Source organism: Gossypium arboreum, chromosome 5 (assembly GCF_025698485.1).
Source record: "Gossypium arboreum isolate Shixiya-1 chromosome 5, ASM2569848v2, whole genome shotgun sequence".
NCBI lineage: Eukaryota > Viridiplantae > Streptophyta > Magnoliopsida > Malvales > Malvaceae > Gossypium > Gossypium arboreum.
The window spans coordinates 258,830-330,471 of record NC_069074.1 but is presented as its reverse complement, the minus strand read 5'-3'; the positions used below and the strand labels follow the sequence as shown (position 1 = coordinate 330,471).

General features: G+C 32.5%; 6 protein-coding genes across 12 annotated transcripts; 5 read left to right on the top strand and 1 right to left on the bottom strand.

The window, feature by feature from the left end:
* Positions 1–27,422: 27,422 nt before the first annotated feature.
* Positions 27,423–36,049, top strand: LOC108466976 (serine/threonine-protein phosphatase PP2A-2 catalytic subunit). Of its 7 annotated transcripts, XM_053027886.1 has the most exons (12): positions 27,957–28,031; positions 30,537–30,593; positions 30,765–30,843; positions 31,344–31,427; positions 31,638–31,706; positions 31,871–31,942; positions 32,877–32,948; positions 33,040–33,080; positions 33,787–33,853; positions 34,780–34,971; positions 35,095–35,184; positions 35,273–36,049. In XM_053027886.1, the coding sequence occupies exons 6-12, from the start codon at positions 31,895–31,897 to the stop codon at positions 35,537–35,539; spliced, it is 777 nt and encodes a 258-aa protein (XP_052883846.1). In that variant the 5' UTR covers positions 27,957–28,031; positions 30,537–30,593; positions 30,765–30,843; positions 31,344–31,427; positions 31,638–31,706; positions 31,871–31,894; the 3' UTR covers positions 35,540–36,049. The 7 variants fall into 7 exon arrangements, 6 of the variants coding, with proteins under 6 accessions (XP_017622889.1, XP_017622888.1, XP_052883846.1 ...); XM_017767400.2 differs by lacking the exons at positions 30,765–30,843; positions 31,638–31,706 and having other exon boundaries at positions 27,423–28,031; positions 35,273–35,380; positions 35,474–36,049; XM_053027885.1 differs by lacking the exon at positions 31,638–31,706 and having other exon boundaries at positions 30,765–30,809.
* Positions 36,050–36,482: 433 nt separating this feature from the next.
* On the top strand, positions 36,483–38,511 carry LOC108464924 (probable polyamine transporter At3g13620). The gene has a single exon (XM_017765213.2). It carries the CDS (start codon positions 36,802–36,804, stop codon positions 38,194–38,196), a length of 1,395 nt encoding a protein of 464 aa, XP_017620702.2. The 5' UTR covers positions 36,483–36,801; the 3' UTR covers positions 38,197–38,511.
* A 6,117-nt stretch (positions 38,512–44,628) lies between these two features.
* Positions 44,629–53,256, top strand: LOC108466885 (transcription factor Pur-alpha 1-like). The gene is made up of 4 exons (XM_017767240.2): positions 44,629–45,351; positions 52,166–52,306; positions 52,444–52,683; positions 52,768–53,256. Exons 1-4 carry the CDS (start codon positions 45,028–45,030, stop codon positions 52,918–52,920), a joined length of 858 nt encoding a protein of 285 aa, XP_017622729.1. The 5' UTR covers positions 44,629–45,027; the 3' UTR covers positions 52,921–53,256.
* Positions 53,257–53,633: 377 nt separating this feature from the next.
* Positions 53,634–58,794, top strand: LOC108466887 (chromatin structure-remodeling complex protein BSH-like). The gene is made up of 11 exons (XM_017767241.2): positions 53,634–53,834; positions 54,895–54,974; positions 55,073–55,161; positions 55,450–55,544; positions 55,688–55,759; positions 55,862–55,909; positions 56,057–56,140; positions 56,297–56,335; positions 56,425–56,507; positions 56,606–56,668; positions 58,394–58,794. The coding sequence occupies exons 2-11, from the start codon at positions 54,925–54,927 to the stop codon at positions 58,491–58,493; spliced, it is 723 nt and encodes a 240-aa protein (XP_017622730.1). The 5' UTR covers positions 53,634–53,834; positions 54,895–54,924; the 3' UTR covers positions 58,494–58,794.
* Positions 58,795–60,306: 1,512 nt separating this feature from the next.
* LOC108466888 (non-specific lipid transfer protein GPI-anchored 6-like) lies at positions 60,307–61,540 on the top strand. The gene is made up of 3 exons (XM_017767242.2): positions 60,307–60,750; positions 60,834–60,905; positions 60,983–61,540. Exons 1-3 carry the CDS (start codon positions 60,417–60,419, stop codon positions 61,123–61,125), a joined length of 549 nt encoding a protein of 182 aa, XP_017622731.1. The 5' UTR covers positions 60,307–60,416; the 3' UTR covers positions 61,126–61,540.
* Positions 61,541–61,944: 404 nt separating this feature from the next.
* LOC108466884 (2-oxoisovalerate dehydrogenase subunit beta 1, mitochondrial) lies at positions 61,945–66,144 on the bottom strand. The gene is made up of 13 exons (XM_017767239.2): positions 65,805–66,144; positions 65,534–65,645; positions 65,292–65,327; positions 65,105–65,164; positions 64,960–65,017; positions 64,759–64,856; positions 64,067–64,156; positions 63,900–63,968; positions 63,745–63,831; positions 63,489–63,584; positions 63,330–63,407; positions 62,333–62,419; positions 61,945–62,247 (listed from the first exon to the last, which is right to left on the bottom strand). Exons 1-13 carry the CDS (start codon positions 65,972–65,974, stop codon positions 62,212–62,214), a joined length of 1,077 nt encoding a protein of 358 aa, XP_017622728.1. The 5' UTR covers positions 65,975–66,144; the 3' UTR covers positions 61,945–62,211.
* Positions 66,145–71,642: the final 5,498 nt, after the last annotated feature.

Below are 71,642 nucleotides of genomic sequence, written 5' to 3'. Positions count from 1 at the left end.
AAGAAATTGAAAGTTGCTATGAATATGTGCTGGAACTATATGATGATTTGGCATGGAATTAGAGTTTTAAATTGTTTATATGCTGATTTTATTGAAAGAATTGAATAGAAAGTGAATGTTAGGACCTAATTGTAAAAGAGTTTGAAGTTAAAGTTTCATGTGGAAATTCTGAATTTTAATAGTTATAAAATAACCTTTAATGTCTAGGAAAAGTATTAATTGAGAAAATTATCTTAATTGAGGGGTTAATTGAGTAAGGACTGAATTGTATGAATTGTGAAATTTGGGAAAAAATAGAAATCAACACTTTGCACTAAAACTGTTTTAGACAGCAGCAGTAGTGTAATTTTAAAAAATCACCAAAAATTGTAGAAATGGAATTAGAGGGTGAATAAAATATGAAATTAAAGCTTATTGAGTCTAGTATCTTATAGAAGAAATTATGTAAGCAATGGAATTGTAAATCATGAGATGTGATAAATTTTGTGAGATAAGGTCAGAATGATTTCAGGTTCCCTGTTCTGAATTTGAAAAATCACCAAAATTGGATTAAAACAATTAGGGGCTTAAATTTATATGTTTAGAATCCTGAATGAGTCTATTTTAAGAGAAACAAACGGAACATTATTCAATCCTGTACGATGAGATAATTAATTTTAGTGAACAAGGGTCAGAACTGTCAGACAGCAGAACAGGGAGACTTCAATGAATAAACTGTATTAATTGGCCCAACCAAAAATTATGAAATTTTATGGCAAGAAAACATATGAGTCTAGTTTCTGGGAAAATTTATGGATCTTAATTTCGAGTTCTGTAGCTCAAGATAAAAATGATTTAGTGACTATGACACGGATGGACAGCTTGAATATTCACATAAGTAAATAGTGAAAATTATGGATGATGTTACTTACAAGTGTGTTATTTATACTAAGGATGTGGATGGAGAGGAGGAGGAGGAAAAGTAAATATATATATATGAATGACTTGATCAAATGCTCGATTATAATCGATAAATGTTGAATTAGAAATGATATAATGTTTTATTTGGAATATTTATTATGAAATTATGAATATCGTTATAATACAAAAATCGTACTTGTGAGTTTGTATAACTAAATTTTAGTGACCATTTGTTAATTTTATGAATTTCATGATGTGTTATTTTATATGTATTGATGATAAAATCGCAAATAATGTAAAAACATGAAAATTGAATAAATGATCAAATTGAGCATTACAATTCAAAGACAAGATGAATTGAAGGAAAAGACCATGGTGGACCAGGGCAACAAGTGATAAGTGATAGCTTGGCTACACTTATCGATCAATGACAAGTGAAAGTGATAAGTGATAGCTTCGCTACACTTATCGATCAAGGACAAATGAAAGTGATAAGTGATAGCTTCACTACACTTATCTGATCAAGGACAAATGACAAGTAAAAAGTGGTAGCTTCGGCTACCTGATCAATGAAAAGTGGTAGCTTCGGCTACCTGATCATCGGCTACTTGATTAGTGAAAAATGGTAGCTCTAGCTACCTGATCAGTGAATAGTGATAGCTTCGGCTACAAGTGACAAGTGATTTCTGTGTACGACCATATCTGGGATAAGACATCGGTGTGATATGTGTATAAAATGTAAGACCATAGCTGAGCTATGGCATTCTAGTGAAAAGACCATAGCTATGCTATGGCATCAGTGATTATCAGTGAAATTTAGTGCATACCGGTGCAGACCAATTCCGTAAGATGTTCACTAATTTGAAAAAGTTTGGTAAGTATTACATGGAACTATGTGACATAAGGAAATACGAGTTGATGAGACATGAGCATAAAACTCGATTGATGAATGAGTTCATTTGTGATTATATATTTCTACGCCTTGAGTGTATTATCCGTATGAATTAGTATTCCAAATGAGTTAATGAGAAAACTTCTAGTATGAAATAATTTGAGTTCGAAATGAAATATCATGAAAACGTACCTGAAATACATTGGTATGTCTTGTATATGCTATTTGAATTCATGAATGTGGAAAGTAAATGTATGTGGAAATAAGAGATGATGATATCTGTACATGGAATTTATTGATGAATACGTACATCCAAATTTATATGATAGATTTTAGTGTACATTGAAATTGGGCTCAATAAATGATTTGGCAATTTAAATCGTGATTGGCAGGAAGAGTTAGTGAATCACATATTTATGAATTGTTACACGTATTTGTCTGAAATACGAGGAAGTGATGGTAATTGATACATGTAAATTTGAGACTATGATATATATATAAAAACATGGAATATGTTTGATAAATGTGTTCATTTATAACTACGGAATTATGTACCTCATGTGTGTTATTTGCATAAAGATGATATTTCAAAGACTTTAGTGAATAAAGCTTAAATACGAAATAGTATGAAATCGAGACAAGTTATGAAAATGTATTTAAATTATCTATAAGTGTTTCGTGCTTCTCGGTAATGCCTCGTACTCTATTCCAGCGACAGATACGGGTAGGGGTTGTTACATCAAGGCCAAGGAAGCCTCATTCAATGTCCCATGTCGTAACACCGGTCATGTGGTGTTGCGTCACTAATTCTACAAGGCCCAATTTACGATTGATGGTGTTTTCATCTACACAACTCATATTAATTTGTTTAATCACTTGTATTTGACCTAATATGGTCATAAAACACCAAAACTATAAATAACAATGCTTAATGCTTGATTAAGGAGCTTATTTTTTAGCTAATTTTTAGTTTTTAGTTTTAAGGTTTGTTTTATTGGGAATCGGCTACCAACTTTTATTTTGGATTCAATTTCAATTTCAGTTTTGTGTTCTTCAACAATCTTTAGTATTTTTAGTGTTTCGATTTTCAATCGATTTTCAATCAATTTTCAATCAATTTTCATTCGACGACTGTGAAACGAGTTTTCAGTTTTTGTGCTCAACCGACATCCAACGGATAAAAATTCTCTTTCCCCTTTTCTTTTAATTTGATATTTGTTTGAATGTCTAAATTTAATTTGGGGAAAATTGCATCTAGATTCATGAGGAACTAAATCCTTATGAAGATTACGATCCAATGTGGAATTAATTAACTGAAGAATTAGGGTTTGCCTTAGAATTAGTCGGGTTAAATTAAATGCGATTAAACATTATGATTGATGACCTTAAGAAGTTATTTTGGTAGAGGAGGTCGAAAGAATAGTCTACCGACCTTAGGAAGTTGTTTTGATAGATGAGGTCGAAAGAATAGTCTATGAGTATCTTTTGATTTAGCTCGGAATAAACCATGAAGTCAAAAGATAAGGAGTTTCTACCGAGTAGTTAATTTAATTAAAGGCCGAAAGGTGATAATTAGGTTAATTATTAGCTAATTCACAAAACCATAAGTCTGTAGTTAATTATAAACACTAGAGTGAGTTAATTTTTTGCTCGTTTAATTGAGTAAATTTCAATTATTTATTTTGATTTATTATTTTTTATGCCTGCTTAAAAATACCTTTAATTTATCATACTACAATTTTAGGTAATTAATGTTTAGATGTGAGTGCAAAAATTAGCCTTTAGTTTAATTCAGCCTTCCATGGGTATGATTCTCAAAATACTTTCGTATTCCGTTGTAACTTCTGTATTACAACCTAACCTATATATTTGCAAACATTGCTGTTATTTTATATATTTTGTTGCAGTTTTTTCAGGCTAGACATTTGCATGTCTAGGTGGCGGTTAGTACTTGTAGTACAAATCATTTAACCGATTCAAAATTTATATCCCACATTAACATGAATCGGACTCAGACTCGGACTAGAATAGAGACACGAATCCCATCCAAAATACCAATGGGGCACCCAACGCTTCACCAGAACATCTAAAGTAAATAGATTCCGCCCAATGCTCATCGGTGTAATCGAAGTAAAGGTTGCGCCCAACACTTATTGGAATGTCCAAAGGAAAATGTGCCCAATGCTTATCAACATATATATGAAGTAACCCATACCTAATTTAACTTATGACAAACCAATTATATCCGACTCTGCTCGAATAGTTAATAGGGTAATCAATTTTTCAATTTTATCATATAGTTCAATTCACATTACATTATTCTTAATTCATCATGTAACATAGAATATTTTAACTCAACTCCACACCAAATACCATATATCAATTAATTCATGCAATTATCTATTTTATTCAATTTAGTCAATTATCTCAACATTCAATCTTAAAAATAGCAATTCCATTGAAATAACCATTGTCAACTCACCTCAATGTCATATTATGCAAACTATCACAAACATGCAACAATTATATTGATCTTGAATCACAGAAATATAAACTGAAAGCTCATGTCACTTGTTGTCGGCTCTCACCTTTCTTTTCCTTCTCGACGGGCTAATGTCATGTAACACCCCTTAACCCTATCTCGTAGTTAGAACAGGATTACGGAGTATTATCTGTCACTACAGTTCGATTACAATTAATAAAGAAAGAAAATACAATTCAGTTCATAAAATATATCTTAATATTCCTTTAATGAGCCATCGAGACTTAAAATGCAAGTTAGAACCAAACCGGGACTCAATCGGAAGCTTATAAATTTTTTCATAAAATTCTTAAAATTTCCCTTTAAAGAACAGTACTACACGCCCTGTGGCCACATCGTGTGGCTCACATGGCCTGGACACTCCCGTGTCCTCCACCTGTGGAGCTCTCTAACTTTTGCCTATGAACAAATTAATTTCACACGCCTGTGTACTCAGCCCGTGTAGCAATTTGTTTTGTAGCATTTTAGGTGTAGAGGTCACACGGCCTAACAACATGCCCGTGTGCAAGTCATGTGTCTCACACGGTCCGGTCACATGTCCATGTGCCAGGCCGTGTGGACTCAAAATGAGCCTTAAACATTAAGTTTACCCAACCCTGCAATTCAACAACACCAAACAATTCCAAAACCAATCATTCAATCATTTTGAATCATATTTGAATCTAACCAAATCATGACCAACTAGACATCTTATGAACCTATATAATGGATCTTTTTAAATAATTCACATACATTATCAATTAGTTCAAATTTATTTCAATTAAGCCTATTCATACAATATATCATTACCAAACTTATTTCATCATTATAATGACGGTACTAAATGATACAGATAAACATCCTAGGTACATGTCATTACCAACAATTAACATATTTCACCTTATTGAGTTCGAGATCAGCCTGGGATACTGATTCGACGGTTTTTCTTTAACCTAACCTGCGTACGGAAAAAAACCGTATGCTGAGTGTGAACTCAGTGATATCTCTATAATCCGAACTGTAACACTCCTTACCCGAGACTGATTCCAGAATCGAGCACGAGGCATTACTAAACTTATTCTATCCCTTAAATAGGTTTAAATTGTTTATTTAAGCATTTCGGAATGTGCTGCCATTCTGTGTCGTAGTCGCCTAAAAATTCATATCTTGAGTTCCGAAACTCGAAATTAAGATCCGTAAATTTTTCCTGAAACTAGACTCATATATCTATCTACTAATTTTTTCATAGATTTTGACTTGGCCAATTAGTACAGTTTATTAGTTAAAGTTTCCCTGTTTCAAAACTCGACTGCACTAACCTCTTGTTACTACGAACCATGTTTCTTCCTGTACAAAATTCATATCACTAAGCCGTTTGTTTCTCTTAAAACTAGACTCAACAAGGATTATAACCATATAAAGTATACCTTCTAATTAGTTTTGTACAATTTATGGTGAATTTCAAAGTTGAAACAGGGGTTCCAAAATTGCTCTGACCCTGTTTCACTAAAACTCAGATATATCATGAAATATAATACCTTTACCTATTTTTCTTATTCCATAAGAAAATAGACATAATAAGCTTTAATTTCATATATTATTCATCTTCAAACTATGTTTATAAAATTTTTTAGTGATTTTTAAATGTTACGTCATTGATGTTACTTTCACATTTTTCATAATTTTCATGTGATAATCACCATTCAATCATACATATTAATAAACATGCATATCATCGGCCATTTTATTAGCTAATCACTAGCAAGTATTTACACATCATTCATTGTTCATATTATACCAAAAGTGGCTAAGTTTCTATACATGCCATACACAAAACAAAACGTCTAATTATACCGAGTTATTTCTTTGATAGTGTGATCGGCCTCCGACGCTTTCCTTCGATCCCCGAGTGGCTAGATAAGTACTATAAGAAGAAGAAAATAAATAGATTAAGCACTAGGCTTAGTAAGCTTACAAGCAAATAAATCACAACATTCAACATAATGGATAATTATGCATAATATCATCTAACATCATAAATTTCTTTACTTCTCAATTTCTATCTTCTTCTTTATTCCCTTACCTTCTTTCTTACCTGACCTTTCCTTTTTCATAAGTATAATCTACTTTTCCTTTGCTGTTAATTCACTGTAATTTAACTCGTATCCTGACCCGTTGAACCACTCGGAATACTAAGGATACTAGGGTCGCTTCTCGCTCATCAATATCTCGCCAATGCCATGTCTTTGACATGGACTTACATGAATTATTCCTATCTCCAATGCCATATATAATATGGACTTACATGGCTCAATCCTGTCTCCAAAGCCATATTTCTAATATGGACTTACATGGCTCATTTCGTTCTGTCCTGTCAACCCTAATATCCTAACATTCCTAGGGTTCAACCGGGCTTTCTAACACTTTTCCTCTGTCACTTCACCTTAAATTCGACTTTAAATATTTTCATAACATAAATATATAAATGCTGAAATTGACAATAATAATGTAAAATAAAAGAATATTGCATTTATTTACTGTAAACTTACCTCGATACAAAATGTGACTAAACTTTACAATTTAGTCCTTTACTTTTCTTTTCCCGATCTACTCTCAATTTCGCTCTTCTTGATCTATAATAGAAAATTTAGCTTATTTAATATCAACATTTATCAAAACAACCCTTTACTCAAACTTTGGAAAAATTACATTTTGCCCTAAACTTCCACATATTTGCACTTTTGCCCCAAGGCTCGTAAATTAAACTTCATCCTATTTTCTTATGTTTTATGACATGCTGATCATTTTCCCTTCTATGGCAATATCAAATTCACACACTAACATGTACTTATGACTATTAGGTATTTTTACCGATTAAGCCTTTTACTCGTTTTCACTTAAAACCAAGTAGCACAAGTTGTCTAACATAATTTAAAACCTCATATTCCATCATAAAACATCAAAATACACAAATTTCACCTATGGGCATTTTTCCAAATTTGATTCCTAACTTAAATTATTGCTAGCATAAGCTTTATCGAGCTAAGGGACTTCAAAACGTAAAGATCATTAAAACCGGGCTTGGAATCACTTACTATGAAGCTTGAAAGTTGAATAAACCCCAGCTATGGAGAGAGGTAAGGTTCTGCTGGTAACTTGAAGAAGATGATACAATTTTATCATCTTTTTCACCTTTTATTAATGTTAATAACCAAATGACCAAAATGCCCTCCTTACTAAACTTTCAAAAATTCCTTCCATGTCCTAATTTTGTCCATGAACTTAAAATTGGTCAAATTACCATTTAAGATCTCCTAATTAATATTCCAAAATAATTTCATACTAAAACTTCTAGAATGCAAGTTTTGCAAATTATTCGATTTAGTCCCTAACCTCAATTTAAGCACTTTATGCATAGAATTTTATCACGAAATTTTCACACAATCATGTAATCATACCATGAACCTCAAAATAATAATAAAAAATATATATATATATATTTTTTTTACCCTAAATTTGTGGTTTCGCAACCACTGTTCCGTTTAGGCCCTATTTCGGAATGTTACACGAACACTTAATAATATGAAAATACAACATTTACATAAAAATCATATATCTTTCACATTTATATAATTATTCAATACATAGATAAATTCCTTGTAACTAATTCAGTTCTTATTATCTGTTAATTCGAAATAGCTTTTCACAATAAATTCACAAACCATTGAACAATAATACTCTTCATTCATATTCAATTCAGAGATACTTAACTCATATGTCTTTTTCATACTTCAGTTCACTGTTCAATATCAATAAATATTATTCAACGATTCAATTATCAATCAATTTTCTGTGTTTATCCATTCTAGTAACAGTCAATATTCTCAATATTAATCACTTTATCAATATTATTCAGTAACGATCAATTGTTCAATGACAATCAGTTATTCAGTATCAGTCAATTATTCAGTAACTGTGAGTATCATTTAATTGTTCAGTACAGTAATTGTCGAAACCATTTTTTTGAAAATTGGGGTCGACTTGGTTTGAAAGCGAAAATTAAAACGGGAGTCACCACCGATCTTTGCTAGGTGTGATCGGATCATCTTTGTTTTAATAAATCAATTTTAGTTTACTAAAATAGTGTCTTCGGTCTATGAAACTTGAGAGAATGAGTTCGGGATTCGGTTACGTGCGAGGAAGGATTAGCACCCTCGACACGCCCAAAAATTGGTACCGAATTGATTAGTTAGTGTCTTAATGTCGAAAATTAAAAAATCAGGAAGGGATTTGAAATACAATCTTTTCTATTAATATTGATTTTAAAATTCTTGAATTAGCTTGAATCGATTGTTTAAAGATTTCCTTATCTCGAGATATCAGAGTATCACATCCCGTAAGTTAGGACACAATACCATGAATTCCCGAGCACAAGGTCATCTTTTAATTTAAATGAGAATTTCATGTGTTTTAAAACTCGAAAAGGATATTTAGCTATTTAGAAACAATGAGAAAATCGAAACCCCATAAGTTAGGGTACAATTCCTCGATATTTCAAAATGCACAACATTGCCTTATTTGGAAAATTTCGTTTTTGAATAGTAGCGAATACAATATTTAAGCGACATGTGTTATTTATTTAGGTTAAAATCAAACGATTTGTTGGATAAATGTATTGGGGTCTAATTTGAGGCAATGATATGAAATGAAGTATAGTGCGACATAGAACAATGATTCACGCATAAAATATTCCACAAGCGCATGGCAATAATATGAACATGAGTAAGCAGATTAACGTACATGCAATAGCAATAATTTCACAACATACATTATTTAACATTAAGCTTAATAAACATAAAAATGAAGCATAGTATAAAACAACTTAGATCAAATAATAAGATAATCTTAAATATAAATCTCATATGTAAAGGGTATAAAATAAATACTTATGAAAGCAATTTGAAGTGAATGATAAAGAATAATTTAAAATCATTAATAAAAGTCTAAAATAAATAATACGTAAAAAGAAATTTACAACAAATAATATACATAGTATAAAAAAAACTTCACATAAATATATATATATATATATATATATATATAAAACGATATAAAGAGTTTAAAATAAAACATATGAAAATTTGAAAATAAATGATCCATACAAAAGAAAGTTCAAGAATAAACATTCTATAAATTTAAAATAATAAGCAATTCAAAAATAATATATAAAAAGGGTTTAAAATAAATAAAAAAGCAATGTGAAATAATTAATATATATAAAATAATTCAAAATGACATGTATTGGAAACATTTTAAAATGAACATTATATAAAAATTTAAAGTGAATAATATGTAAAATAGTAAAAAATATTTAAAATAAACAATGTAGAACAGTTTAAAATAACTAATAAAGAGGGTTTAAAATAAATAATATATATAATAGTTTAACTACATAATGTATATAAATTTAAAATAAATAATATGTAAAAGTTTAGAATAAATAATGTATATAAAAAATCATAAAATAAATAATACACAAGATAATTTAAAGTAATATATAATAGAACCGTTTAAAGTAGCTAATTAAGAAAATATACTAAGTAACCTAAAATAATATACAATAACAATTTGAAAAGAATACCATAAATCAATTTTAAATAAATGGTTCCTAAAATAATTTTAAGAGAACTAATATATATATATAGAAAAAAGATCTAAAATAATATATATATATATATATATATAATTGTTTGACAGAATACATGTTTTTCTAAAGAATAAATAATATGCCAAATAGTTTGACATTAGAAGGTTTATGATCAAACTAAAAATAAAATAAAATTAAAGGGACAAATTTAAAAGAGAGAGGACCCAAATGGAACACATGCAAAGAAAGAGGGACTTATTAGGAGAATATCCCCGCCCTTATGCGCTTTATATCATGCAGGACCAAAATGCGACTAGCGTAAAATCCATGGGGCCAAATTAAAGCACAAAATTAAGAACCAAATGGGGATATTGAAAACGGGAAGTAAAACTGAAGGACCCATAGTGCAAATGACCCACTTTAGCCTGGAAAACAATGCTGCCGTTTCATGCTTGTATTAAAACCCCAAATTTTTTAGATTCATTTTAAGCCTCTTCTTTTAAAAAAAAAACAGAGAGATTATTGGCTCTTTCTCCCTCCTCTCTTTTTTTTCCCCTTTGCAGCTAAGGTTTCGAGACCTATCCTCGCTACCGTCGTTATTGCTCCACCACGAACGGTGGTCAAAACCGCAAAGGATGGGCTTTTTCAGTCTTGTTTCGAAGCGACTCAAAAGCCACTTCTTTTTTAGCCCAAAAACGAAGGAGAAGAAGATCCTTTTGCCCGCTTTTTTGAAGTCGACGCTGTGAACGGAGATGAGGCTCCGACAGTGCGACTCCGAGGCGATTCAGGTGAGTGTTTTCTTTTTATTGTTATTTAAAACAGATTTTGCAAATAGAAAAAATAAAAAAAATAATAAAGAAACAATAAATCGGAAAAAGAGAAGGAAAAAAAAGGAAATCAAATCAACCTTTACTTTTTTGCTTCTATTCTGCTTTTCGATTGTTTAATGTCTGTAAAAAATACAAAGAAGATCGAGAATGGCTTTTATAGCCGAGTACACACTCGTTCTATTTCTATTTTCTGTTTGTTTCTTCCTTGTTTTTTTGCTTTTTGTTTCCTGCTTCTTTTTTTGTTTTTTCCTTCTTTGTTTTTTCTTGTGTTTTGCGTGCTTTGATCTGTTTGCAGGTGGTGTCAGACGTGCGTGTCGCGGTGGTGGCGTGAGGAGGCCAATGGTGAAGAGGCTGGTGCCGTGCGAGGTGGCCAATGGTAAAGAGGCTGGTGGCTGAAGGGACGGCGGCTGCAACTTGGGGCTAGGGGTTTTTTGTTTGCTAAAAATGTTTAAGATAGTTTGGGTGTAACACCCCTTACTCGGCCCAGACGTTATGGCCGGATCCGACATGCCACATCGAAGCATTCAAAACATTTCCGATCCAGAAAAAAAACTTACTGAGTGTTTTAAAAGATGATTTCATTATAGGTTAAAGTGAATGGAAGCTGTGCACCGGTAGGAAACCGGAAAAGAGGAGGTGAGTCCATCGGACTGCTTAATTACCAAACTCCCTTCGGATCCAATCCTAGACATGCAAACCGCCATTGCCATACCTTAACATCATGTATATTTCTAGGAAACCGATTTGATTAAGTCCTTTTTAGGAAAAGTAATTAATTTTGGAAAATATCTTCATTGCGGAAGCTTTGCTTGTTTTCGTGTTATTTTGAAATCAATTACTGTTTTTGAAAACGTGCCCTAAAGCTATCCAATTTCAACAGTTAAATATAAATATTACCTATCTTAATAAAACATATAAAAACTATCAAAAATAAATAAGCGGCCTTATTACATTTAAAAGCCTAAAACCTCAAACGTAATTAAAAGGATGTCCAGTTCACCAGAAGAAAATCAAACTTTCAGAACGGGTGGCAACTCCGAATTCCCTCACAGACTTCAAGCCCACTATGGTTGGGGATTACTGCGTGGATGAAAATAAAAGGGTGAGTTTGGGAAACTCAATGTAAATTAACCCAACCATAGCCTATATCAACTCAAACCACGTAAATAGAATAAGTTGGCCTTAGCCCGAGCGAATTCAAAATAAAGCCCATAGGCCCATAATGAACGAGCAGATATTACATGTTTATGCGAAACCCAACCAGATTCATCCATAACACCCGTACCACCTTACACCATTTGGGGAGACTACTCGACCCACCCAACCGCTACACACCACGAAATCGCAATGAGGTTGCGGATATTGTGACAAAGTCACCAGATACAAATATTGTGGCAGAGCCACCAGAACAGATATATGTGGCAGAGCCACCAGATCGAATAATCGTGGCATAGCCACCAGAACAGATATATGTGGCAGAGCCACCAGATCGAATAATTGTGGCATAGCCACCAGGACGCTTCCTCCATAATATAACCCATGTCCCCATACAACAGATATATAATCATGGCATACATCATACGTAATCGATCGTCATGCTTTTCACCAAAATTAACCCTAGGGTATAACGGTAATTTTGTACCTAGGGGTATAACATAATTTTCCATACATAGGGGTATTATAGTAATTTAGCTGCTTTTAGGGTTTTCATGCATATCCTAACTATTTACGTACTATCGAACACTTACAAGCGCATACTTACAATTGGGCCGTTGGCCCATGAACCCGATCTTTGGCCCATTAAGCCCAAATTATCAAAATGTACGAAATCGCGTCTCGCATTTTATTACTTTAGATTACCAAATATACAAACCCAACTATCTTATGAGCATTCGCACTCAAAATTCCCAAAATACCGACTTATCGGCATTTCGACTTTTCGCTTTTGCCAATCTAGTCTATGAGAGGTGTCGATTTACACACACATTTGCGACGATGTCTTGATGAGATCCACACACGAACCGCCTACAATTGGATTACTAACACGTTAATCTAACTATTCAAATACAAACTACGTATTAACCTCTTACAATATTCAGCCAACCACACCTACAGATCATAGTAAGCTTATAAGAAAACAATAAGCAACTCATTAACAAATTTTTGTCAATGTTTACCACATAATCATAATTTCACTGCAAGCTGTCTTCCTGAGCAACAGTCACTAAATTATTTATAACTGGAGCTACGAAACTCCAAATCAAGTGCCGTTAATTTTCCCTGAAAATAGACTCATATATCTTCTATCCATAAAATTTTCAGAATTTTTGGTATGGCCAATAAATACCAGATTTTTCTTAAAGTTTCCCATGTTTCACTGTTTGACTAATCTGACCACTCTTCATTACGAATCAAATTTCTCATTGTACAGAATTCAAAATATGTTCTCGTTTATTCCATTTGAAACTAGACTCATTAAGCTTTCATTACATAATTTATGCAGCTTCTAACTAATCTCCCATAATTTATGATGATTTTCCAAAGTCACGTTACTGCTGCTGTCCCAAGCAGATTTATTACCAAATCACTCTTTCACACCTAACTTGCATGCTTGTTATTTAAACATGTATATCACCAATCAATCATCACATATCTATGATTTTACTTAAGTATAATCTCCATTTCATCATTTTAAAGCACAACATGTTAGCCGATTTTCCCCTTAGCATCAAAGGCTCATGCATGCTCATTTGTTTGGCTCAACTTCACCTATCTTCCATTTTTCATCAAAAGAACATGAAACAACAACCATTTCCTTCATTTTAATTCATCACTAAATGCTCACAACACAACTAAAAACCAAAAAATGCTTCAAGAGTTAAGGTAGAATCAAGAAGAACTCATGAACATCAAGATAGAAGCAAACTACCATGAACTTACCTTCAATTTTCTTCCCCAAGTGACCGAACATTCAAGAGCTTTCTCCTCTCCTTTCTCTTCTCTAACTTTCGGCTATGATGAACAAAGATGGACAAAACTTTGTTCTTTTCACCCCTTTTTCTTTTAATAAAATTTCATATTTCATCCATTTAATTCTTTAATACAAAAGACATGAAATGCCCATCATGGAACATTTACCTAAACCATTATCATGGAACATTTACCTAACCCATTATCATGGAATATTTACCTAATCCATTATCATGAAACATTTACCTAACCCATTATCAATTTGTACCATGAATTATGGATATCAAGTGCTCATATTGTCTACAACAACATAATGGCTGGCCACTTCATGTAAAATGGGAGGTTTTTCATGCAAATCCTCCTATTTTGCACTCCTATTTATTTGGCCACTGCAATTTAGCCTATAGCATTTTCAAACATTTTCACATAGGTTCTATTTCATAATTTCACTCACAAATGACAAAATCAAAGCATGAAATTTTGCCAACATTCACAGAATTCCCGAAAATTGGGGCGTTACATTGGGCTTTAGGGTTTTGATAATTTAGGCTGATAGGGTTTTGGTTTGGGCCTGTTGGGTTTTGTAATTGGGTTATTTGATGTGTAATGGGTCTGGTTTTAATTTTGGGCTACATGTTGTAAATGGACTTGAAATTTGGACTTTTATTTAATTATTTGGGTTTTGTTTGTTTTATCATTTTAGGGCCAAAATTGGCTATTACAGTAATTTACCCCCTATTAACATACTCGGACCTAGATGGATACACGGATCCAACCCACACACCAGGATAGCATACAGTGTTTCATCGGCGAGCCAAATACATTTATAACGGTAACAACAACAATAACAATAATAATAATAATGAGTAATAGCGATGGCGGTACACGAGTACCTCATCGAAATCGAATCCGAACAAGTAATAGTAGTTGACACTTATAGTGTCTCATCGATACAAAGTCGGAATATCCCTGAACACTTCCAATCCTATGGCATGCCAACTATATCCAACTTAGCCCGATACTGTTAATAGGGTATTTAACCAATTTTCGGTTTTCAATCAATATGTATATATTTCAATTAATCACATAATTTAATAAATCAATACAATTCAATATAATTCAATTCACTTTTCATTAACATATAATCAAATTCCACAATAATAAACACAATACCGATAATTCACACTTTAATTATTTACCATAACATTCATTCAAAATATAACAATTAATAATAAAATTCACTCTTTAATTCCAATCAATATTTATTCCTATTCAAATATTTACCTTTAAATACTTACTATACTTATCAAGTAATAAATTCAACATTTAAGTATTAATTTCGAATTATAGAAATACAAACCGTAATTTTCGAGCTATCCCTTATCGGCTTTGTCTTTTTCTTGCCTAGCCGAGATTTTCTGGCACAACGCTAGCTATGGAAATCAATTAACTATTATCAATACATTACCATTCAATTTTCATATTGAATATTTAAATTTTTATTCAACTTTTTGTCTAAATTCTAATTTAGTCCCTAAACCTAGACTAACTTTTATTCTTCACATTTAACTCAATATTTCCATTCAATTTTCACTTTAAACTAATTTCACCAGAAAATCATAATTTCAAAATTCTTTCAATTTAGTCCCTAATATTCAAAACTTATGATTTACTTTACAATTCAATCCTTATTTCACTTCTAACTTGAAATTCTATCAATTTAACCCTTGATTCTTCAATTTATTCAACATGAACAATATCTATAAATCTAATAACTTTCAAAATATCAACTTAATTGTAACGCCCCTAACCCGAATCCATCACCGAAATAGAGTTACGGAGCATTACCAGAGTTACCGATTTATTTATCAGATATTTTATTTCATCTAACGTTCATATTCAGAACCAATTAAAATCAAACATATTGTCCCTTAAACGTGCTTATTTTTCTTGACATGTTTTACTTGAATTTATTACTCGTCTCAATATAATTAATTTCATTGTATCAACGTATCAAAGATAATCACATATTTACATGTCATGATAAATATCATTCTCTTGTCATTTCTTCATAACATAAATAAAATAATTCATTATATCGATATTTTATGCATTTAAAAATACAATTCAAGTTACACTAACTTACCTCGTTGCTTGTTCATGTTTATAATTTCATTAATCTGAAATCTTTTCTTTTCTACGTTCAAGCTCGTATTCGAGTCATTCGGATCTTTATAAATAAATTTGATCATCGTTTTCATTTATTTCATGTTCTAATACATTCAATTAATGCTCTAAACAAAATTATCATTTTGCCCCTAAACTTTTAAATTAATGACGATTTCATCCGTAGGCTCAAAAAAATAAAATTCTTGCAATTTAATCCTAATTTCCAGCCATTATTCTCATACAAATTGATAACAACCCATGAATTCTATAAAATATCAGAATTTTCCATAATTTCAACACTTTTCAATTTAATCCTTAAAATATATTTTTCCCCGATCTTGAACTAAGTTAATAATTTAATTCAATTTTGAAATTTTAAATAATAAAATAATCCATTTCATGCAAACTGGTCATTTCTAACATTTTTGCAAAATTGCCCATAAAGTTTTACTTTTACTCAATTTAGTCCCTGAGCCTAAAACATGCAAATTAGTCATTCTAGCTGAATATTCATACATATTTTCCTCCTCCTCCTCTCCATTCCACATCCTATATTTATATAACATGTTATAGGTAACATTATCAATAATTTCACTATTTACTTATATGTATATTCAAAATTGTCCATTTGCGTCATAGTCACTAAATTATTTATATCTTGAGCTGCAGAACTCGAAAATAAGATCCGCTAATTTTATATGAAACTAGACTTGTGTATCTTCTAATCATAAAATTTTAATAATTTTTGGTATAGCCAATAAGAACAGTTTATTCTTTAAAATCACCATTATCCTGCTGTCTGACAATTCTGACCATTATTTACTAAAAATTAATTATCTCATTGTACAGGATTTGGATGATGTTCTATTTTGTTTCTATTAAAATCAGACTCATTTAGGATTTTAAACATATAACTTTAAGAACCTAATTATTTTTCTCCAATTTTTTATGATTTTCCAAATTCAGAACAGGGGAACCTGAAATCATTCTGACCTTGTCTCACTAAATCTATTATATCTCACAATTCACGATTTCATTGCTTACACCGTTTCTTCTATAAGAAATTAGACTAAATAAGATTTGATTCCATGTTTTTTTCATCCTCTAATTTTATTTCCACAATTTATGGTGATTTTTAAAAGTTAGCCTACTGCTGCTGTCTAAAACTGTTTTAGTGTAAGATGTTTATTTACTATGTTTATAACACTCTTATTTTCTTTCTCTAAACTATTTCTCATTACTTTCTCTTATTTTCTCTTCACTAATATATCAAGAACATAAGACCATATATAAGAAAACTCTACATTAGCATCAATTCCATGGTTTTTCAATAATATTAATCTTAAAAATGTATTGAAATTTTGATGTTCTTACCTTGTTCCATTGATTTCAATCTTTAACTTGATTTTCTCTCTCCTTCAGCTTCATTTTATTGAATCCAACTTGATATTCTAACTTCCCATAGTCTTCTTAACATTTTTCTCTCTTGGTAGCCATGGAAATTCTTTTGATTTTTGGGTGAAAATGGTGAATTTTTGGTAGAAGGACCAAATTGTAAAGAAAGTAAAACTTTCTTTCTTTCTCTTTTCCTCTCACGTTAGTGCATGGGAAAGATGATGGATGGTGTGTATGTGTATTTTTTTTCCACACACACATATATATATAGACTAAATAAAATAATAAAATAATAAAATATCTTATTAAAATATTAAATAAATAATAATTATCTAATTAAATAATTTCATCAAAACCTTATCTAAAGCTTCTAAAACATCAAAATTAAGTAAAAGGACTTGATTGACTTACCTAATAAAGTTTAAAGCTTCAAAATCTCAATTTTCCTTTTATTTTCTTTCTTTCCTTCCTTTCCCTGTTTCGTCTCATATTATGTTTCTTTTCTTTGTTTCCTTCTTTTTCTTTCTTTTTTTTTACTTTATATATATATAGATAATATAATAATAACAATAATAAAATCTATAATAAAAATCTATTTAATGACAAATACTTATTTTACATTTGTACATACATATAATTTACATTTTCTATCATCATCACCACACACTTACCCTTATTTTATTTATTTTCTTTATTTAATTAATATACAATAATAGTATTTACTTAAATAATAGGTAAATACATACATGTATTACAAATGTATGTACAATATTTATTACACATGTATTTTATTTTATCAAACATTTGGCATTCACTTTGGGTTATTTACTTATTTAGTCCCTTCAATTTTCTTTATTCTATAATTAAACTTTCACACTACATTCAATGTAATCCTTTTATCCAATTATCCTTAATTTAAACTAATTCACTTCATTAAACTTTAATTAACCACTCATTTAACTTCGTAAATATTTTTAATAAATATTTACGAATCAATTTTTCAGAAACGAAGACCTGAAAATGCGCTTTTCCGATAACAGTAAAATTTGGGTCATTACATGTCATCTTTAACTATGAATAATAATTAAACAATAACACAATATCAAATTTCATCCAAATCACATCCAAATACATTGTCAAACATATTTTACAATTTATTCAATTTAATCCCTAAACTTGGGACAAGCATAGCTTTCAATCTAAAGTTTCAAATTGAAACATATTTCACATATACTCATTAAGAACCTTCTACTTTCTATTCCTGCCAAAAATTTAAAATAATTCTTCATTCTATTAAATTTGGTCCCCAATGTATGAAACTAACAATTAAGTTTTACAATTTAGTTTTTTCCATAAACTAAGCTTTATTTCTATCAATTTCACACCTCTTTCATCCAATTCTAAATAATGGAAACTTATCAAAACTTTAACAATTGAAAAAAATAATACACGGGTTAGCTAAATCAAGCTCCAATGATAAAAAATCTATAAAAATTACATAAAAAATGACTTGGTTACCTTGGGATTTTAGCTTGGTCGAATGTTTAGTCTTCAAGGTGTTTTCCTTTCTCGTTTTCTTTCTCAAGTGGACGGTATGGACTAAGGAGGAAGATGATGTTACTATCCTCCATTAACTTAATATATATACTAAGGTTTATGGTTACTTGACCTTAAGTAATTGCAACTAATTCTTTAATTAATCCGTTATTAATTATTAACTTAGTTTAGATGTATTTAATCATCACACTCCACTATCATCCACTTAAAATTGGTTAAATATCCATTTTGGTCATTTGGATAATTGTTATCTAAGTCTTCAAGCCTTTTCCTAATTAAAAATTCATAGCGATTAAACTTTTACAATTTAGTTCCTAAGCCTTAATTAACTACTTTTTTAGTTAAATTACTTAACCAAATTTCAATTTATCTATGTAATAACTTCATAAATATTCTTTTTAATATTTACAAACTCAATTTACAAAAATAGATTTTCAAAACTACATTCTTGACACTATTGAAAATTAGGTCATTACATATTATGTATATAAATAACTTTTCTATTAGTCATTTTTACTATTTTGTTTGGAGTGTTGAGGGTTTTATTGTATATTAAAAAATATAAAAAATTTCAAGAAACTGTTATTGACAAAGAATGAGACGGATGAATGCGGAAGCGGATCGAAAAATTTGTTAAAGTCGCAAATTTGACTTAGGGCTCTAGATGTTTAAAAAGAAACTTAGATTTTTGACACAACCTGAAACGCAATCAAATCCAAGTACTAAAAATAGAATGATAAATCTACGAGTAGAACAATAAGGAAGAAATTAAAGAAGACAAATGGAAAAATAGAACGTGGTATGTAGAAGTACTAAAAAGCCTTGGAAACACGAAAAATCTACAACCCCCCTTCAAGCAGCTCTAATTTTCCCTCCAAGAAAAAAACTTGGCAAGAAAAAATTTGAAGATGATCTCCACAATCTGAAACGATTGTTACAACTCTTCTAAAAGAAACTCAAGAGAAATTCTTAAAAAGAAAACTCAAAGAGAATTTATTAACTCAAAAGAGAAGTTGAATAATAATGAATTGAATAATTTGTGCACAATGCAAATGCCTATATATAGGCTAGCTAAATAAATCTAAATAAAACTCTTAAGTATACTAGAACTCTAATTAATCTAAACAAGAAATAGTTTTAAACTAAACTTTCTTGTTGGCATAAAATTCTTAAATAACTTAAACTACTTAATAATTATTAAAAAATTGAAATAATAAAATAATGAAATAATTAGAGTTTATAAATACAATATTGGACTCATATATAATAAAAGTTAAGCCAAAACCCGAACCCAATATGATTTAAACTCGAATTAAAAGCCTGAAACTCATGTTATAATCTTATTTAGAGATTCTACTTGCACAGTATTCACTAAAATGATCATAACTTGATCTGCCAAACTCAAAATCAAGTGATTCAAAGTGTGTTTTAAAGCTAAGAGATAGATCTTTCGAACTCCACGAAGACATCTCAAACTGAAATGTCAGGATCCCATCCAAAAAGTTGTTGCAAGTCTGCTGATTTCCCAAGCTTGAAAATTGGCAACTTTAGTGAATGGAATTTAATAAATTTCACCCCATCTGTGCATGTATCATTCCTCCTTTGCTCAAAAATATTCATTCTCGAATCTTGTCTTTGATCGAATATTGGTTTTATTTTCTTGGCCTTTGTAACACCTCTAACCCGTATCTGACACTGGAATAAGGTTACGGAGCATTATCGAAAATTTCAGAACATTTTCAAATAATTCATGATATTTACTGTTCATAGCAAAACTATCCACTTGAGTCGTAGTCACTAAATTATTTATATCTGGAGCTACGGTACTCCAAATAAATATCCGCTAATTTTTCCTGAAACTAGACTCACATATATTCTTACCATAAAATTTTTAGAATTTATGGATTAGCCAATAAGTATAGTTTATTCTTCAAAGTTACCCCTATTCTGCTGTTTGACAGCTTTGACCTTTCTTTACTAAAAATTAATTATGTCCTCATATGGAATTCGGATGATGTTTTTGTTTGTTTCTTTTGAAAATAGACTAATTAAGAATTTTAAGCATATAAATTATAACCCATAATTATTTTTGTAAAATTTTTAATTATTTTCCAAAATCACAACAGGGGATTCCAAAATCATTCTAACTCTATCTCACAAAAATTCCAATATCTCATAAAATAAGATTCTTTTGCTTACATAGTTTCTTCTATGTAAAACTAGACTCAATAGGATTTAATTTCATATTTTATTCAACCTCTAAATCGATTTTCACAATTTTTGGTCATTTTTCAAAGTTGGACTACTGCTACTGTCCAAAACTGTTTTAGTGAAAAATGTTGATAACTAAGTTTATAACACCTTCACTTCCTTTCAATTAAACCTTATACATGCCATATAAACCTTAAAATGCACAATAAAATTTACCAAAGTAACCTGGATAATGTGCCCTGATGTGTTGATCTGATTCACCAATTTCACGTCAATCTACAAAGAACATTTAATACACAGGAGTAAGCTTATGAAAGCTTAGTAAGTTCATAGGCATAGAAAATAATTTTTACCAAAAATCTTATAACAATTATACAATATATAATTTCACCAATTCTTCCTGTCAGTCACAAAATCAATGACAAAATTCACTTGATTGAGCTCAATATCAATAAATAATCAATTTCAATCTCTTGGGTCTATTTATTGCTTCTTTTTCTTAATCAGTTTAGGGAACGGTTACAGAATTGAGTACTTCGTTTTCACAATACCATATGTAAATGCCCAAATTTGACCGGGCCCAATAAACCAAATCCCCAAACCCATATTAGATAACCCTAAAGTAGACCTAAAACAACTAAAACAAACCCAAATGGCCCAATAAAAAAAACTAAGCCCAATTTAAACCCAAATTAACCCTAGCCCAAACAAAAAAAGGAGAAGAATCAGATCTTTCAAACCCTAGGTGCGGCGCACCTAGGGCATTCGGCCAACTGCCTTCTGTCCCATCGCCCATACCACCTGCTTCACCGCCACTGTGCCACCGCTCAAGTTGCATCTGCAAGAATTAAAAAGAAATGACAAGTAGTTGAACAAAAATACTTTGTAAACGGCTATATAAAGCCTTTTAATCTTTGTATGTTTTTTTGGAGAGACATTTTGAATAAAAAAAATCAGTGATTCAAAGCAAATAATAACAAATCAGGAGAAAAACACCAAATCGGAGGAACCCAAAATACCAGAAATCAAACTCGAAAACCTAAGGTGATTTTATTTTATTTATTTTATTTTCGAATCTATTTACTTGCATGTATACATATATTACAAACACATAAAAAATAAAAAAAATATACCTTTTTTGAATTTCCACTGTGGCCGGCGACGGCGGCGGACGGAGCCGAAGCTTGGCCGAAGGGAGAAGGCCTTGAGAGAGAATAGAGAGTTTTTGAAGTTTTTTTAAAAAACAAAGGAAAAATGAGTTTTTTTTTTTAATTTTTTGACTTATATAGGCTCCTCAAAACGACGACATTTTGGGATTGGTCTTAAATGCCCAAAACGACGTTGTTTTGACCTGGACCGGACTGACCCGACCCGACCCGCCTAGGATCTGCGTGTTTTTGGAAAAGGGGTTATTTGCGCATTTAGCCCTTCCGCTTTTTTACAATTTTATGATTAAGTCTTTCGTTATTTTTAATTTAGCCCTGTAATTTTGTTTTTTCTTCATTTTGGTCCCGTGTAAAGCACTGCGTTTAGGTGGGAGGGGATATTTTCTCCTTTAGTCCCTCTTTATTATTCGCGCATTCAAATTGGCCCTTTTACTCTTGGTTTATTTCAGCTTTGCCCCAAAACTTCGTTTTTAGATTCAATTTGGTCTTTTTCATTACTTTTGTTATTTTATTATCAATTAAATATATTATTAATATTAGTATTATACTTGTACTTATATTCATTTTATTCTAATGCCATTATTATTATTATTTCCATTATTATTATTATTATATTTTTTTTTACTATCGTTATTTTGCAAACATATATTATTATTTATATTATTACTATTTCTTTTACGCCTTATTAGAGGTGTGCATGGTTGGGCTACTCGGCCCGGCCAAGGCCCGCCTAAAAATGGGAGGGTTCAGTAAAAATATAGGCCGAAATATGGGTTTGAGCAAAAAACGAGGCCGTTAGAAAATGGGCGGGCTCGGTAAATTTTTTGGCCCGGCCCAAACCGACCAACCCAATTATATAATAAATATATATTTTTATTTTTAATCATATTTATATTTTAATTTTAATTTTAATATAATCAATTTTATTATATTTTTAATTTGTGTATTGTTTTAAGAATTGTTTTAATATATTTTTATTTGTTTCTTGTTTTAATATTTGTTTTAAATGTATTTGATTATTTAATATATTTTAAAATTTTTATTTAATGAAATAAGTTTAAAAAATTTAATATGGGTCGGCGGGCCGGACTCGGCTTAACAATTTTATTTCGGCGGGCTTGGGCAAATTTTAGGCCCATATTTCAAGGCAGGTAGGCCCGGCCTAGAAAATGGGTCTAAAATTTTCAGTGAGCCCGGCCCGGCCCATGCACACCTCTACGTCTTATTAATATTAATATTATTATCTCATTTTATTATTATTATCATTATTATTAATACATTATTATTTTTACTATACTATTATTATTCCTTTTTTTTATATATTATTATTATTGTTATTAACATATTATTATTATTAATGTATTGTTACTCTCTATTCCTATTATTATTATCTTAATATTAAACTAATTAATTTCATATTATTATTATATTATATATTTTCTTTTTTGTGTTTATTTGCTTATTACTTTATTATTAATTTAGTATTATTAATTATTAATTATTAATTATTATTATCGTTATTGACATGCCATCACTTTATTATTAATATATATGATTATTAGTCTTGTTAACATATTATTATTTTCTACTTTGGCTTGTTGTGTCATTATTATTATTATTGTTATTATTATTATTTTTGTTATTATTAATTTTAATTCTTTTAATACTACTTTAATTATTTGTAGTTAGTTTAATTTAAACCGTTTGTTTATTTGTTTTTATTTAAACCTTATTAATTTTTATTGTATTATTTTTTATTATTTGTTCACTTGCTTATTAATTCCTTTTTATTTTTACTTTCACCCGTATTATTGTTATTTTATTACTTATTCATTTACTTGTGCATATATATTTTTTCTTTAAATTTATTTATGGATCTAATATGTTTATTTATGTATATTTTATTTATATTAAACACTTTCATAAACTAGCATATTTGTACATTAGGTTTCCAGTTTCATATATATCATTAGTTAAATCAATTTATTTTATTTGAAATTATTCTATATATTATTATTTTGAATTTCTTTTTACATAATATATATTTTAATAATCATTCATATTCTATTAGTTTTATATACATATAAGATATTTCAAATTCATCAATTCATGTATTATGTATATTATGTGTTCCTCGATTCATCATTATTTTAAAATTGTCTTACATCACATTGGCTTCTAATTTCTATTTTGTCTTATACATTTTGCATTGATTGTTTCATATTATATCATATATATTATTGTTGCATATTGTTTATTCGTTTTTGTATTGTTATATCAATCGTTCTCTATTCATGCTTGAAAATTTAATATCATTTTCCTTAGATTAATTATATTTAATTGTTTGTTTTGTTAGTTGGCTAAATAAGGTTATATTATATTCATGCACCAAGTATTGTATGTGTGCACATTATTCCATTTTTTTTTATTTTTACTTTTAGTCTACAAATGTTGCATTATAATTTTCAACTATTTAAAAGCAATCGTTCCATTTTATTCCAAGTAAAATTAAAGCGTCTTGAGCTAGCTTATAATGGTTTATTTAAAGATTTTCAAATAAGGCAATGTTCGATGTTTTGGAAATTCGAAGAAATCGTGCCCTACCGTGCTGGGTTTCGATTCTTCGTTAGACTAAATCATGGGATATCCTTTTGTAATTTTCAATGTGCAAGCCTTCGGGGATCAAAAATCAATCGTATTTTCAAAGGTATGAAGAATCATGTCCAATCGTGCGGGATGTGATGCTATATACCTTCGAAACAAGAGAATTTTGACGACCAACTTGAACCACACAAATGTTTTTTAAAAAAAAAACCATATTTCAAAATATTTTAAAATCTTAGACATTAAGACATTAATTAATCAATTTGGTACCAATTTTGGGCGTTATGAGGGTGCTAATCCTTCCTCGTACATAACCGATTCCCGAACCCGTTTTCTTGATTTTCGTAAACCAAAATCGTTGTTTTAGTAAAACAAAACGTTTTAAAACAATTAAATTATGAGGTGGTCCAATCACACCTAATAAAAGATCGGTGGCGACTCCCATGTTCGTTTTCGTTTTCAAAACCAAAGTCGATCCCCGTTTTTCAAAAAAAAAGGTTTCGACACCATAGTATAACTATGGTCTTGCTCATAATTATATGTCACACACCGAAGCCATAACCCAGCCATGGTCTTACACAGATCACATATCACACTGATGCAATATCTCAGTTATAGTATTACACAGAAGCACATATCACACCGATACCATATCCCAAATATGATCTTATACGGAAGCACATAATCACATCATACCGATGCCATAGTCCAACTATAGTTTTATACGAAAGAACATATCACACCGATGTCATAGCCCAACTATGGTCTTATATGGAAATCAAATATCACATGTTGCTATGGTCCAATCATGGTTTTTACCGTCAATTCGTCTTAGTCACTGAATGAAAGTACTCAAATCCGTCGTTCCACCTAATTTGTACTTTTACTCAAACATTATTTCACAATTATCACAATTTAATAGCATTCATAAAAATTTCATAACAAAACATTGAATTTAGCCATATTAACTTACTTGGGCAAATTTGCAAAAGTCGTACAATTCAGGGACTAATCGGTTATTTTCTTTTTTCCACGATTCACTTCGGATTCTTGATCTATAATTTTAAAATCATTCATTTATTAGCTTTTATTTCAATTTTACTCTACTTCACAGTTTATACCCTTTAATTCCTAAAATTACACTTTTGGCCCAAATTTTTACAATTTTTACAATTTAGTCCTTGATCAACTGATCCTTCAATTAAACATATCTTTCTCAATTAACACTTTATTTCATCATTATAAGCTACTACACAACCTTCGAAAATCAGAATTTCAACACCAAACCTTAATTCACAACTTTTTCACAATTAGGTCTTGAAATCATTTTCTATTAAAATAACTTAATAAAATCATCATCTAATGAAATTAAAGCTTTAAATCCATCTAAATTCATCATAAACATACAGCACTCATTTAAGGTAACTTTTAAAGTCACTCATAAAATCAAAAGCTAATGAAAAAATAAGAAATGTCTAGATTTTTCAATTACATCATTTTTAACTACTAACTTTTATGATATTTCCAATTTTGCCCCTTGTTCACATTGATTTCTTGCTTATCTCATACCCAAACCGTCAGTCATTATCCTTTGGGTATAATTGCTCTTTAAATCCCTCTTTTTAAATACTTAAGTTATTTACTCACAATTTAACAAAATTTGCACTATTTTTAATTTAGTCATTTTTAATTAATTGACTATCCAAACGTTAAAATTTTCTAACAAAACTTTAATACTAACTCAATGACACTCCATAAAGTTTTATAAAAATATTTATGGCTCGGCTTATGAATTTGAGGTCTCGATACCTCGTTTTAGACCCAGTTTACTTATTAAATTTTTCTTTTTTTTAAATTACAAAATTTAATAATTCAATAATTCTTCTAAATTCACACTTGACGCATAATTATTAGTTTATTAAGTTTTCAAACTTACTTGTCGGATTTAGTAATCCCAAACTACTATTTCCGACACCACTAAAAATTGGGCTGTTATAACTTTAACATTGTTATTGTTCCTTGAGGTAGTGTGAGCACATCACATCTGTGGGTCTAAAATTGGGCCTTAAGACTTGCATAAGTTGTAAACACTTCAAAGCCATTATATTTTAATAATTTCATTTTTATTTTATTTTATTTCAAATTTTATTTTTCTAGCATGGTAAGCCTGTAAGTGCCAATAATCCAACTTCCTTGGAGGTCACAATGATTGTTTTCCCTTGGATTTTATATGGATGAACTAGAGGTGAATTTAGGGGCTGATAGAGGCTCCGGCCCCCTAAAATAAAAAAATATTATTTAGGTAATTTAATTTTTTTAAATTTAAATTAAAAGGTAAAATTACACTTTGACTCCTCTAAAATTATAAAAATTTAATTTAATTCTTTAAAATTTATAAAAAAATACACTTTGACACCTAAACATTTTTTCTTAACTTGCCCTTGCTATGAATGTTTGGATGAATGTTTGGATGGGCTGTTAGTGAGAAAGCGAATAACGCTCCTACTTGCTCAAAAGTAGGGTTCACCACTGAATTTGCTGCCTATGAAGCTTACAAGTTAAAAGCAGTCCCATTTCATTGCAACCAAAATTTCCAAATTCCATAATACTTTCGTTTCGGATTGTAAGACCAAACCTTGGGCGTGAGATTCGCACAAAGCCAACTCTCCCGGTTACCACTGTTACTTTCAGTACAATAAAATTAGTTTAGTAGTAGAATGAGCCACCAAAAATACCAGCCCACGCGAATCCTGGAGTCGTCTAATTCACGGTCACATCAAAACCCTCCATCACACCTATCATTTCCATTATGATGGATTCGTTATTTCCACTCACCGTTCTCGACCCCGTCCAAACAGTTTGTAAATTTGTAAACTCGATTATTATTAGAGAGGAAAAAAAGTACGAAAACTAAATTTGTTAACAGAAAAAGAAAACTAGAAGTCTCTCTCCCCTCGCTGAGCATCCACCGCTTCTCAGAAATAAGTGTAAAGGGTTTCCTTTTTCCCGTCAAATTCAAAAGTATTAGTTTAGGAAATTTTGGTAATCTAGGGTTAAGAGTAAAACAGAAAAAAGAAAGATGGAGTCTTCTGTGGGTTCGAACTCGCATGGGAACCTGGACGAGCAGATATCCCAGCTGATGCAGTGCAAGCCTTTATCGGAGCAGGAGGTACATATATTTTCTTCCCCCAACGTAACGGATCTGTTTCGGATTTCTTCATTTGAGGCTTGATCTACGGCTTTTGCCACCGATCCATTTTTTGTTTAGTATTTTCTCTGTATCGGGTCAGATCCATTTTATTTTATCGAAGACTTTGAAGGGAAAACGAAAGCAAGATAAGATCTTTGTTGAATTATGTTTTTTTTCCACTTGCTTTCACTGATATTGATTCGTTTTGTTTGTTCATTTTCTGGCTTTGTTTCATTTCCCAAGGAAAAAAGTATATATTCTTCCTGGAATTAAATGTGTTGCTTGTTTTCACTGATATTGATCCATTTTGTTCGTCCATTTTCTCGTATGGTAACCATATTCAATTGACTAAAGAATTGGTTTTTGAGACTAGAAGGGTAGAAATGTTCTGAATTTCTCGACAAGTTTGGCGAAGTCTATGGGTATCAGTTACCCTTTTTGTTGCATTTGTTCACGCTTAGGCTTCTCACAATAGGAAGTTTTACACAAGCCTTGTTTGTCTAACTCCTGAAGTAAATAGAACGCTCTTTGTTAAAGAGCGAGGTGCTGTAATTTGGGTTGTGATAAATCAATTTCTTGCTTGCTGCATTGATCTTATATTAACAGTTATTTTAGTGTAGTCAAGCACCATATTTAGGCGCCAATGGCAATACTTAGCTTGCAAAAGCCAACTTTCATTGAGGCACATGCATTTTGTGAAGGCATAGGGTTGTAGGCTTCTCTTATGTTTCTTTTTTTTTTTTTTTAATCTTTAAATGTGATGCATTGCATTATCTACTGAGGGTAAAAGGAAATGTACGGGGCATGCCAGAGTTGGGACAGAAAAAGCTCAAATATGGTCCTGACATGGGTATCAAGCAGCGGAACAGATAAATTGTTTTCAACTTAAAAATGGAGGTTGGAAAGAAGACTTTTGTGTAGAAGAAGGTAGCTGGTGGGTGGATGAAGCTTTGGAAAGAAAATGACAAATGAAAAATGAGAAAAGAAGCAGCAGCAGGAGCTTGGCAGTGAATGAAGAAGAAGGTTTTTTTATATAGAAAGAATAATCTAGGGTTTTTCCTTTAATGACAAAACACATAGTTTTGTTAATGCCTAAGAAAAGAGAAGTACAGAAGGTTCCGGAAAGTTTAAGAGAGTAAAAAATAAAATGAATTATACTAGATATTTTAGTCGTCATTTTTTTGGGTAATAGTCCAAAGTCATTTGAGTTTTAATTGGTTAGTATGTTTTATTTATAAGGTGGGTTTTATCAATTAAGGGTGTGCCTTTGGATGGGCAGTGAGATCGTAACAGTGGGATTGAAACCTGTGATGGATATGCGTTTAGATTCAAATGCAGTTATAGTGTTGAGATGAGAATGGAAAATTACGATTAAGAACATTGGGCTAAAATTGTATATAATAGAACATTTAAATTATATCATTTTAAAGAAATTATTAAAAATATGTCAATTTAAAATTTATTGATAAAATAATATGTATAATAATATTTTTGAATTTTTGTTAGTGATGTAATTATTTCTTTAAATAATATTTTAGATTATTATGTTATAAGTATTTTTAATAATATTTAACATATAAAATTTTAACAATTTTAATAATATTTAACAGATAAGAAGTTTATAACATATATTTGGAATAAAAAAGTTTTTATCAGTAAATAGGTTATTATTTAGGGATAGTAGACAGAGATATAGATGAAAGAAAGGATATTTTTATAAGTATAAACACTAGTTGCAGCAACTGGTGATATTTTTATAAGTATAAACACTAGTTGCAGCAACTGGTGCTCAACCCTCCAGTGAAAAAATTTGCGTCAGTTGGGAAATCTCACCTCAATGGAGGTGATTCAAAGGGAACTGATTTGAGCATTTGTTCAACTTACTTCAATTTTTGCACTATAACTTCAAACGCACTTGCCCCAGTTGCATCCAAAGTAAGATTAGTATAAATTTAATTCTATTAAAATAAATAATAATTTCAATTGATATTTCTTCACATATTAATAAAAGTATAAAAATACATTACATTGTCATGTCCTGCGGTACCAGTGTCTTTAATTTTTAAAAATTGCCATGTCACTTTGTCCATGTCACGTGTCTATGTCTGTGTCCATGCTTCGTGGTTGTTAAAAAACTTTATTCTGTTGTGGTCTATTCAACAATTGAGTTGATATTGCTTATGGGTCTTATAATAGTATAGCTACAATTGGAGTTATTAAATATAATTAGTGCAATTTTGTTTTATTATTTGTTATTATTTGTAGAAATTAGCAACTTCACTTGGATGACCTTTTTTCCCGTGCCTTTATTGTGCCTTGCACATCTATTTAGGTTAATGTCTCATCAGCTTTCATACTTGTTAATGTGCTCCCCTTTTGGCTTGCTAAAATTCATTGTTTACTCACCCCTCTTTGTAGATAATAATTCTCTTCCATTTTGTGCCTGATATTATTGTGGGTTCTTTTTTTATTTATATAAATTAGGTTAGGGCATTATGTGACAAGGCTAAGGAGATACTGATGGACGAAAGCAATGTTCAGGTCTGCCTTATCATCCATTGTCTTTGTCGCCACTCTCTTTTATTATTCCCCCCTTCCCCAAGATAATATCTCTTTATTGATTATTTATGTTTCTGTTAGCCTATATTCGTTTGGTGCATATATTTTTAATTTTCTCAAGTATATGACTAAAATTTTTTTGGTTTAGTACAGCTTTATTCTGTGATCTGAGCTGCTAAAGATTTGTTTCTATTGGTGGTAATGTCTCTGGTTCTTTTACCGAAAAGAAAATGTACGGAGTCTGTTGCTTTAAAATCTTTTCTTTCTTCCCATGATGAATGATAAGTTAAAAGACGCCAAAAGTTTTTGTTCAACAATTGATACTCTATTGAAAATGGAAAAGGGAACAATAAGAACTTTGGATGCTTTTATAGCAATTTGGCTTTCATAGTTGTTCGTGTCTCTTCCCGTCTTTTGAAATGAAGCATCTTTAACTTCTACGTATTTTATCTTTTGGTATGCATACAAGCCCGCTGTGCTTTGGTTTGTAGAATAAAACCCTGCCAATTCCTTCCACGATATGAACTTAATCTGTCAAAACCTAAATTGTTGTGTTCTAACAATTGGGGTGTTCCTATGTGAACCTTGAATTTTTGGTTAAGTTTCTAGTTTTAAGACGTACTACTGGAGCCTTGAAATTACTTTAATGATCCATGAATTGCCTGTTCCTCCACATCACATATATGATTGGCTTATTATGATTTGAATATTTTTATGTTTGGTGCAACACAGCCTGTCAAAAGCCCTGTTACAATATGCGGTGATATTCATGGACAGTTTCATGATCTTGCAGAGCTTTTTCGAATTGGAGGGAAGGTAATTTATCTGATTGAAGCTGCTGTTTTGTGTTTCAAATGTGATGCCAACTGTTTTGAACTATTTGCAATGAATGTAGTCTTTGTTCTTATCTGTTCTTCGACAATCATTTATAAATCAATAGCACAATTCACAGCTATCAACCACAGCCAATGATATTTCAACTCTATAGATTTTTTTTTTTTTCATTAATTTGTTGGATGTTGTTAGTTGGAACTTGGAACACTGATGCCTGTATGTAACATATTGCGCTGGGAATCAGAATGACTTCCATATTTTGTGAGTTTGAATTGATTCGGATAGTTGTTTACTTATTTGCTATTCATACAAGATTTCGGTGCAGTGATCTGTATTTCTTAGTTTGACTTCTTATTTAGTTTATTTTGATATCAGTGTTCTTTTTTCTTTTAATATATTGTTTTTTTGGCAAATTTCATGGTCAGTGTCCAGATACAAATTACTTGTTCATGGGAGATTATGTTGATCGTGGTTACTATTCAGTTGAAACTGTAACGGTAAGTACGATACAATATCCTGTTTTTCCTATATTTTACTTTTTATTTTCTTGTTTCTGATTGTGTTCTTTTCTATTAGTGATTATTCCAAGCTAGAAACCTACATTATTTTTGTTAGTTAAACTGTAGTCATTTTGGAAGATAAGGATGTTTACTTTGTTGCTATAGTACTTTCATTGCTCCTCTTCCATTTGATTAAGTTTTTTTGTCTGATGAATTTCCATGCAGTCTTGACCGAGTTTTGTAATCTTAGGTGGTGGATGCGTGTATGCGTGCACACTTACAGAAATATCGATTAGCTTAGTATATTCTTTACTGAGCTGAGCACTTCATTGCTCGCTTAATTTTTTATTAATATTAGGTGGTAGGTATGTTTAATGTTGACTGATTTCTCTGTGTGCATGTGTGTGTATCTATATATACACATACATGCACACATACATAAACTTTTGTGCAAACACACAAATACACCTACGTGCTTGGTACTCAATTTGAGCTGATCACTTGGATGCTAAAACTGAATTATGGCAAAGTTTTTCATCTGTTGAAATGGGTCAAGTTTGATTAACTACTTGTTTTTTTTTATCTTTAACATATTATTTCAGAGCTTTATACCTTGTAAAGCATGTTGAAACCTTGTTCTTACTTAATATGCCTCTACTTCCCTCGCGTTGGAGTTCTATCTGCTGTTTGGGTTTCATGTCCTACCATACTTGTGGGTCGACCACTACAACAAAGGGATTATAATATATAATCAATTCTTTTTTCTTTCCTGTTGTCATAAGTAGTTTGGAGGAGGTGGAGTCTCAGGAATAATCCTATAAATATTCTTGTTCATTCTATGAATGATTTGTCAATGAACTTAACTGATTGCAATTAATTGTGTTTTCTTATGGTTGCAACTCTTAATTTGCTTGTGATGATTCTTGATCAGCTCTTGGTAGCCCTCAAAGTGCGTTACCCTCAACGGATAACAATTCTCAGGGGAAATCATGAGAGCCGTCAGGTATGCTATGTTATTTGTGCGTCATTTATGTTCTCCATTTTTCATTGCCAGTTACATCGTCTTTATTGTTTCATGTCTTGTTTAAACGCAGATTACTCAAGTGTATGGCTTTTATGATGAATGCCTAAGGAAGTGAGTATCTTAGAATCTTGCTATATAAATTTATTTGTGTGCAGAGATACTTTCTTTCTTAGGGTTGAGATTGATGCGAGCTTTCTTTATTTTGATTGTAAATATTGCCTCGTATCTGTCCTTTGTCATTCATTTCATTTATTTATGTGGTTTGCAAAGGTATTCAGGCTTAAGTATTAATTTTGTATTGCGATTTGGTCATAGTTTGTTGTCAATGTCCAGCTTTGACGCAACATGCTAATGTGGAAAATAAATAAAACAAAGAGGACATATGATAGGGCACTATGTGAAGATTGTTTTAAAAAGTATGATCTAGATGTAAGATATGTTTTTTTAATAGCTGCCATATCTTCCTTTACTAACTCAACTTTGTTTTTTAAATCAGTTTATTGCCCAATTGTTCAATTAAGAAAAATAATGTGTTATGTTAGTGCTGAGGCAATGGGATGTCGTCCATATCCATGAATCAAGCTTGTTTTGCATGCAGTTTTCAAATTTTAAAGTACATGTGAAGTTTCCTGCGATTGAATACTGGATGATTCTTCTGAAATTTACAGAACCAGTTATGTAGTCAAAATTATTTGGAACTACTTTAATGGCGCGTGCTGGTCCTGTGTTAATTATTCATTCATTTTCTTGGATTAGCAAGTTTCTCTTATTAAATTTTTGGTTGGGTTTGAAGCTGCATTTTCTATTTTATCTGCAGGTACGGAAATGCTAATGTTTGGAAGATCTTTACTGATCTGTTTGACTATTTTCCGCTAACGGCATTGGTTAGTATTTTCATATTTATGGCAATGTTTTGGTAACCAGAGTGGTGGTTGGACCAGTTAGGCCATGGTTCCCAATCTGACTGGTTTGATAAAATAAAATATTTAAAAATTTCATAAAAAATAAAAAATATTAAAAATGGAAAAATCTGGTTCAACTGTCCAGTATTGGTTCGCAGGTCAGCCAATTCAACCTGTTTCTCCGGACCAGCCGGTCTGGTCCGGTTCCAATAATCTTGATTTATGGTCTGATGTTGTTGAAGTGATAAGTTTTTTAGGCTGTTACTTGAAATTAGGACATTAACCTGGGTGTAGCTCAAATACTTGAGATACGTAGCACCATGTGGTTGATCTATTTCAATACTGTGCACGACTTTTGGCAAGTATTCCCTTGCTGCTCTTCATTTTTCATGAACTGCTTGCCTTACTCGCGACCAATGGATTTGTGGAGTTCAGACCCTCTAAATATAAGAAAAAACTATAAAAGTCGAACATATCCTTGTTTGAGGCGTACTTGTATCCAACTCTAATCTGGAGTTGGTGTAGACCCCTTATTTACTACATGATGTAACCTTTCAACTTCTTCCATATCATACTAAATACTAATCAAAATAAAGATACTGCCATCACTTTTAGCTTGGTTTTTTCATCATTTTTCCTGATAGCCCCAGAACCTTTTGTTTTGCTGGTCTTTATATCTAGTAATCTTTGCCCAAAACAGCAGCTCTAATCATCACTGAAAGCTTCAATTGTATGCTTAATATTATAGTTGACTAAACAGCTAATTAAGTTAATCTGAGCAAATGCTGCTGATTTTACTACAAACTTCTGATTTAGTTCTTTTAGTTTTTGGCAACTGAATTCAGTTGCCGTGAAAAGCATGGTATTTGTTAATGGTTCTTAGCTGCAGAGATTCTGTTGTTTTGAAGGTTGAATCTGAAATTTTCTGTCTCCATGGTGGATTGTCGCCATCCATTGAAACCTTGGATAACATACGTAATTTCGATCGTGTCCAAGAAGTCCCTCATGAGGGTCCCATGTGTGATCTATTGTGGTCTGATCCGGATGATCGTTGTGGTTGGGGTATTTCTCCAAGGGGTGCTGGATATACCTTCGGCCAAGTATTAATATTATTGTTATTATTATTATCATTATTTTTAGCTTTGCTTCCTTTTTTGATTTTATTCCTTCATTTTTCTCAAGTAGTCCGAGGACTTGCTTGTTAATTTTTATGACATCTTCAGGACATATCTGAGCAATTTAACCATACAAACAATTTGAAGCTTATTGCTAGGGCTCATCAGTTGGTAATGGAAGGATACAATTGGGGTCATGTAAGTACTTCCTCTATTTTGGTGCTTTCTCCAGAAGCATCTTAGTTTTGGTATGAAATTTGTGTAAATGATATCATTTCTTCGACAGGAACAAAAGGTTGTTACTATATTTAGCGCACCCAATTATTGCTATCGATGTGGAAACATGGCCTCCATCCTGGAAGTTGATGACTGCAAGGGTCATACGTTTATTCAGGTGTGCTGTTTTCATGCTGCTTGCTCAATATTTTCATTTTGGCTTGTGTATGAACTCTTAACTTCAGCAATGTGTCCGTATCTGTTGTTGCAGTTTGAGCCAGCTCCTAGGAGAGGAGAGCCAGATGTAACCCGGAGGACACCTGATTACTTCCTATAGAGCACACTAACGTTGCGTTGTTGAATCTCTGGTGGCTTGTGCCCGTCAGTGGGTTTGCGCCGAGGGCTGTTGCGAAATTTATGATGCAATTTGTTTGTCAATGGCGGCAAGCTTGTACATGGCTAGTGAGTGAGGCTGCTTCCTTGGTGAGGGTTGGTTGGGTTGTTTCCTTGAATTGAGTTTTGGTTGAGTTTACGCAAGAGTCAGAAAAGCTGGGCAACACTATATGGCCTTATATATATGTACCATTTCCAGCTGACTGACAGACAATATGGCATTTATTTTCCTTTTAATTTTTGTTTTTAAAAGGAGGACTGTTTGAGGATTGGGGTTGGGGATCTGTAGAGATACAACATTTTCCTTGTATGTTTAACTTCCCTTCCTGTGCTCCAATCACTTGAAACTTTGTAGGGGCTCAAGTTGTTCAAAATTCCAAATGTGAATGACTAATTTTATTGGTAACGTACCCCTATGTATATCGAGAAGCATCAATTTTGGTTTCGGTTAAAATTTTGGGATATCTTTTGGCCGTGTTATGAATTACCATTTTGGCTGTGTTACACTTAAAGGATATTTGGACAGTAACAGATGTTCTTTTTCACCCTTTTTTCCCCAAAGATCACTCTGGATGATCCTGTCCAACAACAATGGCATTTGCAGCAACCACAAACATTTTCGAAGTAGATTTATCTTTGAACATGGAATATGGTATAAGAACCCCAAAAGTTAGGTTATGAATTGGAGAGGAGGCCCGTCTTCTTTCTCCTCCCTTTGCCCGAGGATTTCACCGAAAACGTAAAAATGCAAATCCAAATGAAATGATACAATATGATGCAAATTTATGCTAGTTGCAGGTTAAGAAAGCTAAAATATGACGACTAAACTACTTTTCAAATAATGAAGATTGTTAATTTTTTCTCTATCCATTGTAAATACTGTTTGTGTTTGAGATTGTTAATAATTTGATGCCCAAATTTGGAATTTACATCTCTTGAGTACACCACTCACGCTGAGAATCTCGTTGATTTAATCTGCACGTATCGTATGTTGAAAGAAGAAAACGGACAAATAGTGGTTGTAAAAGTAGAGATGGGAATGCTGAATTTCTAGAAACCCAGCCCCAGCCCCATCCCCACCCCCACCACCAGCCCCTTCTTTTTGACTACATTTTACAGCAAATCTTCTTGGCTCTGACTTCCTCTCATACTATATTAGTACTAAACAATCCCTCCCTCCCCTCAAACTTTGGTGAGTCAACGATCATGCAACTGGAAGAACTCCAGTCAAGGAACGGGGTGGCACCTCCAGGCGTGGACGAAGAAAATCTAGGCCACCCATCTGAACAACCCCCCAAAACACCCAAAAAATTGACTCTGATCCCTCTAATTTTCCTCATCTATTTTGAAGTTGCCGGCGGTCCCTATGGAGAAGAGCCGGCAGTCCAGGCTGCGGGACCCCTCTTGGCCCTTCTGGGCTTCCTCCTCTTTCCTTTTATCTGGAGCGTCCCTGAAGCTCTCATCACGGCTGAGCTTTCTACTGCTTTTCCTGGTAATGGAGGCTTCGTTATTTGGGCTGAACGTGCGTTCGGTCCATTCTGTGGGTCCCTGATGGGATCTTTGAAGTTCTTGAGTGGTGTCATTAACATCGCAGCTTTCCCAGTTCTCTGCGTGGACTACCTGGAGAAGATCATTCATCCTTTGGAGTCGGGGTGGCCTCGCCACATCTCTATTTTGATTTCCACGCTGGTATTATCTTTTGTAAACTATACCGGATTAGCCATCGTTGGTTGGGCTTCAGTTTTGCTGGGCGTTATTTCGCTTTCGCCTTTCGTTATAATGTCTCTCATAGCAATGCCCAAGATCCAACCCCATAGATGGCTGAGTTTAGGTCCGAAAGGTGTGAAAAGAGATTGGAATTTGTTCTTCAACACGCTTTTCTGGAATTTGAACTTTTGGGAAGTAGATAATCCCCAGAAGACATTTCCTCGAGCTCTGCTTGTGGCAGTGGTTTTCACTTGCTTAGCCTACCTGGTTCCACTATTCGCGGTTATTGGGGCTGTTTCCGTGGATCAACGTGATTGGGGGTCTGGATTTCATGCTGACGCTGCTGAGATGATTGCAGGCAAGTGGCTAAAAGTGTGGATGGAAGTCGGTGCTGTTTTATCAGCGATTGGCTTATTTGAAGCTCAACTAAGCAGCTGTGCTTATCAACTGGAGGGAATGGCAAATTTAGCCATCCTGCCCAAGCTTTTTGCTAGCAGATCCAAATGGTTCAACACTCCTTGGGTGGGGATACTGCTTTCAACTTTGATCACAATTGGAATGTCGTATATGGATTTCACTGATATCATATCCTCCGCAAATTTCTTGTACAGTTTAGGGATGCTTCTGGAGTTTTCTTCTTTTGTTTGGTTGAGGAGAAAGTTGCCAGAAATAAAAAGACCTTACAGGGTGCCTCTCAGGATTCCGGGACTAGTTCTCATGTGCTTAATCCCATCTGCATTCCTTGTAGTTATTATGGTTATTGCCACTAAAATTGTGTATTTGGTTAGTGGACTCATGACTGTTGGCGCCATTGGATGGTACTTTCTGATGAAATTTTGTAGGGAAAACAAGGTACTCAACTACAGCGTTGCTGAAGATGAAGAAGAAAGATGATCACATTTCAAGTTAATACAATTTGTCTTGTTAGTGTCTTCTTTTGCATATTAGTTGAAAAAATATTATTATGTGTCAAAACATTTTTAAACATGAATACTACGACAACACTCAAACGAGCTTGGCGTAGGTAGATGGCCGGTTTGTTTTATAATTTGTTTCGTACATGTAATATAATATAAAACTAGTGTTCTCAATTTTCTAGCTCTTAGGTGTTAATTTTCATTAATTAATTCTTTGGGAAATAGTTGGTATCAGTTGTAGCCGCAACTTTAATTTTCATTAATATAATTTTTTACCATTCTATTTCCATAACTTTAATCTATCTTGTAAAATTCCACAATGAATTATATCAAATATTACTACACTATGATGGTATATATAAAATTTCTTTGATTTGTTCTAAAGAAACCAACACACCCACCATGTGAAAAAATGTATATTTTTTTACTAGTCAACATTCAATATATCATATATCAATATGCTCTCTCATTCATCTTTTACTATTTCGTGGATTCTTAAATTTATTTTTACATAATTAGGAGGCCTCCAACTATCCACCTTTATTGAAATATTACTAGCACAACAACCATATGATATCTTGAAAAATTACCTTTCTATAAATTTTAGAACTTTTGATGAACTCAATATGAGAGTGTAGAAATTTAATTATATATAAATTATAACTACTCTCAAAATTATTTTCCTTGCATGTATATCTCAAGTTATGTATATATAACCTTATGAAAGAAAGAATAATATTACTTGAAGCAATAAAAAAATCCAACTTTAAACCAAGTTTCTATATAACGTATTAATAGTTACTAAGGTGTCTTGACTAAAACAAAATCGCTTTTTAGTTTTGAATTCATACTCCAAATGATTATCTCTATTTGACATTAAATCTATTGAAACAATATATTGTAATATCACTATTTGGTTATTTAATCAACCAAATGAATAACTCATAACCATTTGAAATTCAAGATTGACTATTGAAAGCAATGATTACCTTAAAATTTAAATCCGTTGAAAGCAACGAACATTTTTATTCCAAAAACGAATAGACACTTGCACTTTAATAATTTTTTTATTTCTTTCTTTCATGTTTGAGATGTATAAATATTAAACACACAAAAAAATTGACAAACAAAAATCAATCGATATAAGCATATAAAACGTCACTATAGATTTCAAGAATTATTCCATGGTCAAATAGGATACCCCATGAAACAATGCAATTGCTAAAGATTTGTGCTGCTAAAACTCTTTAACAACGTTTTATTTGCGTCAGTCTATATCTTCTAATTTATTCAAGCACCATTCCACAAATAAAAATATTATCAATTATTTTTATCCTATCACTTTTTTTATCACTTTTATTAATGGTTTTTGTAACAGCCTAAATTTTAGTGATGTCAGAAACAGTGATTCGAAATTACTAAATTCGAAAAAAAGTTTTGAAATTTAATAAATAAATACATATGAGTCAAGTGTGATGAAAATAGAATTTTTGGATTAGTGGATTTTGTGATTTAAAAAGATATTAATTAGTAAATTGGGTCTAAACTGAAGTATCGAGACATCAAGTTCATAAACCGAACCATAAATATTTTTAGAAATATTTATGGAGTGTCATTGAGTTGGTATTAAAATTTCGTTAAAAAATTTTAACGTTTGGATAGTCAATTGGTTAAAAAGGACAAAATTGAAAAAAATGCAAAACTAGTTAAATAGTGATTGGAAAACTTAGGTGACTATTAAGGAGGGTTTTAAAAGGAAATTAGACCCAAAATTTTTTGAGCTGGACGGCAAGATGAAATCAACAGGAAAATTGATGAATTAAGGGCAAACTTGGAATATTGCAAAATTTACTTAATAAAGCTAGGACTAAAGTAGAATTATCTAGATTTCTCTTTATTTTTCTGCATTCTCATCAGCAAAAACACCATAGAAGGGTTTCCTTAAGCTGATTTTTCATATTTTTACTGCAAGTAAGTTCAATTCTTGATTATTTCTTAAAATTTTTGTGTTTTTTTGACTTTTACAACTAGGTTCAGTTATTGAATTCATTAGTTTTTGATTCTATGAAAGAAATTAAAAGTTTCTATGAATATGTGCTGGAAGTATATGATGATTTAGCATTGAATTAGAGCTTTAAATTGTTCATATGCTGATTTTATTGAAAGAATTGAATAGAAAGTGAATGTTTGGGACCTAATTGTAAAATAATTTGAAGTTAGGTTTTTATGTGAAAATTCTAAATTTAAATAGTTTTGAAATAACTTATAATGTCTAGGTAAAGTATTAATTGAGAAAAATTAGCTTAATTGAAAGGTTAATTGAGCAAGGATTGAATTGTATGAACTGTGAAGTTTGCGGCAAAATGGAAATCAACATTTTGCATTAAAACAGTTTTGGACAGCAGCAATAGTCTAACTTTGAAAAATCACCAAAAATTGTAGTAATCTAATTAGAGAATGAATAAAATATGAAATTAAATCTTATTGAGTCTAGTTTCTTATAAAAGAAATGGTGAAAGCAATGGAATTGTAAATCATGATATATAATAAATTTTGTGATACAAGGTCAGAGTGACTTCTGATTCCCTTGTTCTGAATTTGAAAAATTATCAAAAATTGGAGAAAAATAATTAGGGGCTTAAATTTATATGTTTAAAATCCTGAATGAGTTTTTTTTTCAAGAGAAACAAACGGGAACATCATCAGAGTCTCGTACGAGGAGATAAGTAATTTTTAGTGAAGAAGGGTCGGAACTGTCAGACAGCAGAATAAGGGTGACTTTAAAGAATAAACTGTACTTATTGGCTAAACCAAAAATTCTGAAAATTTTATGATAAGAAGATATGTGAGTTTAGTTTTAGGAAAAATTAGCGGATCTTAATTTGGAGTTCTGTGGCTCAAGATAAAAATAATTTAGTGACTATGACACGGATGGATATCATTGAATATACATAAGTAAATAGTGAAATTACAGATAATGTTACTTATAAGCGGGTTATAAACATTAAGGATATAAAATAGAGTGAAGGTGAAGTCAATACTGATAAGTGAATGATTTTACAATGATAGACTGAGAACCCGAAGCAATTTGAGGAAAAGAAAAAGTAGTTGATTAGTCCCTGAACTTTCACAAATTTTGTAAATCGACCCAGGTAAGTTCATATGGTTGAACTTTCATAATTATTTGCTAAACTAAGAATGGTTAAATGTATTCTTTTATATATATTTGTTATTGAATCATGGATATTGTAATAATATGAAAATTGAAGCAAAAGTTCAAATTTAGCAGAACGCAGGATTGAGTACGTTGTTCAGTGAATAGAAACGAATTGACGGATGAAACTATGATTATATCATGGCAAAGTGCAAGTGTTCAAGTGTAAGGCCATAGCTAAGCTATGATAATGTGACAAAGTGTTCAAGTGAAAAATGTGAAAGTGCAAGTCCATAGTTGAACTATGGCGAAGTGATAAAGCGTGCCAAACATGGCAAAGTGATAAAGAGTGCCAAATATGGCAAAGTGAAATGTGACAACGAGTGAACAACGTACTCAAATCCATAAGGCGTTCTCTAATTTGATAAGTGTTGGTAAGTGGTAGTTGAACCTAAATGCTGGAATACGATTGGATATTTGATGTTTGAAATTGAGCTCAATGAAATGAATTCATCATGTGAAATTGTGGTTGACAGGTGAACTTAGTAATTGTGTATATTGTTTAAGTGTATGAATGCTTGGTAAGATTTATGTTTTATGCCTATGAACTTACTAAGCTTCTATAAGCTTACTTGAGTGTATTCAATGTCTCTTGTAGATTGACGTGAAAATATACGGAGGATCGAATCAACACTGAGGATCACACTATCCGGATTATCTCTGATAGCTTTTGTAAATTTCCTTTTTAATTTATATGGCATGTATAAGGTTCGACGATTATTTAAATGCTAATACTTGTTTAAAGAATATGTATTAAAGTAAAGAGTGATGAATATGCTAAATGGTATAATTATAATAGAAGTCTGATTTGGTATGAAATTGGTTGAAATGGATTGGCTGGTTTGGAATAGTTTCGGTTTTAAAATTTCAGGGAAGGTTGGGTATTTATAAAGAGGTTATATTGAGCTTATAAAAAAAAAAAAACTTTGGGATTTTGCGAAAAATTCCCTATGGTTTCAATTTAATTTCGGTTTAGTCCCGAAATATGTTTTGGGCTTTGGAGGCCCATCTAAAGGACGTTATGACATATTTTGGTAAATGAATAGTATTTAACTCGTAATAACAGAAAATTAATTCGGTAAACTCCAGTAATATCTCGTACCTTATTTCGGTGATGAATACAGGTAATAGGTGTTACAGTTTTGTTGTCTTTAGTACACTATTATATGATTTATTGTAATTCGATGGTATGTACTACTACTTATAGGTATCATAGTTCATGAAAACCCATATTCACAGTGTTTTACAATTTTCATGACAACTTGCACATTTGTGATTTATAATTCTTGCTTCAAACTCAATCGTAAAGCATGCATTATGGAGACCAACCATTATTCTTCCTTTGTCTACCATATAATGTTGTATTGAATTATCATATGCATTTCATATAAAAGCCTTAAGATTATTAGAAATTTAAATAAGAGAAAATAAAATGAAGTTACTAAAATATAATGGCTGTAGAACACTTTCTATAAAACTTTTGTATGCATAAAAATTAAACAAAGCCTTCAACGCTCCAAAGAGAATAGTGAAAATCATTTATATTGACATCTAATTCATAGGAATGTATATTTTAATGAGAAAATTGTGTTGTTTTACAAAATAACTTTACATAAACTTATGTCTTTATAAGACAACTATTTATTAACAATCATAATTTATTAGACTTTTTAATTAATGAAATATTATTACCTACTAACATTATAAAATAGGGTAAATTATAAAAATAGTCATTTTGTTGGTTTCAAATTACATTTTAGTCACTTATGTTTGAAATGCTATGTTATAGTCCCTTACGTTAGGGTTTTGTTACAAAGTGGTCACTTTGTCGTTAAGCTCCACCTCCCTAACTTTAGTTTCACGTGATAGTCCAAATGAGTTTTAAATGCCAACTTAGATGTCTAGATGAGATGAGAATAGATTTTTAATTAAATAAATTTAATTAATTGAAAATTTTAAATTAATTATACCTTGAACTGAAAAAGAAAAACCTTTGGTCTTTTTTTTTTTTTTTTAGTTTTCTTTTCCACTTTTATTGAATCAAAACCTATTATCTTCCCACTTGGACATCCAAGTTTACAATTAAAATTCATTTGGACTACCGTTAGGGAGGTAATAGAGCTTAACGGAAGAATGACCACTTCATAGCAAAGCCTTGATATAAGTGACTAAAATATAACATTTTAAACATAAATAACTAAAATATAATCTAAAAGAAACAAAATTGATTAATTTACCCTAAACTACTAACATATTCCAAGAGTGAAACCAAAGTTATGGGCCCTACGGGATATTCATAAACTTGATGAATATGAACCTCGTAATTGAAGCAAATATTACTTTAATTGATAAAATGTAAGATGCGTCAGATATTGAGGACTCTGAATTATACTTTTAGAGAAACAAATAAGCGTGTTTTAGATCGCAACTTCCTTAAATATCTTTCTAAGGGGATGTCCTCACTGCTTTTGGCAAACACCATTAAAGAGCTTATGTATTGAAGGTTTCTGTTTAATGTTATAAAATTCAATTGTTAGACATTGAATGTATAAGTTGAAATTTACAGTTGGAACCTAAAAGATTAAATTTTATGTAATCTACACTAAAACTTAAAAAAGTTGTCCTGCTCATTTTGGGTATTTACTATCTCAAGAATCTCCTTATAAGAAGAAATTAGAGATTTCACAACAAAATAATTTGACGAATTTGATTTCAATATTATACAAATTTATATGTTTTGTCTAATATGTTTCTTTTTCAGAAATTTACATAAATAATTTATTATATATAAATATTGATATGTTTATGTACATCTAATATTCTATATAATTTTCCATGATTTAGGTAATGGTTTTTATATCTGTCTTGTTCATCTTATGTATTTTATAATTCACATAGCTTAATATAATTTTATTTGAAAGATTGCATTTTAAATTATACTTTTTTTTTCAATTTAATACTTAAATTTTTTAGTTAAATTTAATTGTTTAATTACTAATCTTGATATTGTTTTTAAAAAAAAACTATTATCGACATATTTTCTGATTTTATAATTTTATATTAATGTTAATTAAAATAATTATAAAAATTTACATGTCTCCCAAGTACTAAAAGTAGACCCATAAATACATAAATCTTTAAAGAAGTCTGATACCCGATGAGATGCGAATTAAACCAAAAACAAATAAAGAAACTAGAAATACTAAAATGTGTAAAATAGAAGTAACCAACCAACCTTTAACGGAAAACGAAGAGAAGAGAGCCAAGGCAAAAGCATAAAGTAAACAGCCAAGTCCAGTCCACAGATTAGATAAAATAAATAAAATATTTACTTAGAGCTACAGAGTGAGAGAGTTGGTCAAATCCGTCACCATCATCAATAAGGCTGGTTCGTTCAAACCCAAAACCTAACAAACATAATCAAAATCCCTGCCTGCTACTGCTTAATGTAATAGAAAGTAAAGAGATTGTAGGGGGGTTTTCGTTTTCATCTAGAAAGAATTGGGATCTAGCTTAGGCATTTTGTTTTCCCGTTTATTTTTGGTAGCAGCTGGTGCCGAGTTTTGATAGGCTGTTGGTAAAAAAATAACAATAATGGAAGGGAATTCAGGAGGCGGCGGAGCTGACAGAGGAGGAAACGACGTGGAACTGCTTTGCAAAACTCTTCAGGTGGAACACAAGCTGTTCTACTTCGATCTCAAGGAGAACCCACGCGGTCGTTATTTGAAAATCTCGGAAAAGACATCGGCTACCAGGTCCACCATCATTGTCCCCTCCTCTGGCATCTCCTGGTTCCTCGACCTTTTCAATTATTACGTAAACTCCGACGACAACGACCTCTTCAGCAAGGAATTGCAGCTCGACACTAAGGTCTTTTACTTTGACATTGGCGAGAATCGCAGGGGTCGTTTTTTGAAGGTATCCCTCCAACACCTGTATTCAACTCGTCTTTCTCTTTTCGTCGCTCCCCTCCAATTCCTCATGTTTTCTCTTTCGATGTTAAAGATTTTTTGCTCCAATCTTCTCTTTCCTGTATATGATGTTGAATTTTAGAGTGGCGAATAATGTCTCTTGTCTTTCATCAACACAATTGCTGCTGCTATGGTTTCTTCTTAAAGTAATTTAAGAGTATTCCCCGTTCTTCGTGGTTAGATGAAAAATGAACTTACTAACCTTGAATTAGGATTTTTGGCTTGATTAGAACGACTGGCTGCGGAGGAAATTGTCACCCAACTGTTAATTGCGCATCTCTAAGATGTCGAGAACCTTTTTCTTTCCCATGTTTGAACTCTACCCATGAGTTTACATATTCATTAATAAGTTTTATAGTGTAAACCTTTAGATGAGATGAGTCAGTTTTAAAACTACTTTAGACACTGAAGTTGCATGATAGCTACCTCATTTCTTTCTAATTAGGCCACTTGTTCATACCTTCAATTGATGCTTCTATTTTCAAGCAACAAAAGTGCTTTGTTGAGGCTCAATTTCTATCTTCAAAAACCATATTTTGGTTAATATTTCCTTCATAGTAAATGAAGCTGCTTGAACCTCGGATCAGCTTCTTGAAATGCTTGTTGCAACTTAGAATATTCCTCCATAAGAATGATATTAGTGATTTCTTGTCTAGAAAGCCTGAGCTTTGATGCTTGATTATCTTAGCCTTTCTAGCTAGCATTAATGACTTCATTTCAGTGCATCAAATGCTGTATTGATGCGCTAAGTTCCTAGTTCTAGCTTCCTAGTTTTTATTTGTGGTTGCTTTTTATGATGACTGTTTGATTACAAGAGCATGGCTTGTGCTAATAATACGATCAAATAAACCCTTGAATTTATGCAAGCTTATGGACTATTGTCAAGTAATATAAGATGGAAGTATTCCAAAAATCGATCCCCAGGGAGATATTTGGGAGCTAAATGCAAAGAATAAATCTAAAGTTCCATAGACACAATCTAATTAACAAATTTAGACACAAAATCATCTCTATTCAAATGATTGATTCAGATTTAACAAAATCGAAATTAGAGTAGCAGCTAGCAACTGACTCAAGCTTTCCTTTGAATAGATCAAGTAAACAAATGGATCTAGATTCGTGAACCCTCCTATTAATTTCATATCTTGCTATTCTCAAGCTTGCTGTACCTACCTTCTCTCTTAGTATGAGATAGGATCCTAATTAGACTTCCGGTTAGGTCTTGCTTGATCCAGTTATCGAAGTCTTTCCAATTGACTTTCACTGAATCCGTCACTAATTTATTTATCTCTAGGTTGGATCAACATTATTCTCTCTCTTGAACAAGACTAACTTAGGTTGTTTAGTTATTAAAAGCTAGCATTAACTTCATCTCAATTGGTAGTTAATCATGATATAATTACTTGGGCATCAATCAACAAATTAGCATTAAGTCCAATAACTAAACAAGCAAGAAATGATAGATCCAAAGATAACACTAAAGAATTAATCAGGATTTCATAACAGAATTCAAATACAAATCAAAACCTAGAAATTTCAGTTCATCGTTCTTACACAAGAATCTTAGATCTAAGCAACATCACAAACAAAATCAAACTAAAGAAATGAAAGTAGAATAGTTATAAATGTTCAATTCTCCAAGTTCTTCTTCAAACTTGATGATCTTCAAGCTTGATCTTGGCCTCCTCCAGGCTCCATGGAAGAAAGCTTCATCTCGAAAAAATGAAGTAACTTCTCCTAACTCTAGATCTAAATTGCTAGTCTAACACTAAGTTCATTCTTTCTATTCTAACTCTAATTCCTCCTTAACTAACTCTGAAAATATGAGCTGGAGGTGGTATTTATAGTGGTGAGCCCAAGGGGTGAAAGTACACGATTTCCCTTGATTAGGAGTCAAACACAGTTTTAATCTTTGAAATTTCACAGTTTGGCATCACAATGCTGGGCCTACTTCCCAAGGTAGCTGAATTTCTTCGTGGCCTTTGGGGCCTGCCCAACTGCTCCATTTTCCTTTGATTCTTGGCATTCTTTGACCTTTAAGGTACCTAAATCACCATAAAACAACACATTTTTTTTGCTAGTTTTAAACTAAAAACTACTAAAATTCAATTATTTCTCACAGACTTGTAACTTTGTGATATGGACACTTTAATTGCAATAGGGGTTTTTAGTTTTATTTATTTATTTATTATATCAGGTTTTACTAAGAGTTTTAGTTTTACTATATTAGTTTTTAGTTTCATTCATAAACTCTAAGTTAGGAATTCTATTTTATGTCAATTAGGACTCTTTCATTTGTTATTAACAGTCTATAAAAGGCTGCCAATAAGAGGTAAGCAATTATTCTATCAAAAGAAACGTTATTTTAAGAGGGGGTTCAGTCAAGGACGAATTTGCCTTTTTGAGTAACCATAGGTCGAAGCAAGAATTCTTTCTCGTCTAGACCTGTGACTAGATCCTACGCCAAGGCGCATAACAACTTGGTATCGGAGCCAACTGTCATGGGTGACGAAAAAACTTTGACAGCCAAGCTGGAGGCATTCATGGAACAAATGGCTACAAGGCAACAAGCATTAGAGGAGCAGGTGGCGATGTTATCTCTTTCGGTCCAAAAGACAATGAAAGGGGATTCAGAAAAAAATAATGAAGAACAAGGCAGCAATGGAGGCAAGAAAAGAAATTCAGATTCGCAACATGGTGGGGCCATGGTGCCACGATACTCTAAGATGGAATTTCCCACTTATGATGGGGTTGGAGATCCCTTAGGATGGTTAAAAAGATGCGAAAATTTTTTTGGCAATCAACAGACCAACGAAGAAGACAAAGTCGGCCTAGCTTCATTCCATCTTTTAGGAGAGGCACAATTATGGTTTGATCAAATCGAAGAAGAGGAGGCAAATCTGGATTGGGAACGCTTCAGAGAGTGTTGTCATATCAGGTTTGGGCCACCTATGAGTAATAACCCCTTGGGGGAACTTGCAAACTTGAGTCAAACTGGGACGGTAGAAGAATGTCAACGCCAATTTCAATCACTACTTGCTAGGACTAATGATCTTAAACCTCGACAACAAGTAAACCTTTTTACTGCTGGATTGGTAGAGGAACTTAGAATTGATATTGAGATGCAACAACCAGGAAACCTTGGAGTTGCAATGAATATGGCTCGAGCTTTGGAATGTAAACAAAAAGTCTCTTCCAACATGTTATCTCAAACCAATCTAAACTGGTCAACTTCCCAAAACACTGACAGCAATTCAATCATTCCAACAACTCAGAACATTGCAAAGGGAGGGGGACAAACAATAGAACCAACAGAGAACAACGGCAAAATAGGTTCTTCTGCACCATTTATTAAGAGATTGACACGGATAGAAATGGCGGAAAGAAAGGGCTAAAGGGCTGTGTTATAATTGTGACGAGTCTTATTCCATGGGACACAAGTGTAAAAGGTTATTTTGGATAGAAGTACCAGATGTTGAAGGCAAGCAAGATGATGATGAGATAGATGATTTTGGATAAGTTCTGAAGTTTATTTTGAATTTGAGCTTGAGGAGAAGCTCAATTCCGAGAAGGGGAGTAATGATATGGACACTTTAATTGCAATAGGAGTTTTTAGTTTTATTTATTTATTTATTATATCAGGTTTACTAAGAGTTTTAGTTTTACTATATTAGGTTTTTGTTTCCTTCATAAACTCTAAGTTAGGAATTCTATTTTATGTCAATTAGGACTCTTTCATTTGTTATTAACAGTCTATAAAAGGCTGCCAATATGAAATAAAGAGGTAAGCAATTATTCTATCAAAAGAAACATTATTTTGAGAGGGGGTTCAGTCAAGGACAAATCTGCCTTTTTGAGTAACCATAGGTTGAAGCAAGAATTCTTTCTCGTCTAGACCTGTGACTAGATCCTACGCCAAAGCGCATAACACTTTGTTGTTTATTGCTTTAAATTTGAGATTTTCTCTTCTAAGCTCTATTTTTTGCTTCTATAACTCTTCTAGTTTGAATAAGTTGGGTTAAGGTTGAAATTGAATATAGGGATTTAGTTTTGAATTCTTAGTTCATTGCAGCTTTTAGGTGGTAAAGTTCAGCTTTTAGCACATTAGCCCAGTGATAGTTATTGGATTGGGATCTTGGTTAGCTTGTTTTAGGGCGCATCGGGTTTATTGTTGTTGACCTCTGGAGTATATTAAAGTTCTTAACTATATTTTTGGCTGAATTTTGGGTTGGTCATTGGGTTCAATTTATCTTTAGCCTTCTCTTGAATCTTGACCTGTGAGCCTTAATAAGGCACCTCCTGTAAACAACTTAATAATGTGGAAAAACATTGATCAGATGTCATCTTACTATGTGTGAGATACCTTAAAAGCAGGATTATCGTCAGAGTGATCTAATTTCATGCTAATGGGTAACCATAAATCTCTGAACTGATCTTTATATTATTTACAGTGATGTGAAGTTCTCATAGTTATCATTACTGGATTGAGCCTTAGACAATTTAGATTTTTTCTGGCTATAACAATACAACATCATGTGTTGTTATTGTATGATGCCCTTTTCTTGAATGAAATTGTTCCTTAAGCCCCAGTGTCGTCAGAAAACTACTAAAAAATTCAACCACAAACTTCGGTTGTTTTTAACTGTTTTCTGTTACTTGTATATGTTGATAAATGAGATGGGTAAACGGTCGATCATTTTACTGGCAAAACCATAGACTTAGACAGGCCTAAGATCCTTTGATTTTCAGACTTGAAATATTAAAGGATAAACAGGTGGATTCACAAGCCAGCAAACACTCAGTTGCAAATTCTTTCCCTCTACCCAAAAAAGGAAAACTCCAAATAGATTCATAGAAGGCAACTGATTCAGAAATGAATCAAATGATGCCAATGTCAAACAGAAGGATTACAAGAAATGATGGAACTGCAAGCAATGAATTTGGGACAACTTATTTTCTAACATATTTTCTTCTTGTTCTTCCTAATTGTTGCTTTTCTTTTTTCCTTCTGCTGCTTGAGAAACAACTTTTACAGCGATAATTGTAAGCAATTGGCTGAGAGTAAATTTTACTTCACATATTTTTTCAGCCAAGCTTAATTAGAACTTACAGCAGGTCTTCTGTTCTTCTACCTTGAATCTGTAGATGAAACTAGAATCCTTACATAATTTTCAAAACAAGCACTAAGCTACTCAAACAATATTTTTTATAGATATTTACAATCTCTGAATCTTGATAAAGATGAATTTCTTTAACCTTGTTGAGTATAGTTTCATGATTATTCCAAGTTGTCAAGTTTATAGAATGCAATTCATTTAAGAATCTTATTGTACTGGATATGAATTTATAAACTGGTATATTTCCTTGTACTCATTTTGATATCTCCTTGTAAAGTGGTTATTTCGTAACTAAACTTGCGAAAACAGAAAGTTTCATGATCTGGCTCTCCAGAATATAAGACTAAGCATCTTCTTTTATAAGACATGAAAATGAGTAATATTTGAAATATGCTCATTGTATGCATAAAACTATTCGGTAAGTCCAAAAGAATTAGCAACCTTTAACACCTAATTTGAGGAAAAATGCTGGGGAAAGATTAGAAACAATAAATCTAGATTCCACAGAACAAAAAGTTCTAATAAAATTAATCCGTTGATTATGATTATATAGCAAAGTGTGAAAATTCAGTAGTCATCATGTTTCCACATTGCATGTGGAGAGTAATATGCTGTTAACATGTCTCTGATTCCTTGCCTTGCAATGTGTATTTACCGCCTTTGGGGAACTTGCTGGAATCTTGATATTCTGTGATGCTTATCTGTAAATTCCTGTGAGAGGCCTAGAAAAAAGTTGAGTATTGCTTTAATCTCTCTGGTAAGAAAGTAAATTCTCTTTGGTCCTTATCTTTGAATTGCCTCTTCAGGGGAAAGAAATTTACAAAATAAAAGCAGAAACGGATGAAGAAACTGTCAAATATGTACTTAAAGTTTGTGGAGAAATTTCTGTTACTCTTTAACTTTTTATTTGGTCAACAACCGCCGAAATGTCAATGGTGGGAAACCAGTGTCGGCGAGGGCTGTGTTTAGGTAAATGTCCAGGTTGAGTTTTGGTAAAGTCATTCTAGTTGAGTCCAGCTGTTTAGGTTGTTGAGTGGTTTGGGTTATTGCATTAGGTTGTTATGAATATCACTTAAGCTGTGATTGGAGGCTGATAAGTAGATTATCTTGATTCTTTCTGTAAATGTAACCTGTAAAGTAATATGGGAATCAACTCTGATACGCATTCTTCTTAGTCTTCAAGAAAGAGAAAATAGGGGACAGCCTTGGTCTTGCTTAGCCTAGGTTGTTTCTGCTTGTGTTACTGTGATTCGAGTGTGTGTCGGATATGAGTGCGTGTCCAAGACAAGAATGTTCAGGTTTTCTAAGTTTTTCCTTGCATTCAGAGTGTTAACATGCGCATTTGCATATATTGGATTTATGTGAAACATGGGCAGTTAAAGAAAAAATGAAGAGTGAGAGAGCGACATAGGTTCCTCATTTTGGACCTTGAACATTCATTGCAACAAAGCATAAATAAATAACTCATAAATATCATTAAATAGAGAAAAAAATGTTCTAATTCAAGACCAATTGTTTGGAAGATGGGAAAAATCAAGAGTTAGAGTTTATTTATTTGTTTGGAAGATGGGAAAAATCAAGAGTTAGAGTTTATTTATTTGTTTATTTTGTTTAAATGTTTCTCTAATGAGAGTATCTGTGAAGGTATCTGAAGCATCTGTCAGCAGGAACCGCAGTACCATTATTGTGCCTGCAGGAAGTACCAGAGATGAAGGGTGGGCGGCATTTAGGAACATATTGGCAGATATCAATGAGGCATCAAGACTCTTTGTATTGCCCAATCAGGTATCTTTGTGATCTACATTTCTATACTTGTTCCTTTACAATTTCTCTGCTCTCTTATATGGGTTTCAATTTTTCATATAGTCCCATTTAATTTGTCATCTGATTGTTTTTATGTCTATGTCGGTTTTTTGAAACAGCAAAGCTCGGAACCATCGGAACGTCTTGTTGGGCTCTCAGATGATGTAGGGGCTGGATTCATATCTGGACACATCCAGCCTGCCTCAACTTCTGAATTGAAAGTGGACAGATCAGTGGAGTTGCCAGCACAGGATGAAATTGGTAACATGGGGGTTTCAAAGGTGATCCGAGCTGATCAGAAGAGATTTTTCTTTGATCTTGGGAGCAACAACAGAGGACATTTCTTGAGGATATCAGAAGTACTGTCTCTCTCTTTTCTTGACATGAACACTATAATGGGTCTTGATGGAGTAGGTTGATATAGAATGGTTCAACAATTGCAGGTTGCAGGTTCTGATCGGTCTTCTATCATTCTCCCACTGTCAGGGTTAAAGCAGTTCCACGAAATAGTGGGTCATTTTGTGGAGATTACAAAGGATCGCATTGAAGGAATGAGTGGCGCAAATGTTAGAACCGTGGATCCACCTCAAAGGTGAATGGCATTGCCAGCGGGAACATGGTGTGAATTGGATGAAATAAATAATTGTGATTCTGTCAAAGTTTGCTTCGAGCCCTGTAATAGTTGTTTGATAAGTGGTGATTGTTCTGTTCTCATTCAAGCCTCAAAATAATCCCCATTTTATCTGTTTGATCAACACAGATATGGTGTGTGAAGTTTAGTTTCATAGGAATAACGGACACCATTTGGATGATTATAATTTGTCAGTTTGATAGTGTGGCAGCCACCTTTAGTACCTTGTTGATAATAAGCTTATTTCATGTGTAATTTTCTTTTTCAGGACGGAATGTTTATTTCACTTTTTAAACAAAAATAGCTTGGACTGGTTGCCTCTTGGGTTTCTAACCTAGTATTGAGAAGCAGACTCATACTTTGATTCACAAATTGATTTCATATCTTGTGCTTGTGGTAAAAAAGTTTCGAATTTTAAAAAGATAAAAGCAGCCCCAACGAATGAGTATTACTTTTAGGTGGCCCTAATGAATGCTTCTCTATTTTGTTTTAAATTCATTATGAACCACAATCTCTATTATTCTTCAACTCTGGCGTAAATAAATGAGTATGTTGAATTCGTTTATATTTATTGCTTAGTTTAAGATGATGTTTTTCATCTATTTTTATATTTAAAGTTGGACATTTGATCCAAGGAAAATTACATATTTGTCATACGTGAAAATTTGACAAAACATTCACCGCACTTGCTTTCAATTTGAAATGAAAAAATAAAAAAACATTAGCTGTCATACACACTAACACAAGTTTGAAAAGTAAAACTCTTTTATTTTCTCTCTGGGCCAAGAGAAGGATTCAACTCGAACCCAACAATTTGTTGCATTTCTGGGTACACTTCATATTTCAATTTCATCAGTTACCAAATTTTATTTCTCCACGGTATGTAAAAAAGCTTTGTTTTCTTTTTTGATTTATTTCATGGATTAGTTTTTTTTCCCCCTCTATTCATTTCAACCGAATCAGCCTCCACTCCACCAATTTCTATATCCCTAACAGTAACAAAGAAAATACCACCAATACGCTGAAACTGCTACATCCTCTGCCTTTGTTGTATTTTGTTTGTGTGTATGTAAATAGCATGAAGTTGGGGCTCTGTTGGTTTCTTAGTTCACTTTATCTGATTTCTCTCTATATGTCTCCAATTTTCGAGATCTGTGGATTTTTTTTCTACATGGTTTCGCGGCATTTTTCTGTTGTTGCTGGGTTTTTTTATTCAACCATTAAGAGAAACTTTGACAGATTTTGGGTGAATGTAATCGTAGAGAAGAAGAAAAAATGAACCAGCGCTGTTTAATAAGTGTAGAGTTGGAATATTAGAATTTGCAACTTTTTTCTTATCTCCATAACTGTTTCTTTTGTAAAAAAAAAATATAAAACCTTAGTTTTGATTTTAGTATTTTGCTTTACTTTTGAAAATTTCTTTTTATTTTGTTTTTAAATCTGAGTTTGTAAATCATATGTATTTGCATATAATTTGTGGTATACTTTATTAAGAAATACATTTGTAATAATTTATATATTTTTAAAATTTCCTTGCAATTTATTAAATTTAATTGATTTACAGAATAGAAATAAATACATTCATAAGAGTGAAAAAGTTTTTGGGTTAGAATTAGAAACCCCAGGAGGCGGAGTTGAAGCAAGTTCCATTGCTTAAGAAATTGATTTACAGAATAGAAATAAATTTATTCATAAATATATATTCAAGGGTTGTTAAAAAGATGATTTTAATAGTCAGATTAAAAAATTATATATGGGCCGGGCCGGGCTTATAATATATAATCTGGGTTAATTTTGGGTAAAATTTTAGGCTCACTTTTTAAGTTGAGCCTGAGCCTAGAAAACAGGAGTAAAATTTTGTTGAGGTCCTGCTCATGATTAGCTCTAGTTTAGAGTCTCAAAATTTTTAACATATCTATTTATGGTGGTTGAAAATTAGGGAGGGAAAGTTAGTGTTAGGCGAATCAATATGAAATCGCTGGCGTCAGCTTCATGGAAAGCCCCTCTAAAGTTCAGGATGTAAGCTCCTCATTCTTAAATCTTCTTTTTATTTAGGATTTGTGTCATTTTGTTAGGATTAAAAGCTTGATTTTCTAATTGTGATCCATAAATTGTAGGCCAACAGCTGAAAATTTAATACCCATTAGGCTTGACATAGAAGTCGATGGACAGCGCTATAAAGATGCTTTCACTTGGAACCCTTATGGTATGCATTCACCTTATTAAATACGTTTCTCATGAATTCAAGAAATTTCGGGGAATTTTTTTGGCCAATATGAATTTGAAAATTTGGATTTTAGATCTCTTTTGTTATATGATTTTATATTAAATTTCAAATTCGTAAATATTTGATTACATTTTCATGTGTTTGATTGCACGATTATACTATTTCTGGAGTTCAGATTTATTATTTAAAAATTAGAGTTCTTTAACGCTACCTTAGTGTAATCTGCTAATCGGACATATTCTTGTGTTTGTATATTTGTTCTAAAAGATCCGGATTCAGAGGTGGTGATGTTTGCAAAAAGGACTGTAAAAGACTTGAAGCTTGCCCCTGGTTTCCTTCCGCAAATTGTTCAATCCATTCAGGTCATCTTAACTGTTTTCTTTTCTCTCATTTCAATGTTCAACAAAAAGAAATGAAAAGAAAAGAAAAGAAATTGGCACTTTTAAAGCTGATTTTTAGTTGTACTTAACATTCTCCTATTCTTCGCTTTGCATGTTATCTTCAGTCACAGCTTGCCACCTTTCGATCATATGAAGGTCAAGACATGTATGTTGGTGACAAGATCATTCCAATTAAGGTTTCTTTCATAAATGAAGTACTAATAACATTTATATAAATATCACCATTTTCCTTTAATGGTTTTCTAACACCTACTTATCCATCACATGGACTTCATCAGCTTGATCTTCAAGTCAATCATACAGTTATCAGGGATCAGTTTTTATGGGTAAGAATTGGAAAATGAATTTGTATGATATCATTATCATATGCATGTTCTTGTGTTTTCTCATGCTTGTTCATCATTTATCTTTTATGAGCTATGCAATTATTTCTCAATGAGATGCTTGAATGCTGTTATCTTTATTTGTTATAGGACTTGAACAACTTTGATAGTGATCCTGAAGAATTTGCTAGAACTCTCTGCACAGATTTAGGCATTGAAGACCCTGAAGTTGGGGTAAGCAATTCGTTTTAGAAGCATACTTGTAAAATAGTCATCCTACCTGAACATGATGAGAAACAGATAGCAGTACAGTATTTCTCTTTCAAGCCTGTTTCATTTTGTTTCTGTGCCTTTAAAACATATCTTATATGATTCCTTTACTTTTTGCAGCCTGCAGTTGCCTTTGCAATCAGGGAGCAACTTTATGAGGTAGTTATAATACGTTTCTACTTAATCTTAGCCATTGATGCATATATGGCATGGTTGTTATCATATCGCTGTAATGTTGTGTTTTTTAGATTGCAATTCAAAATGTAACTTCAGCAAGGGAGAACAGAATAAGCAAAAAGGGTCGTCGGGCTGCTGAACATTTCACTCCCAGGTTTTTATGTTGTTTCCTTGTAATATGGTCAGAAATAGGATGGCAGACCTCAATGTTCTATGTATTGATGACATTACTTTCTGTTTTCTCTCTCACAGTAAAGCTAGTGGTGCTGCACTGGACTTGATGAAGTTATTCAGTTTCAGGTCAAGTGTTGTCCGGTATGCTCTCTGTATAAATCTCATGCTGAATAATTTTCCCTATTGAGCCTTGAAAAATTGTTATGGTCCATTTAGAAACTTGTATTTTATGGGTCGGGATTTGGATTTCAAAATCCAAATGCTTTGTTCGAAAATGGTTTTATTTAGGTTTGGGTCAAATTTAAAAGGTCCATCTACGATTTCAAAATACTTCTTGTATCAAGTACTTTTAAAAGTCAACAGAAGCAGTACTTTTAATATTTGATTGAACTTAAATCTAGATTCATTAAAGTTGAGAATTTCAAATTCATAAATTTTAAATCAAAAGAATCGAAGTTTATAAAGTTTAAATCCATATCCATATTCAATTTTAGGCTGAAAAATTCAAAGTTCTCTGTCGTAATTTATAAATTGCTTGACAGCTCCACGTCTAAGTGAAATTATTCTGTGACTTAGGCCGACCATTTAACAGATAGGAAATGGATTGGCTTGAAAATAAATTTAGAACTCTGATCCAAAATTTTCTTGATTCAATGGAACATTACTTTTTCTCAACTTCATCTCTCTACTGAGTTGTACACTCATGCTTACGCATTGCATTGCCTCTAATGGTTCTTGAAACCATTAAAAGATTTAAAAGACATCCTCCTTGTCAAAACTGTCAAACTAGGTCCTCCATTATATATCATATCTCCTAGGGATAAAGCATTTCAATTAAATCCTTGGCAGAAGACACTAGTTAATGGGTGTACAGTAGACATAGCTAGTTATAGCTGCAGACCTCGCGATATTATTTGAGCGAGGGATTAACAAAAATCTAGAACTCTGATCCTAAATTATCTTGGTTCATCCACCCATAAGGAATTACCAAAACATTTGACCCTTCACCCATTACAATAAAAAAGATTAGTCAGTCAAATAATAGATAGGACATGGGTTGGTTTGAAAATACATGAATTGCTTTTCGTAAAATATTATTCTCGTCAGACTTGATCTTGACTAAATTAGCAAAAAACAAGGGTTGTGTCCCCTTTTAACTTGAGTTAAGGTTAAGTAAAGGAAGGCGATGTAATGGATTTGATTTGGAGAATTTTTTTCTTATTTATCTATGATAGAGCCATCGGGAGAACTTCATTCTTTGTGCACTATTTTTTGTATTCCATATTAAAAAGGAATTGGGAATACATAACCTATACAAAAGAAAGGCTAACTAGAGGCTAAACTAAAAAAAAAGTATCTTACGCAATTGCAATAGTTGGCTTCATCTTACACATACAATTATATTCAATTTGATTGAATTGTTTCATCTAAAATGGGATCTATAATTTTGCACGTGAAGTGTTATTTCTTGGTTTTGTCCAGTGGATAATAACTTGATTATTTTTAGATAATAGTAGATAGAAACAACACTACTAAGTAGTCCTATTGATAAGAGAGATAGAGCTAAGTCTCAACCAAACCATTGAATCTTTTGTCAGTTTGAAAGCATTGATGTAGCTTCACTTTGTGGAAATGGTTTAGTGGTTTTGGTATCCCTTTTCATGCACTTGTTAAGTTTTCCCATTTAATATCACTGCATATTTCTGACTAGCAATTATTACATTTTCATGTTGCTTTTTATTTTATGTGCTCTGTATGTTTACACCCATTTTGCTTGATCACTAATCTGTTTGCTCTGTTACTTCGTTAGAAAACTTCAAAAGAAGAAAATACTTATGGTTTGCCTTTTGTTTTCCGTTGCATCAGGAAAAGAAAGGAGTGGGATTATTATAAACCCGTTCTTGACCTTTTATCTAATGAGGAAGTAGATGCTCTCGAAGCCAAAGAAGAAAGGAGTGGCCGGTAAATAGACATAATACGTATAAATGCATTCTTTCTTGTCTTTTTCTGCTCAACGGTGTGTTAGATGTTACAAGAATCAATAATATTAGGCAGTTTATGCTGTTTATAAACGATAACATTTTCAAGAACTATTGTTAGCATAAAATTTAATGGCGTCGGCCAAGTACTTAAAAAAACCCGACTTGGTTAATAGTTTCCAAGTTCATGTACTAGTTAGATCTGAAAAAAGTTCAGGCACGAGTTAGGTATAAGTTGTCAAGTTTAAAGGCTAAAGTATATATTAATTTTTTTTTAGGACTTATAAATGTTCTATTGGCTGCCAACATAAAATTTAACAGCGTTAGCTAAGTACCTAAAAAAATACCAATTTGGTTAACGGTTTCAACGTTTTGGAACTAGTTAGGTGCAAAAAAAAAATGTTTAAATACCAATTAGGTACAAGTTAAATAGACATTAACCCTTTTATAAAAATATAAAAATACAAAGACACCCTTATAATAATAGAACTTTGTAAGAATAATGGGTCTTTGGTAATTTCTTGATTTAGTTTGACTTGGTTGATAGTGATCTCAACTCAGTTAGAGATTCTATTATAACTAGATTATAGCACATACACGATGTGTGTGAAAAAGATTACCCAACAAAAAATCATTGTATTTTGAGTTCGAATCTTCTAGATTTTATATAAAATATCTATAAAAAGACAAAAAGGTAAATAAAAAAAATTCTCAGCATGTTTCTTATTTTTAAATAAATGAGTTGGTGGGAAATACAAATTCAGTCAACCAACATAAGGGGCTTAATTTTAAATTGCTATTAAATTTTAGGGAATATTTTGATATAAGCTTTTTTTTTTCGTTATTGTTTTTGGGCCATAAAACTGATCGAGATCCATGCTAATTTGGTTCAAAACCCAAATCCTGTGTGAATTGGATTTATGAGCCCAAAAAGAGGCTAACACCGAAAATTAGGGTCTTCTACATATATGGCCTAGCCTCTTTAATATATCTGTTTATAGTGTTTGAAAATTAGGGAGGGAAAGTTAGTGTTAAATCGCCGGCGTCAGCCTCATTCTTAATCTTCTTTTTATTTATGATTTGTGTCATTTTGTTAGGATTAAAAGCTTGATTTTCTAATTTTGGTCCAAAAATTTAGTCAGTCACGGATGGGATCCCAAAGGATCACGGATTCATTCAAAACATTCACGGGCTCCCCTTCTTCCCACACTATTATTATTATTTGATACTCCAATCCAGAGCAGCCCTACATATGAGACAACACTACCCAGCTGGAAATGACATCCACCTTCAACTTAATTAATTTATTAATTCCATCATGTTACACAAACATAAATTATCTATTTCATTTTAAGAGCCTGCAAAAACAATAATTTATAATGCAATTAAATGGTTTTATTTGATGTAAAAGAAAATAGAACTATATGCATATATTATAAAACCAAATGGCAATATTTCTAAAAAAACCCCTTATATGTGTAATAAGTAAAAACCCTTGTCTTTATCAAAAAAAAAAAAGAGTAAAAACCCTTGTCTTTATCAAAAAAAAAAAAAAAGAGTAAAAACCCTTGTCATCCAAAAACATTTTATTATCCAATTTCCCTACTCATAAAAAGAAAAGGCTAAGAAGAGTTAAAACTGTGATTGGGAAGAAAGTAGGCTGAGCAGCAGATAACCACCTAAAATATCTTTCAAGTATAACAAAGTTGAGAGGTTGTTCCAATTTTAATTTATGCAACTTTTACTGTCCCGGACTGGCACGTGAATATAAAGTGATCCGTCCTCGACACATGTGAATATATATATATATATGGGTGTGTGCGTATGCCCTGGAACAGTTACGGTTTCGACCCATCCATCTTTTTCTCTTCTTCCCAGCAGAAATAGCAGAAATAATAATAGCACTAATCATGGAGTCCAAACATGGGAGTTGGAGACTCTCATTAATGTTGCTTCTGGTTATGCTTGGGTTGGCAAAAGCTGATATCAATCAAGACAAAACAGAATGTAGTAATGAGCTAGTAGGGCTGGCTCCATGTCTCCCCTACGTTGGTGGAGACGCAAAAACCCCCACCATAGATTGTTGCAGTGGGCTGAAACAGGTGCTGGATAAGAGCCGGAAATGCCTGTGTGTATTGCTTAAAGATAGAGATGACCCCAGCCTTGGCCTCAACATCAACGCTACTCTCGCGGCAACACTTCCTACCACTTGTCGTGCCCCTGTCAACATGACCGACTGCATCTGTAAGTAAAACATACTACTACCACTCCAAAACCCGAGTTATTCACACTTGTTCTCATTTTGATTCCCTTGCCCATCCATTCAGCTCTTCTGCACTTAACTCCCGATTCCCAGGAAGCTAAGTTATTTCAAGGATATCAGAAGCTGACACACACTGGTAAATTTAAGCGTTTATCGCATAATCACTATATTCATTGCTCTCTACGCTTTTACTAATTTTCAAGTATATGATAGGCAACTCCAACTCCACTACCACTGCTGCTGCTGCTGCTGCAGACAAGAGTGATGGAGGAAAGGCAAAGAAGTGGGTGGGAGTAGAGATAGCGTTCGGAGTTTCACTATGGATTTTCACCATAAACCGGAACCTTGGTGTGTGATTGATTTCTTCTATAAACGGTGGATCCAGTTTTTATGTGTCGTACATTCTCTTTCATTCACTTGTCTTGCTTTGCCCAACAATTCCTGGCTAGATGTAGATCACATGTGGACTAAAGCTTTTTATTTCTTACCTCCCATCATCAAAACAAAACAACATATGTCTTGCCTTCATCTTAATTTTGCAATTATATATTTCTGCCAACATGGATTAATTGGTATGGTAGGGAACACATCTCAAAATACTTTTGCTCCTTCATTCCATTTTCACAGGTATCTCCGACTATAGCAAACCCAAATACATAACTAATGTATTTAAATGGTTTTGTCGGTTGTAGCGTTTGCTTATTGATTTATGTCGACCTGATCCTTAATTATATCTTTTATTTTATTAAATTAAAAATTCAACTAAATAAATATTTCAGTCTTATTGTGATTTGTGCTTAATATGTTGGTTATATAATATAACTACACGTACTTTACCCTTAAATTTAATAAAAATGTTTGCTTAAGGTTAAAATGCTTATGTTGTAGATTGGTTTTCTCTAATTGAGAAAACATCTAAATCCAAAAAGAAAACGTTTCTACATGGTTGAAAGTTTAGATATCTAGCGAAAGCGGCAGATGCCAAGCTGCCGTACCGAACTCAGTCCTTCATCGTGCTACCTCCTTTTTCCCCGTTGAACCATTGAGTCTTGGTCTGGCTTTAACCAAAGCAACTCGTAGACCCTATTTGTACTCCTTCGATTTCTATGTTTTGACTTTTACCAGATATCAGAAGATGACGGTGATGAAGAAAACAATAAAAGAAGCAAGAACGGTTCTTATTTATTTTTAAAATATATTCTTTTATAATTTTAAATTTTTATATACTTGTATCAATCAACAAGCACGTTTGCTTCGCAATTATTATCATTATTACCACTTAAAATAAGAGTTACAGTTAAATAGATAGATTTCTAGCTTCACGCCAACACTGCCGCTATCTTATCCTCATGATGAAAGGATCGGTATTTGCGAGTGTGAGTTTTTTCTTCTTAAAGCGTTAATGTATGCATGTTTGTAGATAGGTTTATCTGGGAAATTTTCTAGTAATTCACGGTTGCTTTGATAGCATCCAAAATCTGCACACATGTAACCACCATAGAAAACATGTTAGCAATGATAATTCACCCTGATAATTGGAATTTGAAGACTACGAAAAATAACCTTGTTCTTGGTTGGCATATAGAAGGGTTCAAAAACAAGAGGGAATGGGGTGTCAAGGCCACACACTCTTGCTACCGGAGCTTCTAACTGCACCCACATCAACAAACGCATTCCTCATTATTTACAAAATGACAAAATACCTGCCTCTCCTAAACAATTCATTTTACCCCTATATTTCAACTGCTAATGTAAGATATCATCCTAACCAAACCACAGCAATCCTTATTTTCTTTGCCAACTATAGTACCAGCTCATTATGTCTTCTTTAGTTGAACATCTCATATCTCAAACTATTTCATTGAACAGCCAATTATGGTATTTATTGTTCCCCATAAGAACCATTACAATCATCGGTCCAACGTAAGCAGCAGATAGTTTAACATTATGGTAACACCGTATAATTAAACAAGCAAATGCATTATGTAAATGTGTTCTAATTAGAATGTAGCATATCTCCTAAAGAAATTTGTTTCTCCATTAAAAACCAAATGCCTAAAATCTAGTACATATAGATTAGGCTAATTTAAGTATTTTATATGGATTAGGAAAACCTCAAGGTGTTATCCTAGGTCAGCTAAATAAATAAATAATTCCCACATAGCCGTCAGGATTCTAGCCATTGGGTCCCTCTAGATTCTAGCAACTTAGAGTCAGTTCCATGCTTATACTCCACTGCATCCCATACAGGCAGTTTCAAGCTACTTTGGTCAGTTCTATTCCACTTCATGCACTTGTCACCAGAAAGACAAGTCAGTATGCTGTACCCCTTCTTTCTTCTTCCCTTCTCTTAAAAAAAATATTACTATTAATGGTTTTGGGGTGGGGGTGTAGATGAGATTAGTGATGGCAAGCATGTTTGGGACTTAAGAGGTGTAAAAATATGATTGCTTGTGCCCATGAAAAACCTTAGATTCTGTCCTAATGGAAAAAGAAGATAATAGTTGGATAGTTTCACTGTGATAATACATAAACAGAAGACAGAAAATGGAATCAATACCCTTAGAAAGCAACGTTCAACGATGGAAGCCGAGATCTCTGCACCAAATCCTCCTGTAACTGGAGCTTCATGACTAATCTATGTAGATGAAAAAGGACTTATTAACCACCATCCTTTTGGGGGGCATATTCATATTTACTAAAGAGCTTTTATTCTTACAAGAACTCTTCCAGTTTTTCTGACTGAGGCTTCAACTGTTTCTTTGTCCCAGGGCAATAGAGTTTTCAGATCTATAAGTTCACAAGAAATTCCATCCTGCAAAACCTCATAGTAAAATTAATTTAGACGTTTCAATGGTAAAAATTCTTAAAACTATCTGAACATATAAACTTATCAAGCCAGTGCCCCTTATAGTAGGTCACTCTGTGGTCATTGATCAGCACAACTGAGAAAGCTGAGAAATAGAATTACTAACCTTTTCTGCTTCATTACAGGCCTGTTCCATGACAGAGAGCTGCGCTCCCCACCCTACTAGTGTGATATCACTGCCTTGCCGAATGACCTAAGTGTTGAATCAAAATTTTAAAATAAGATTCAGGATTTTCTATTGAAACAGAAACAAGCAGTTACCTCTGCCTCAGATAGAGGCAACATATAGTCATGCTCAGGCACTTCTTCCACTGCCAAACGGTAAAGCCACTGAACTTGCAAGGTACATAACAGTTTAGTCAAAGAAATCATCAAGGGTAAATTCAGTACAAATGAAACTTACAATCTGAGATATGATTAGCAAGTACCTTTGGCTCAAAAAAGACAACAGGGTTTGGATCACGAATGCATGACAACAGTAAACCTTTTGCTTGCCGTGGGCTGCGAGGAATGACCACCTATAGCAGAAGCACATTTTAGAGGGCGAAAGCTTTACAAATTTAAAGAAGACAAGTCACTTTGGGATGGAAAGTTTATGAACAAGAAAAGTGCCAAATGTTTTGAAAACCGCAAATTAAATAAAAAAGTACAATGACCAACACATAAGACAACAAAAGGACAATATCAAAGTTCAAAGTGCAACAAGTACAAGCAAAATGTCAGTTAAAATGTTCACTTCTTCCATGACTGAATTAACAAATATTCAGAAGGAACATATCTTTTTATCTGACGGAGAACCGTGTTAGGAATAGTAAATTTCAAGGAAGGGGAAAAGAAGCGTAAATGCTAAAAGAATGAAAGGTATAAAATAGAGTAAATAATATAAGTTTGTGGTGGTGTTGCTAATTCCTTGTCAAATTGTGCACATGGTGCCTGCAGTGCATCACAATGACAACATGTATGATTTAATAAAGGGAGATGCCTGAAAGACTCAAAATCGAGTTATTTCTATGGTTTTTCCATGCATGCAAGTAGCAATGGGCTACTGCACTTGAAATAGAAGGATAGCATCAGAGAATAAGAAATGAAAGACAAACAACCTCAGGAAGTGAAAATATACTTTTATACCAGGAACATGGCAAAAGAAAGCTTCAGGTGACTGTGAGTGGTAATGTCCACCATGACCCACAGCGCCATAAGGGGCTCTTATTGTCAAACCTGGAAATTTGTTTGAAACTTCATCAAGCAAAAGAAATAAAAGGAGCTGGTTGCAAGAATCAGAATGAATCGCTATCCAATTAGAATCAATGAGCAAAGATACCTCCGCAATTGAATTGGTTGCCACTCCGGTATCTAAACTTGGCAGCTTCATTTACAATCTACAATAGTAAATTATGTTTAACAAAAAAAAGGAGGGGGTTTAGATTGGGAAAAATGAATAGCAAAGAAGTAGAGAAGATGCATGCCTGATCAAAAGCAGGGTATATGTAATCTGCAAACTGAATTTCCGCTATGGCCCGATTTCCCTGTTATGTTAAACGAAAGAAATAGCAGAGCAATTGTGCTAAACAGATTAGAAAGGCAAATTGACACAAGGTTGAAATTTTGAGGTGATGCAGTCAACTGATTCAATGCTTCATAGTTCATACTCACCATTGCGGCTAGGCCAATTCCAAATCCGACAATGCCCTACAAGATGATTGAGGTCGAAAGTGATTGAAACTCAAAACAGAAAATATTTAAAAAGAGCAAAACTAAGTCATATTGTCCTGATGAAGATGAGTTAGATTTGTGAAGTTGAATTTGTAGAGCTGAAGAAGAAATGAAACATAATTAAAGAGGTGAAAGAGGGTAGATAAGCGCCGCATTCAGAAGCGGAAATTGATAGAACAAACCTGTTCACAGAGGGGGGTATTGAAAACCCTAGCTTTACCAAATCGGTCAGCGAGTCCGGTAGTGCAACGGAAAACCCCGCCAAAGCTAACATCTTCTCCGAAAACAAATGCGCTGGTAAGCAATTGTGAAAAAGTAAAAGTAAGTAGGACTCGTAAATAATCATCAAGAAGCCGATTATCTTGCTAGCTACTTCCAAACATATTATTATTAAACAAGCTGCTGGTATATGTTAAAAACAAATTTAGGTGAATGTCAATAAAAGATAAGAACCGATTATCAGTTTCAAGCGCAATATGAAGGGCTTGATTGATGGCGGAGTAAAGGTTGATGGATTTGGCGTTGCCATTGCCATCGCCATCGCAAGTAGCAGTCGAAAAAGGTTTCCTCCTCCTTACAAGGCCAAGGCCAAGCCTTCTGCCAATAATATTCCTCAAACCCATTTGGATTTTCGTTTTCTGCAACAAACAAACCAACCACTTCCAAGATTCTTTATTTGTTCTATTCAATCATGCCATGCTTACGCTTACGCTTACGCTTATCCGTACCCCGAACCTGTAAATCCATCCTTATCTCTCATGTTGGGTAAATTTATTTTTTTAGTCTTAAAATACGTGGCAGTATATTTTTTTGACCTTTATCTGATAATTATCGCTAAAAGTACCGTAACAAGCCCTCTACTATACATTGGATTGCATTTTAGTCCCCTTACTTGGAAAATGGGTAAACTGGCCCCTGTACCTTAAATAAAGTAGCCAAATGATCCCTCTGTTAAAATTTCCTTCCATTTTGCTGTTATCTGCTGATGTGGAATTATGATATATATTTTAGATTAAATGACATGGAACGTTGGATGCGACAGACATGTTTGTTTGGTATCTTGTAAGTAAAATTTTGAGTTTTAGTGATTAGGTGAGTGTTGAGAAATTATCAGTTTTTGTTAGTTTTTTTTTTTTAATTGTTAAATTTTATGTATGAACTGAAGTGTTTAGGTCAATGTTCTAGAGGGGTTTTTTTTTGGTTTGTTTGTTAATCCTCCAAATTGATATAACTTAATCCCTAAAGGTATGATATTGTACGTACCCATTTGTTCTTCAATCGAATGAAATGGGTGTTCTTCGATTTAAGGATTAGGTTTGATATGTTTGGTAACAAAATGAGTTTAATAAAAATAGTTTTTAATCCTAATTTTCCATAACAAGAGATTATTTTGTTCCTTTCTTTAAAGTATAGGGATCAAATAGGAGATTAAAATGCTTTTTTTTCTTAATGTTGAAGTATGTAATGCATTTTACAGATCGGCTTATGAAATTGTTTACTTCGTTAACAATTATAAATTATATAATCTATATATTAGATACGCATAAATTTTACTAGTGGTTATACTCTCTCTCACAATAAATTGGGCAGACAAATACTCTACAATTAAACAAAAATACTTAAAAGTTATATTTTTTAATTTAAGATTAATAATGATTTTACCGTTATTAACTAAAATAATTAAATAGAATATCATATTTAATTTCTAAATGTTTAAATTACTATTCTTTAACTTGATAATTTTTCTCATTTTGGGATTTGAACTTTATTTTTGTCTAAGTTAAGGTCCTTGACAATTGTTCTCACATTAGAGCATGAACTTAGCAATTTTTCTCAATTGAGGCCTAAACTTATTTTTTGTTTCAAGTTAGGTCTTCAACTTGACAATTATTCTTACATTGGAAAAAAAAAAATTCTAGTCCCAATGTGGGAACATTTATCAAGTTCTAGGGCTTAACTTGGACCAAAAAAAGTATTACCCTCAATGTGGGAACAATTGCCAAGTTTAAGGTCCGACTTGGACAAAAAAAATTTTAAGCCCCAATATTGGAAAAGTTATCAAGTTCAAGCTCAAAAATGTGATTTAACCCATTTCTAAAAGACAATGTAAATATAAAAAGAAGTTCAATACATTTTGGGACTTAAACTTGGTAACTTTTCCCACATTCAGACCTAAATTTTTTTAGCAAGTTAGGCGTTGAATGTAACGACTCAAATTCCAGTGGTGTCGGAACAATAATTCGAGATCACTAAATCCTAAAAATGAGTAGAAAATATTATTAATTTAATGAAAATAAGTTAGATGTGAAGTTAGGAAAATGATTGAAATAGTGAATAGTATTTTATAATAAATACTAAATAATTTGGAAGTGAAAACGAGGTATTGATACCTCGAAAAATTAAAACGAGCCATAAATATTTTTATAAATATTTATGTAGTGTTGGTAAGTTAGTATTAAAGTTTCGTCAAGAAATTTTAAGGTTTCGGTAGTCAATTGGGTAAAAAGAACTAAATTAAATTAAGTGTAAAATTATGAAATGTGATTAAATAGCTCTAGTAATAATTAAAGAAGGACTAAATAGGCAATTAAACACCTATTATTGGGCCGGACGGCATGTGTGTGCAGGAAATATTGAAATTAGGTGTGAATAAGGGGTAAAATTGGGAAAAGAAGTAAAAATTGAATAGTTAAAAATGGGATGTAATTGGAAATCTAGAGATTTCTTTAATTTTCTTCATCCTCTTCAGCTAAAAACAGCCATTGAAGAAACCTTAGAGCTGGTTTTTCATATTTTTACTGCAAGTAAGTTCAAATCTCGATTATTTCTTGAAATTTTTGTATTCTTGGGACTTTTACAACTAGGTCCTATCATCTAATTCATTAGTTTTTGATTTCATGGTTGATTTTGAAAGTTTCCATGAATAATTACTGGAATTTTATGATGATTTAGTATGGAATTAAAGCTTTAATTTGTTTATATGCTGATTTTATTGAAAGAATTATATAGAAAGTGAATATTTGGGGACCTAATTGTAAAAGAGCTTGAAATTAGGGTTTTATGTGGAAATTATAAATTTCAATGGCTGTGAAGTAATTTAAAATGTCTAAGGAAAGTGTTAATTGAGAAGAAAAAGTTCTATTGATGAGTTAATTGGTCAGGGACCAAATTGTGAAAATTGTGAAATTTGGGGTAAAAGTATAATTTTGAGAATTTAAAGGGTATAAATTGTGAGATAAAATAAAATTGAAATGAATGTTAATTAATGAATGATTTTGCAATTATAAACCAGGAAATTGAAGTGAGTCGTGGAAAGGAGAAAATAGTCGAATAATTTTCTCTTACTTCTACAACTATTGCGAATTAGCCCAAGTAAGTTCATTGTTATGAATTTTATAATGAGTTATACTATATGATTATGATAAAACCATGAATAATGTAAAAATATGAAATTTCAGAAATGATCAAATTGAATGAAACATCGGATTGAGTACTTCTGTCCAGTGACAAACGATGAATTGACGGAAAAAGACCATGGATGGACCATGGCAACAAGTGATAAGCGATATTCGTATAAGACCATAGTTGGGCTATGGCATCGGAAAACAACTGATAAGTGATTCCTGTATAATACCACAGCTGGGCTATGGCTTTGGATTAAAGTGATACAAGCGATCCGTATAAGACCATAGCTGGGCTATGGCATCGGTATGATATATGACTCGTGTAAGACCATGGTTGGGCCATGACTTCAGAAAGAAAAACGTGATCATGTGCAAGTCCATGTTTTACTATGGCAAAGTGAAAACAAAGTACTCAATTCTGTATAGTTTTTTAATTTGAAAAGAGATGGTAAGCGATAAATGGGCCCAAAAGAATAAAGTTTAAGTGTGAATAATATTAAGTGAAATTGACTTGGTTTGTGAATGACAGGAGAAATGTGACAGCCCAAAATTGACCCTAGTCGGAATGTGGTTTCGGGACCACAAAACCGAGGCATAAAAATAATTAAAAATTTATTTTGATGCCTATAATATGTGTGTGCTCATGTATGACATTTTATGATGATTGATTTAGTGTTATAAAGGTGAATTTCACTAGAAAGGACTTGTGTGAGAAAATTTAGAATTGAGATAGGCAAATGTGGAAGTGGCCTATTGATGCACACTAGGAAATGTTGTCCTTGCATGTCAAATTCCCCAAATTTGACTATAGTGGCGGCCAAGGTGGGCATGATGGGCAAGGAAAACATGTTTCCAACATGTTTGGCTAGTGAGTTATGTAGGAAGTATTATAATAAAATAAGCATAAAAAATGAAAAAAAAGAGAAAGATGAGCTTGGATGCCCTTGTTGCCGTGAGTAGAGGAAAAGAGAGGGAAATTTTTGTTCATCCATTTTCACTTCTTGGCGAAAATACTAAGGAAAAGGGGAGGATTTTTGCTTCATGCTTGGTTTAGAAGAGATCTAGAAGGAGATTTGGCTAAATTTGCATCAAGATTAAGGTATGTATGAGGTTGTGTTGGGAGTTTCATGCATGTTTTGGTTGCTAACTTGATGTGCATGTTAGCCATGGCTTAAATCTTTGTTATGCCATGGAAATGGTATTTGGCCAAAGTTGTTATGGTGATAAAGCCATTGCATGCTAAGTGTGAAGCTTGATGATGATGCATGCAATGATGGATTGTCTACTCTTGAGTAAGATTTTGAGTTTTCTCTTTGTTTTATCATGATTGAAGTTGAAAAGGAGCATGATTGTCATATTCGGCCATGATGCATTCTTGAGCATGATTCATGCTTCTTGCATGTTAGTTAAAATTTGTGTTTTGGATGGCTATGGACACCTTGAAATTCAGCCATGCTCATATATGCATATATATGATTGCACATTATGTTTGGTTATGAACTAAGTGATGAATATATTGGTTTAAAGAAGAAGATGTGGAAGAATGCTTGTGAAATTGCAAGCACAATTCGGCCTAGCACACATATAAGTGCTTGATGCTATATTATAAGTTTTGGGCCACAATGTGCAAAGCATTAATTAGTAAATTGCATGCTGTTTTTGTGAGGTATTAAGTGCAAAATTGACCTCAACATGTACATGAATATTCGCCTTGGGTAGCCTATTGAAGGCCTTAGCATTTCCTTGATGCTCGAATAAATTGTATTGAATTGCTTGATGTAGTATAAAATGTGCATGACCATTGTGTATTCAAGCTAAAGGGTGGCCATATGACCATTTAAACTCCTTGTCATATTCGCCAAAAGCTAGCACAATGAGGTTTTAATAAATTGAATTTGTTTGAATTAGCTCAAGAGCTTAGAGGCCACAATTGGACAAGGGAAGGAGAAAGTGATCGAATAGCCGAAAAAGCCGTTCGACAACATCCGAGGTAAGTCCTCAAGAAGTGACCCTACTTGAATTATGTGAAATAAAGTATGGATGTGTATTGATTATTGATTATGTATGCATGAGTATTTGAATTCTACCGGGCTAAGTCCCGGCGAATATGCTTGTGGATTTGTAATTGCGTTTGAGCCTTAGTAACGAAAATGAATTATGTATGTCCAATGATAATTGATGTATGTGTTCATGGAAATTGAATGATATCCGGGCTAAATCCGAAGACAATTATGCTGGAAATTTTATCCGGTTAAGACCGAAGGCAATTGTGCTAGTGGCTACATCCGGCTAAGACCAAGGCATTCGTGCGAGACATTCTATCCGGCTAAGACCAAGGCATTTGTGCACATGGTTATATCCGGTTATGTTCAAGAATCTTGGGCTGGAGGTGAGTGTTGGCTGCTGTAATAAATTCAATGAGTACACTCAAAAAGCCCAAAGAATGAGGTACGTTTATATGTGCATTGGAAAGTCGACATGTTTGAGCAACATTCGCTCAATCGACTAACAATTTCAGTTATTGAATTGATTGATACTTTGTGAAATTATATAATGATGAAGTGTGAAGTAAGAATGTGTATTAATGAAATGATGCATTTGGTTATGTGAATGTATTGCTGTAATTAGAGTTGATTATATTCCTTGAGACTTACTAAGCATAAAATGCTTACCCGTTGCTTTGGCTCTCGGTTTTCTAGATTTCGCTCAAGCAATCGGATTTGGGATTGTTGAAGTCGAAGTCATCCACACTATCAAGCCTCCATTTTGGTATAAATTTTTGGTTGAACTTGAGATGGCATGTATAAGACTACCTCTTGTTTGTTAAATATGTTGTAATGTAAGTATGTACGGCCATGCGAAAATGGCTCGAAAAGGAAGCATGAAC

What these genes read in the sequence shown, in the direction of transcription:
- LOC108466976 (XM_017767399.2), top strand. Translation starts at nt 27,942, where the DNA reads ATGGAGTCTTCTGTGGGTTCGAACTCGCATGGGAACCTGGACGAGCAG. An exon ending in ATTTTCCGCTAACGGCATTG is followed by an intron (nt 33,854 to 34,779) that starts GTTAGTATTTTC and finishes GTTGTTTTGAAG; the next exon opens with GTTGAATCTGAAATTTTCTG. An exon ending in AAGGATACAATTGGGGTCAT is followed by an intron (nt 35,185 to 35,272) that starts GTAAGTACTTCC and finishes TTTCTTCGACAG; the next exon opens with GAACAAAAGGTTGTTACTAT.
- LOC108464924 (XM_017765213.2), top strand. Translation starts at nt 36,802, where the DNA reads ATGCAACTGGAAGAACTCCAGTCAAGGAACGGGGTGGCACCTCCAGGC.
- LOC108466885 (XM_017767240.2), top strand. Translation starts at nt 45,028, where the DNA reads ATGGAAGGGAATTCAGGAGGCGGCGGAGCTGACAGAGGAGGAAACGAC. An exon ending in GCAGGGGTCGTTTTTTGAAG is followed by an intron (nt 45,352 to 52,165) that starts GTATCCCTCCAA and finishes GTATCTGTGAAG; the next exon opens with GTATCTGAAGCATCTGTCAG. An exon ending in TCTTTGTATTGCCCAATCAG is followed by an intron (nt 52,307 to 52,443) that starts GTATCTTTGTGA and finishes TTTTTGAAACAG; the next exon opens with CAAAGCTCGGAACCATCGGA.
- LOC108466887 (XM_017767241.2), top strand. Translation starts at nt 54,925, where the DNA reads ATGAAATCGCTGGCGTCAGCTTCATGGAAAGCCCCTCTAAAGTTCAGG. An exon ending in TTTCACTTGGAACCCTTATG is followed by an intron (nt 55,162 to 55,449) that starts GTATGCATTCAC and finishes TTGTTCTAAAAG; the next exon opens with ATCCGGATTCAGAGGTGGTG. An exon ending in TTCAGGTCAAGTGTTGTCCG is followed by an intron (nt 56,669 to 58,393) that starts GTATGCTCTCTG and finishes CCGTTGCATCAG; the next exon opens with GAAAAGAAAGGAGTGGGATT.
- LOC108466888 (XM_017767242.2), top strand. Translation starts at nt 60,417, where the DNA reads ATGGAGTCCAAACATGGGAGTTGGAGACTCTCATTAATGTTGCTTCTG. An exon ending in CAACATGACCGACTGCATCT is followed by an intron (nt 60,751 to 60,833) that starts GTAAGTAAAACA and finishes CCATCCATTCAG; the next exon opens with CTCTTCTGCACTTAACTCCC. An exon ending in TCAGAAGCTGACACACACTG is followed by an intron (nt 60,906 to 60,982) that starts GTAAATTTAAGC and finishes AGTATATGATAG; the next exon opens with GCAACTCCAACTCCACTACC.
- LOC108466884 (XM_017767239.2), bottom strand. Translation starts at nt 65,974, where the DNA reads ATGGGTTTGAGGAATATTATTGGCAGAAGGCTTGGCCTTGGCCTTGTA. An exon ending in ATACCCCCCTCTGTGAACAG is followed by an intron (nt 65,328 to 65,533) that starts GTTTGTTCTATC and finishes ATCATCTTGTAG; the next exon opens with GGCATTGTCGGATTTGGAAT. An exon ending in TGCCTCTATCTGAGGCAGAG is followed by an intron (nt 63,832 to 63,899) that starts GTAACTGCTTGT and finishes TTCAACACTTAG; the next exon opens with GTCATTCGGCAAGGCAGTGA.